The sequence below is a fragment of the Squalius cephalus genome (genome assembly GCF_949319135.1).
Source record: "Squalius cephalus genome assembly, chromosome: 18".
NCBI classification, from domain to species: domain Eukaryota; kingdom Metazoa; phylum Chordata; class Actinopteri; order Cypriniformes; family Leuciscidae; genus Squalius; species Squalius cephalus.
In genome coordinates this window covers 17,886,596-17,953,921 of record NC_137139.1, presented here as the reverse complement: position 1 = coordinate 17,953,921, position 67,326 = coordinate 17,886,596, and the positions used below count along the sequence as shown (strand labels likewise).

The window sequence follows — 67,326 nt, the reverse complement described above, 5'->3', positions numbered from 1 at the left end:
ACCAAATAAATCAATAATTTGACACAAAATATTGATTTAAAAAGGAGTTTATTGATTTAAAAACGATTGTATTGCTTCCGCTAAAGAAAATAGTCCATTCCGTCTCTACGGTTACAATCCTGCGTCCATAGCAACGCTCTGTTTTTCATGGCAACGGTGTTTTATACTTAGCAGCGGTCTGTTATCAAGAAATAACAGACTGCATTCTACATTAGAATTCAACCAAGCCATGTAATAAAGATTATTAAAATGACAAAAATGGTTCTTTTAATAACGGTTCACTTAAAGGTTCTTTGGGGGACCAAAATGTCTCAAGATTCTGTGGCATCGCTACAAACAAACCCTTTTGGAACCTTTATTTTTTAAGAGTGTACATGGTTTTAGTCCCACACTGAAGTTAAAAGATTCTATTACTTTTATGATTTTTGATGACGTGCCTTAAACGTATGCGTAACAAATAGATTTTCAGCACCAAGCTTATTTTGCCACACACAGCATGCTGAAAATATGGTGAAACGATATTAGTCCAAACAATGTTTTGCAATGTGTCTATGTCAGGGACCAATCAAGCTCAGTCCCATCCACCACACAACGATCACTCTCTCCGGAATACTAATCACCCGCACCTGTTGACCATCAGCAGCCTCATCAACAAGCACTATAAAACACTCACCATAGCCCCAGTTCAGTGTCAAGCCTCCAACAGGAACAGACCATTATCCGTTGTCTCCTGAGCCTCTGATGCGTCCAAGATTCCAAGACGTAACGTATACTCACCTGTGAAACACTAACCTCTGTGTCATTGTTCTGCTGTCTCCAGGATTCCTGTTCGATTCCCTATTGCCTGTGATCCTGTGTTCTCCCGAGCTTCCAGTGTTTCCTCCGAGCTTGCTTGCTATCGACCGCATCTGAAAGAGAAAAGACAAGTATTAAGGAACTGTGACTGCTTGGTATCAACATACCTGAAGTGAACGTGCTTACCTGCTGTCAGCCCCGCACTGAGTGATCTTCACAGAATCTGCACTTGAACTCACTGAATACTCACCTTGCACTCTCGTCACCTTGAATAAAGCTGTGTTTGAATTCACTTACCTCTATCTCCTTGCCTATATCCTGACAGAAGGCTTGACCAAACACCGCTATGAATCCTACGCAGCCCGAAGACAGCGCTTCTGCAAACCCCGCTTCCACACTGGTTTACATCGCCAACTCCGCCTCCCGACCAGCGCCCTTCTCAGGCCGGGCGGAAGATTGCAACTGGTTCTTGCTGCAATGCTCGCTCGCCCTTGAACAACAGGCCCACTTATATCCAAAAGAAAGATCAAAAATCTCCTTCATCATCCAGCAGTTATCCGGGTCAGCGTTAAGGTGGGCTGAGACGCTGTGGTTTCAGGAGACTGCGGTCATCCTCTTTGCAGAGCTTCATAAATCATTTCAAAGAAGTGTTTTGGCGTCCGGTAGGAGATTCATCTGTCAGCGATCAGCTATTACAGTTGCGTCAAGGTAAAAAATCTCTTTCTGAGTACTCCTTGGAATTCCGAACTCTAACATCAGCAAGCGGGTGGAATGAAAAGGCCCTCCTTTCTGTCTACCGACAAGGGTTAAACCCCACGCTTCGCCTCCAGCTCGCCATTTACGATGATACCCTAGGACTAGAAAAATGTATGCAGCAGACTCTCCGAGTGCATCAAAGATCCCAGAACTGTTACCGAGACATTCAACAACCAGCCCCCGTACCTCATCAGAGTCCATCTGAATCCTACTCAGAACCGAAGTTGGAGAAAATGCAAGTAGAAACCCATCGACTGTCTCAAGCTGAGCACAACCGCTGCTGAGAATTAAGATTATGCTAATATTGTGGGACTGAGGGCCACTTCCTACGAACATGCCCATCACGCCCTCCTCGACTGCTTGTGAGTTCAGTTCTTAACCACCCCTCAGTATCAACCCCGTTAACGATATCAGTAACCCTGAAGTCTCCAAATTTCCACGTTTCAGTCGCAGTCATCGTGGACTCCAGGTCGGCAGGCGATTTCATATCAGGAAGTCTATGCAAAAAACTCAAGCTCCAGAGATCCAACACATCCAAACCATACTCCAACCATGCAGTAACTGGCGAAGTTATCAACAAGGGGTACGTAACATCTCAGATAACACCCATTATATTATGTGTTGAGAACACCCACCAAGAATTGTTTGACCCGTTCATTCTCGAGAATAGCCAAGCTGACATAATCCTCGGTCGTCCATGGCTCATCCGCCATCAACCTACCATAAATTGGAAATCTGGCAAGATTCTGAACTGGGGTTCCAACTGCTCTTCAACCGACGTCGCACTCCCGGTCCCGTCAACCTCCGAGCCACCAGAACCGGTTTCAGTGAGTTCTACTTCCATTGAAAGCCCCACAGAAAGCCTGTCAGTGACTATTCCTCCATGTTACTCTTTATTTGCAGATGTGTTCAATCCTGTTGCGGCTTCCAAGTTACCACCACTTCTTCTTCGTCCCCAAGAAAGATGGAGGCTTACAGCCATGTATAGATTATAGAGCGCTCAATAAGATCACAGTAAAATTCAGCTACCCACTCCCTCTTGTCCCATCGGCCCTCGAACAACTCCAAGAAGCCAGAATGTTTACCAAGCTTGACCTGAGGAGCGCATACAATCTAATTAGAATACGAGAAGGGGATGAGTGGAAGACAGCGTTCATCACCCCCACAGGGCACTACGAATACCTTGTGATGCTGTATGGTCTGGTAAACGCCCCTTCCGTCTTCCAGAGTTTCATGGACGAGGTGCTCCGAGACTTCCTGAATCGCTTTGTGCTAGTCTACATCGACAACATTCTAATCTTCTCGAAAGACCCAGTAGAACATCAACGTCACGTCACTCTAGTACTCCAGCGGCTCCGAGAATTCTCTCTGTTCTTGAAGGCATAAAAATGCATGTTCCATCAGACCACCATCGAGTTCCTGGGTTACCGCCTCAGCGAACGAGGAGTTGAGATGGATGACCGCAAGACCAAAGCCATCACCTCCTGGCCCACTCCTCAGTCAGTAAAAGAGCTACAAAGATTCCTGGGCTTCGCAAATTTTTTAACGAAGTTTCATAAACAAGTACAGCATGTTGACAGCCCCTCTAACTTCTCTCCTGAAGGGAAAACCAAAGACCCTTCTCTGGAATTCTGACACCGAACACGCCTTTCAGTCTCTCAAGACCACATTTCACCATTGCGCCCTTGCTTCGTCACCCAGATCCTGAAAAGGTATTCCTCGTCGAGGTCGATGCTTCTATTACTGGGGTAGGAGCAATCCTGTCACAGTGCTCGGAACACTCCTCCAAAACCATGCTCTGTGCGTTCTTTTCACACAAGTTATCCACCGCTGAGAGTAACTACGACATCGGCAACCGAGAACTCCTGGCCATTAAACTTGCCCTGGAAGAATGGAGGCACTGGCTGGAGGGGGCCAAGCACCCGTTCATCGTCCTCACAGACCACAAAAACCTCCAATATTTGAAGGAAGCCAAAAGACTCAACCCACGTCAAGCTAGATGGGCCCTGTTCTTTACTCGTTACCTTTACTCGTCCTACCGTCCGGGCTCGAAGAACATCAGAGCAGATGCCCTGTCACGTCTCCATGCCCCCGAAGCATCCCTGGAAGAACCCGAAACCATCCTGCCAACGAAATTATTTGTCAACCCCATCCAGTGGGACCTCAACGAGCAACTCCTCGAAATATCACAACGCTTACCTGGTCCTCCAGAATGTCCCGCTGGAAAGATCTACGTACCCGAAGACTTCCGCACTTCTCTAATCTCCTCCGCCCATTCGTCTGTTGGGACAGGTCACCCAGGCATCAGTAAGACTTGCTCGATTCTCCAACACAGATACTGGTGGCCAAACATGCAACACGACATTAAGACATTTATCCAAGGATGCACTCTCTGCGCCATGACTAAGGTCCCACGTCATCTGCCTACTGGGAAACTACTGCCACTACCTGTCCCACATCGGCCCTGGTCCCATATCGGGGTCGATTACGTCACGGACCTTCCAGCCTCTGACGGCTATACCTGCATCCTTGTGGCCATTGATCGATTCTCTAAAGCTTGCAAGTTAATCCCCCTTAAAAATCTGCCTACAGCCTTTGACACTGCAGAGTTACTGATGGAGCATGTCTTTCATAATTTCGGCATTCCAGAGGATATCGTGTCTGACAGAGGGCCCCAGTTCATCTCCAGAGTGTGGCAAGCGTTCTTCGCCCTAATGAACGTTAAGGCCTGTTCACACCGGGACGAATTTCGCACACGATATTCGCCGACGTTTAACGCCTCTTGAGTAAACAAAGGGCGCCAATGTGAGTGTGCACACCGGCACGAAAAACGGCACGCGTAAAAGCGTCATTTTTTTAAAAAAAGCCTCGGGTTCGTTTTTTTGGTTTGACGCGCCACGTCAAAAACTATCCGACCAATGAGATTGCCGTTTTTGTTCACGTGTCTGGAGTAGAGGATGACACGGGAGTGGATTTTCACTCCTGTCCCGTCCCACTCCCATAGAAAGAAATCTTGTCCCGTCCCACTCCCAGACCAAAGTTTTAAAAATAATCCCATCCCATCCCGCTCCTGGTAAATTGACTCCCACTCCCATCCCGCTCCTGTTTAAACTGACTCCCGCTCCTGTACCGCTCCCATATATTTTTTCTTCAATTAGTGTTTAGTTAATACATAATTTGATTTAATCTGCTCTCCATCCTGTTTTAGACCAGCTGCTGAGCCCGTTTCTAGATTTTCTCCAGAAAATGGAAGACAGCAAATAAAAGAAAAACAGTACATAGTTCACACCATGTCTACAATAGTTTAATAAACCCAAACAGCACATAAAGCTGCCTTTTTCTCATTTATTGTTGAGTAAACAATACATTTATAGTTTACATTTATAGTTTTTTTTAATTACGTTAACGATTTTCATCAATTATGCTCTTGCATAATGAGTCCAATTATGGGTATAAATTCAATAAATATTATTCCTGTCAATAGAAATCTGATGTAAATCTATGAGAATCTATCAATATTACTCAAAATCTGCACATTTTTGAGCTAAAGCCCTGAGGGACGTTGTTTTGTGTATCGCTGTCATGACGACAGCACAGGAGTTTTTTTATGAATGAAAGCGGCTGACGCGCATAATTCATATTAAAGGTATCGACGCATTTTTTCATTTCATAACTCCTGACACAAATTAAGAAATAACTGTCACTATAAGTTTCTCAGAATACAATAGTGGTCAAATACTGAAACTTGAGTATTATATCTTTTTAATGATGTATAGTTTGTCAGTGTATAACATTAAATCTGATAGTAACTTTGAACTAAAAAAAAAAAAAAAAAAACGCTTCAGTGCGCCGACGCACTGGTGAGGCTTAACAGGTTAAAAGGAAACTACAAAATGGTGCATTTACTTTTTTTATTTTTTTGTCGTCTTTGCTATTGGTTGATTCCCGCTCCCGTCTGCTCCCGTTAACCATTTATCCTGTACCGTCCAAATCCCGTGATTAATAGCAAAGATGACTCCCATCCTGCAGGAATCCCACGGGAATCCCGTGACCCGTGGGATTCCCGAAAAAATGTCAGCCTCTAGTCTGGAGCTTCTGAAGTTACAGTAAAACACAACTTGGGGGCGCTCAAACACAAAACGGTCTTGCCGAGCACACATACGTAACGGCGAAGAAGATATACACCAAGTAGCGTCTACACTGCCGGGAAGAAATAAGACGAGGAAGATGCAAGGCAAGATGATTGTAGAGCTGCTGGTCTCGTTGGTGTCGGAACATAAAAAACTATATGACAAACGCGACAGCGACTACAAAAATCTTGATAAAAGAGAACTGTTATGGAATGGTTTCTGTTTTACATTAAGCGCCATCTAATGTCAGGGAATGAATTTGCATGTTCACTCGGCTCATCGTCAGCGAAAATCGCTTGGGTGTGAACACAAAAAACGCGTTGAAAAACGCTGGCGAATAACGCGCGCCGATATTCGTCCCGGTGTGTAGGGCCCTTAACAGTAAGCTTAACTTCAGGTTACCACCCGCAGTCAAATGGCCAAACCGAACGAAAGATCCAGGATGTCAGCCGTTTTCTTCGCACATTCTGCCATTCCAACCAGAACATCTGGAGACGATACTTAATTTGGACAGAGTACGCCCAAAACTCCCTCCGGCAGGCATCCACAAACCTAACGCCATTTCAGTGTGTTCTGGGCTACCAACCTCCACTATTCCCCTGGTCAGGTGAGCCATCAGAGGTACCCGCGGTCAACACAGGGTTCCAAGACAGTGAGAGAGTATGGAACCAGGCACACCATCACCTTCAGCAAGCTGTAAATCGCCAGCAGCACTTTGCAGATACTCGTCGCCGTCAGGCTCCCAATTACCAACCTGGGCAACTGGTATGGCTTTCCACCCGAGACATCCGCCTACGGCAACCCTGTCGCAAGCTGAGCCCAAAATACATCGGTCCATTCCCCATCGAAAAACAAGTCAACCCAGTCACCTACCAACTTCGCCTTCCTGCTCAGTACCGCATCCACCTAGGGCTAGGCGATATGGCCAAAAAAAAATATCACGATAATTTTTTTTATATCAGTCGATATCGATAATTATCACGATAAAAGTCAAATCTTTATTTCTTTAAAGTTTAAAGGCAGATTTTTGCTCCTAAGTGAAAGTTGTAGAAACCAGAGCGTTAACTGTGGTTTTAAACTACTCTTTATCGTCAGAACATATCATGACAAACACTTGCCAAACTGAGGTAGAACATTCAAACATTTGTCATTTTTCCTTAACAAAATAAATATATTTATTGGACAATTTCTTAGTTTCTGCATGTGCTAATTAATTAATTTTTTTTTTTTTGGTAAAATGTAACATTCTGACTGTTTGAGTTTTATTAAACTTAACCATTGGTCATCCAGTATCATGCATTTAGATCATGATAACCACAGATAAAACCAAGGATAGCCTATAGCACCTCACTATCATGGCAAAATGTAACTTTATGGTTTCTATGGTATTTGTATGAAAAACAGTAGCCTAAATACATTATTAAATACTGTAATTATATTCCATTAGTCCTTTAATACATTGTCTACATTAATAATATAATACAATTCAATATGTATATCCTACATTTCATGGTGCAGTTAATATTACTAAGCTAACAGTAAATCCGTGGTAAATGATGGGAATTTCAGCCTTCAGACTGTATCGTTGAGCACAGTTTGTCAGCGCTGTTTCATCTGCCTTTAAGCTGGTTTAAATCACTGAGACATTTGTGTTCCTCGCTGAATTCAAGCGCTTCTCACTGGATTTCGTGACCGAGACCGATCAGAGTAAACGCATCTGCTCTAGTGAGCTCGCGCCATCTCGCGCTGCGCTGCTGTTTGGACTTTGAGCCGAGCGGATAAATGGTCCGTGTGGCGCGCGGTTCAAATGAGTTTCGTTCTGCTTTTGGCGCATAAACATTATCGAACATTTATCGACCTCTTGATATCGTTTTATCGAGAAAAATTATATCGCGATAATTATCGTTATCGTTTTATCGCCCAGCCCTACATCCACCCCACATTTTATGTCTCCCTCCTAAAACCCCATCACTTCCCTCTGCAGATCCGGTCCCTGACGACAACCCCCCGATACCGCCCATTGAAGCCGAGCCCATCTACACGGTAAAGGAGATATTGGACTCCCGACATCGGGGTGGTCGACTCGAGTACCTGGTGGATTGGGAGGGTTACGGACCGGAAGAGAGATGTTGGGTACCTCGTAATGATATCCTCGATCCCAATCTGCTCACCGAGTTTCATGATCGGCATCCTGGGAAGCCTGCTCCACGACCTCGAGGCAGACCCCCAGGCAGGGTTCTAAATTAACTTTTTTGATCACCAGCCAATGTGGCTGGTAACTTTCTAAAGTTACCAGCCAATCAGAATATCCACTAGCCAAATTTTTAAAATAAAATAATTATATCCTATTTTTTTTTTTCTTTTGAGTAGGCTACATGTGGCAATCCTGACAATAAATGACGACATTATTGTGATCAAACACTAGCCATTCACGACCCGTCAGCCATTTGGCATTACATTCATAGGCTACATTACATTCGTGTTCGGTTATCAGGTTTCATTCTCTCGCAGCTAGTAACTTCACGAGCGTGTCTTTTCCACTCCGTGTGTGCGCCGTTCTCTTCCGTGTGTGTGTGTGTGTGTCGGCGTGCTGCGCTCTCTGCTCAATTTTCCGCTCCGTGTTTGCGCTGCGCGTTCTGCTCTGTCGTTAACGGCCCAATGCTCGAATCATGTAGGCTACCGATCGGCGATCACGCACTGGAAAAGCGTGAAATTTAGAGGTGGATAAACGCAATTTAGAGGTGGATAAACGCAATTTAGAGGTGGATAAACACACTTAGGAGGTGGGTAAACGCTATTTCCGTATTTTGGGAGGTGCGTAAACAGCGTTTACGTGCGTTTAGCCTCCACTACATCCCTGCATGTAATGCCTCATGCATCACCGGCCAAACTGGCTAGTAAGTTTTTATTAACACCCGCCAAAATGAATTTTAACCCGCATTTGGCGGGTTGGCGGGTGTTAATTTAGAACCCTGCCCCCCGGGGGGGGGTAATGTCAGGGACCAATCAAGCTCGGTCCCATCCACCACACAACGATCACTCTCTCCGGAATACTAATCACCCGCACCTGTTCACCATCAGCAGCCTCATCAACAAGCACTATAAAACACTCACCATAGCCCCAGTTCAGTGTCAAGCCTCCAACAGGAACAGACCATTATCCGTTGTCTCCTGAGCCTCTGATGCGTCCAAGATTCTAAGACGTAACGTATACTCACCTGTGAAACATTGTTCTGCTGTCTCCAGGATTCCTGTTCGATTCCCTATTGCCTGTGATCCTGTGTTCTCCCGAGCTTCCAGTGTTTCCTCCGAGCTTGCTTGCTATCGACCGCATCTGAAAGAGAAAAGACAAGTATTAAGGAACTGTGACTGCTTGGTATCAACATACCTGAAGTGAACGTGCTTACCTGCTGTCAGCCCCGCACCGAGTGATCTTCACAGAATCTGCACTTGAACTCACTGAATACCTTGCACTCGTCACCTTGAATAAAACTGTGTTTGGATTCACTTACCTCTATCTCCTTGCCTATATCCTGACAGTCTATTGAAAGTAATATAAATGACTGCACTACTCATACATTGTTTGAAAAAAACCCAAAAAATCATCTGTTTGGGCTTGATGGACTCCTCACTGGCCTTCCCAAAAAGACCATAAGACAGTTGCAGCTCATACAGAACGCTGCCGCCAGGATTCTGAGCAGAACCAGAAAATATGAACACATCACACCAGTCCTCAGGTCTTTACACTGGCTCCCAGTTAAATTTAGGATTGATTTTAAAGTATTATTACTGGTATATAAATCATTCAATGGCCTAGGACCTCAATACATTGCAGATATGCTTACTGAATATAAACCCAACAGATCACTCAGATCACTAGGATCATATCAGCTAGAAATACCAAGGGTTCACTCTAAGCATGGCGAGTCCGCTTTTAGCTATTATGCCAGCCGCACCTGGAACCAGCTTCCAGAGGAGATCAGACGTGCTCCTACAGTAGTCACATTCAAATCCAGACTCAAAACACTTCTGTTTAGCTGTGCATTTACTGAATGAGCACTGTGCCAATGTTCGTCCGACTGTTTGTACTGTATTTTATTTTATTTTTCTAAACTGTTTTAATTATTCCTATTTCTTTTATTATTTTAATTTCTTCTATGTAAAGCACTTTGAATTGCCATTGTGTATGAAATGTGCTATATAAATAAACTTGCCTTGCCTTGATCCAAGTTCCAAACTGAAGTTTTCTGTTCAGTTAACGCTGTCTGAATCCAGTGGTTCTCAACCTTTTTGACTCCAAGGCAATATTTGAAGGATAAGATATTTTTAATACTTCTGTTGTAATGTCAAAGGTGCCTTCAACCCTTTTTTTATTCACAGAATCTATATTAAAGAAGTTTCAAGAATTGAGTGCTGTTAAGCATTTATACTATTTATGAGCAATGAATTTACATGACTTTTCCAACCATTCGTGTTAATGGGAGTTTTAAAAATTATTTTTTACTCACAATTAAGTCAAGTCAAGTCAAGTATATTTGTATAGCGCTTTTCACAATACAGATTGTATCAAAGCAGCTTCACAGTATTAAATTAAAATAATACAACAAGGTTTGTTTCAAGTGGAATTTATTGATTGATAAAATAAAATTAAATATCCCCAAAATATCCCCAACTGAGCAAGCCAAAGGCAACAGTGGCAAGGAACCGAAAAACTCCATCAAGTGACCTAATGGTGTCCTAAAACTCCATCAGGTGACCTAATGGAGAAAAAAAAAAAAAAACTTGGGAGAACCCAGGCTCAGTCGGGGGCCAGTTCTCCTCTGGCATTTATGAACTAGAGGCCGGATTGTAGTTTGAACTGTAAGATTAAAAATATAATATGAATGCCTGGCCGAAAAGATGTAATCTAATCTTTAATCTAGTTTTAAACTGGGAGAGCGAGTCTGAGCAACGAACAGTATCCGGGCGGCTATTTCAGAGTTTTGGAGCTAAATGTGAAAATGATCTCCCTCCTTTGGTTGATCTGGATATCTTAGGTATGACCAAAAGCCTCGAATTTATTGATCTTAAAGAGCGCGATGGATTATAGGGCGATAGAAGATCCGTTAAATAGACTGGAGCTAAGCCGTTTAGGGCTTTATAAGTCAGTAGCAATACCTTGTAAATAATACGGAACTTTATAGGTAACCAATGTAGTGATGATAAAATCGGTGTTATATGATCATATTTTCTTGATCTAGTAAGAACTCTAGCAGCTGCATTTTGGACTAACTGTAGCTTATTAATTGAGGATGCAGGACAACCAGCTAATAAAGCATTACAGTAATCTAGTCTCGAGGTCATGAATGCATGAACTAGCTTTTCTGCATCAGAAACTGATAGGATATTACGTAGCTTAGCAATGTTTCTAAGGTGGAAAAAGGCTGTTTTTGTAACATATGAAATATGATTTTCAAAAGACAGGTTACAGTCGAGTATAACACCCAGGTCTTTTACTGTAGAGGATAAAGTAACAGGACATCCTACGATGTTAAAGTTGTATTGTAAGAGGTTTTGTGGGCGGTTTTTTGAACCGATAAGTATTACCTCTGTCTTGTCTGGATTTAATAAAAGAAAATTACGCGTCATCCAATCTTTTATATCTTTAACACACTCTATCAATTTGGATAATTTAGCGTTTTCATCCGGCCGTGATGAAATATAGATTTGAGTGTCATCAGCATAACAATGGAAACTAATTCCATGTTTCCTTATAATATTTCAAAGTGGCATCATATATATTGAGAATAATAGTGGGCCCAACACAGATCCCTGCGGCACTCCATAGTTTACTGAAGTTATGATCGATTTTTTTCCATTCAAATAGACAAAATGGTAGCGGTCTGATAAGTATGATCTGAACCAGCTTAATGCTTGTCCTTGAACACCAGTATAATTTTGTAGTCGATCTAAGAGTATTGTATGATCTATAGTATCGAACGCAGCACTAAGATCAAGTAAAACTAGTATTGAGATACAGCCTTGGTCAGAAGCTAAAAGTAAATCATTTGTGATGTTAACGAGCGCAGTTTCAGTGCTATGGTGCGGCCTGAATCCAGACTGAAACTTTTCATAGATGTCATTTTCATGCAAGAAAGAGCCCAGTTGGGCGGACACAACTTTTTCTAGTATTTTAGACATAAATGGAAGATTTGAAATGGGTCTATAATTTGCTAGATTATGTGGATCTAATTGTGGTTTCTTAATGAGAGGTTTTATAACTGCCAGTTTAAATGTTCTTGGAACATGACCTAAAGATAAAGACGAGTTAATAATATTGAGGAGAGGCTTTGAGAGGCTGTACCACTACAGGTAACACTTCTTTCAATAGTTTAGTTGGTATAGGATCTAATAAACATGTTGTTGTTTTAGATGAAATGATAAGTTTATTTAACTCTTTTTGTTCTATAGTTGTAAAGCACTGCAATTGTTCTTGCGGGGTGATAATTGAGGCTGAATAATAAGGCGTGATTGAAGATTGAACGTTTACAATTTTGGTTCTGATGTTTTCTATTTTCTCAGTGAAGAAGTTCATGAAATCATTACTACTAAACTGTAACGGGATATTTTGTTCGGGTGACATCTGTTTATTTGTTAGTCTAGCCACGGTGTTAAATAAAAACCTTGGATTATTTTGGTTATTTTCTATTAGTTTGCGGAGGTGCTCAGCCCTGGCCACTTTTAGGGCCTTTTTATAACGTGACATACTGTCTTTCCACGTGATTCTAAAGACCTCTAAATTAGTTTGTTTCCATTTACGCTCTAAATTACGGGTTTCTCTCCTTTTTTAATCTAATGGGTGCAACAATATCCAGTGTTCCAGAGAGAATGGTGCTCATAGTGCTAGTTCTTCTAATTCATCTGTTTGTTTGGGTTCAGGCAGCAGCTGAGACAGATTAGATAAGCAATTTGAGAAATTATCTATGGTGGATGGAAGGATTGTTCTGCCTGGTCGATAACGCGGCGCCGCATGACATATTACAGCAGTACGTAATATGCAAGTTACCATATAATGGTCAGTGACATCATCACTTTGTGGAATGATATCTATATCGGTTGGATCGGTTCCATATGATATAATTAAATCGAGTGTATGATTAAGACGATGAGTTGGTCCGGTGACGTTTTGCTTGACCCCAAAGGAATTTAATAAATCTGTAAACGCAGCCCCTAACGCATCATTTGGATTATCTACGTGTATGTTAAAATCTCCAAAAATTAATGCTTTATCGACATTGACCAATAGATCTGAGAGAAAATCTGCAAACTCTTTTAGGAAATCAGCGTAAGGCCCAGGCGGTCTATATACGGTAGCCAAGGCTAGAGATAATAGGGATTTTTTTCTAACATCTAAGAGTACAAGTACAAGTACTTCAAACGAAATAAACTTATAAGCCGTTTTCTGAGTAACATTGAGAATATCTCTATAGATTGTTGCAACACCGCCGCCACGACCAATCAGACGGGGCTCATGCTTATAGGAGTATCCAGATGGAGTAGACTCATTTAGACCGAAATAATCATTTGGTTTAAGCCAGGTTTCAGTAAGGCAAAGTACATCGAAGCTCTTATCTGTGACTATTTCATTTACAATAACTGCCTTAGGTGTGAGTGATCTAATGTTTAGAAGACCTAGCTTTAGAAATTGTTTTTGTTTACTAATAGCAACATGTTCTGTTTTAATAACAATTAGATTTTTCCTAGATCCTGCAGTAGATTTATTATTTGATCTCACTAAACGAGGAATAGACACAGTTTCTATGCAATGTTCTACACTAGTATTTATATCAGTTAAATTGGTGCAGCAGAGACTATGATTTGGACTTTTGGTAAACATTTTGGAGATGTTATCCGACCTGATTACCTATATTTAATTACCTGATAAAATATGTTAAAACTTGACATATCCACAAAACATGGCTTCCATGGCTTCTTAATACTTGATTAATTTCTATGACTTTTTTTCCCAGGTCCCTGCTTCTTAAATAAAAATGACAATTGTTGAGGGAAAAAGTTAAAATAAGAAATATGTTTACATCTTGAATTTGAGCTGGTTTGGTTTATATTAAAGTTTATTTTTTGTCTCATTTTAAATCATTTTAAGCCATCTTATGGAAGTGTGCCCAGGTTGAGAACCACTGATCTAGACAGTTTAAGCAGTTTATAGCTATAGTTTTTGGTTTGGATTCAGGGTAGATTAATTAACATTTAGATGAAAATGTGACCCCTGTGATGTAAATAAGATTTCAAGATGATCAAGATTGTAATAATTCGCAATGGATCACTCTTGATAACATTTAATTAAATTTATTAAAAGAAATAGGCCTACTGGAAACACTACAATAAGGTTTCATTAGTTAACATGAACTAAGAATGAACAATAAGTCTACAAATGTTTTATTTGTTAACATTAGTTAATGCACTGTGAACTCACGTGAACAATGATCAGCTGTATTTTTATTAATTAATGTTAACAAATATGAATAAATACTGTAACAAATGTATTGCTCATTGTTAGTCATGTTAATAACTGAGACCTTATTGTAAAGTGTTGCCGAAATACTCAATGCAATAACCCAGAAAGTGCAGCAGCAGCAACACTGTCAGTTAGAGAAAGCATGCTGCTGCTTCACTTACACACTTGCTTATGCGCAGTGTGAAACAGGCCTTGCGGTAAGATTGGAACGCTCGCACTCACCCCCTAATGTTACCATGGAAATAAGCAGTGGCTCTTGTAAGTTCCTGCTGAGGAACTGAGCACCTCATGCTGTTGTTTCCATCACGGGTGGATCTATTGCGCACTGCCGCTGAAGCTGATCTGGGATGACTGCAGGTCTCGAGGAGGGCAGCGGGTGTCTACACTAATTACTACAGCCTAGGAGAACCCACTCTGAGCAATGTGATAGACAGACCGCGAGGATGTGGAGGGAGAGAAGGTGGAAGGGCAGATGGAGTGAATGCTTATTTGAAAGAGTGTAAAGTAAAAGCAGAAATTAGAGCAGTTACGTGCAGCAATGATGACTGCCTCCACTGGGCTTTCAATTGCATCGCATTTTGGCAGCATTTAGGCCAAAATGTCTTCAATTTTTTATGACATTAAGTAGCTAAATCTATGTAAATACAAGGGTAAGGAAGGGTGGTAAAAAAGAGAAAACAAGCAAAAGGAAAGGGCAAGGCAGAAAACAAATATACCGGTGTTAACAAGGCTAACCTTACAGTATATCATCTATCCTCAAGTCCACCACTAAATTAGTTTAAAGAAAAAAATGAGAGAAAAAGATTTTAAATGACTTTTCTTCAAAATGAAATGTTGAAAGACAAAGTCTTATGGTTTTATTTCATGTCAAATTTTAAAAACCAAATTTTTGTCTACTGTAAATATTTTTTTTAAAGTGTATTTTCAGTGTTGCTTCACCTAAACCTTGACACAAAACATGTTTTCCTTTAAATATTAAATATGGTGACAAGTTGGCCACTTTCACAAAACATTCCTGATGACGGCCCTGTGACAGTTTGCTTTTATGTCCAGGGTATGGAAAGGAACTGCCATCATATTTATACCATGGTTATTGGAAACATATAGTTCCCTTTCAAATCGGTCTCTCGAGATTGCATAGCTATACTATTGGGGTTATCCCCCTCCTTCCACAAATACTGAGGCCTTGATTGCATTGCGCCGGAAAAATTAACTTTCTTAAATTAAATTAAAAATCTTTCTCCTTCACAAAGCATCACGAAGCAAGCAGATGGCAGCTGTTCTGGATTGTTTTTTTTGGCAACACCTGGCCGCGCCCCCTTCGTAAGCGAGGCGATTTCGACCAGGTCGGGTGTATTGTTGCTTATTCCCGCTCTGCTATCAGCTGGAGGGCACTTATTTATGATTAATTGACTTATTACTTATTTATTAGAGGAGGCCTATATATGCATAGCTGACTCACCTATGTTCCTCGACAGTTTTCTGCATCCCTCCACCACCCCGTCTCCTCAATCTCGCCTGATTACATTCCTAACCAGGGATACGGGGGGAGTACTCTAGGTTTGGGCCAAATTCCAAGCTCTTTTCCCCTAGGTGCACTAGTGGATGTGAAATGGTCAACGGGCTTGGCTCTATCGAGTCTGGCTCGTGTACTCTTCTCTATGTTAGGTTACAACACAGCGGGATTGAACACGATCCCTATGGCATAGCTAAGAAATGTCGAGAGACCAACTCGAAAGGGAACGTCTCTGGTTACTCTTAAGTTACCTCTGTTCTCTGAGAGGAGCGAACAAGACATTGCACACGTGTTGTAATTCCCAAAGTCTTGTATGCCTGTCGAAAGACTGACGGTGAGCACCGAGCTATATACCGTAGTAGGCCATTGGCCAGTTAATTTTACCGGCTCAATGCAATCAGGCTTCAGTATTTCCTAGAACAGCGCCTTTTTTACTTCGCTAGTGAGAAATGTCAAATAGGTTTTAAGTTATTTAAACTATTTTACTGATAAACTCTTCAGAGCAGCGCTGACAACACGTTTCTGTGCAAGTGTGTGTTCGTACTGTATGTGTGCGTTTGAGTGGGAGAGAGAGCGGGAGAAAGAATGTGCTGTCCGTACATAAAACGTAATTTTGTGCCAAAAAAACATGGAAATAATTTGTCATTATTATCCTATTGTTTACTATATTTATTTGCTCGGTCAGTGTTATTGTGGGTTTTGGTTCTTTTGCTGTTGTCGGCTGTAAAGACCTTTGAAATAACTGTAATCCTTTGGTGAAGTGATACAGAACTGTAATGCGGTCAAGACCTGCTGGAACTACTTTAGCTGTGCGTTTCCCTGAGAATAACTGCACACCTTAGAACGTTCGTCAACCTATCAGATTCAAGCATTCAACAGCCCCGTAGTATAATTACTTATAATTAATACAGATACGGATATATTTGACACCCTTATTGAAGAGAACATGATGCTAATCGAGAAGTTTTTGTTTACAGACCAAAATAAGCATGTCCTGTTAAACTGTACAATTCAGTGGTAAAAATAATAAATGTATTGATATCCTACTTTAAGTCAAATAATTGTTTATTCATTTCTTAATTTATGTGAATATATTCCATATTTTAAAAATCATAGATTGTGTTATGTGGTGCTGAAAAAAATAAGAAATGTAAACTCTGGATACACTGTGAAATATAGTAAATCTTACATATTAATGGACAAACTTAATCTTATTTAATCTTCCATGTGATAGTTTGTAACGATCACCAGTGAGAGTGCCCGGGATTACCATTAGAGGGCACTCCAACCCGGACAATCACCACACAGACTCCATTCCCCATAATCCTTTGCCCAGACCATCATCCATTACCACATTCACCTGTATCTCATTTCCTTGTTTAGCTCACCCCATATAAGCCTGGTTTTCTCATTCATTCTCTGTGAAGTCTTGTTTAGTGTTTGTACTGCAATTCTGAGCCTGTTTGTATCCTGTTTCTCCTGTGTCCTGGTTATCTTGACTCTCTGCCTGTTCCCTCAGATTTCTCTCTTTGCCTCAGACCTTATCTGTTATTGTTTGGATTGCTTGTTTGTGTATGATCCTTGCCTGGATTTGGATTACGTCTTTGGATTGTCCTCTGTTCAATAAATACTGCATTTGGATCCTCAACCTTTGTGTCTCAGAGCAGTATGTGACATAGTTGATGTGCTCAGATTATTTTTATTAATTAAACAATAAATAAAAACATAATAAGGTTTGTATAATACGGTCACAATCTCCAGTCACCAGCCCGACACAGCAGCACTACATTTCCCAGCATCCCTCCTGGCTCCCACCTGCACACACTCAATCACCCTCATCAGCAGCACCACATTTAAGCACGCCATCTACACTCTCACAATGTCTGGTCTCGTCATTTTCTACCGTATGTATGGATTTACCTTACTGCTTACCTGCCGTAGTAGTAGTAGTAGTAGTAGTAGTAGTAGTAGTCCTCCTCCTACTGACAATCTTCATTCATCCACACCTGCAAAGGACAAAGAGACTTTCAATTCAAAGCTAAGTGGTGACTCCGCAACTTTCTCTGATACTGTTGGCTTTTCACTGACTCATTCCTTGTATATGCACGTTTCAATAAAGAACCTGTATCCTTGAATCTGCTCTCTTCATCTGTTTGTGACAAATACTGATTATAGGCATCCATACATCCATCTTCCATACCGCTTATACTGGGTGATTTACTGACGTGTAGTGGGGTATTGATATGAGAGAAAATAGGTTAGGGGAACGCAATGCTAGAGAATAACGTTAGGGGAATGCTACGCTAGAGGACAACGTGAATGTAAGAATATAATGTTAGTGGAAAGCTAGAGGATCATGTTAGAATATGACATTAGGGGAACGCTAGAGGATAACGTTAGAATATAACGTCAGGGGAACGCTAGAGAATAACGTTAGGGGACCGCTATAGGATAACGTTAGAATATAACCTCAGGGGAACGCTAGAGGATAACGTTAGAATATAACGTTAGGGGAACGCTAGAGGATAACGTTAGAATATAACCTCAGGGTAACGCTAGAGGATAACGTTAGAATATAACGTTAGGGGAACGCTAGAGGATAACGTTAGAATATAACGTTAGGGGAACGCTAGAGGATAATGTTAGAATATAACGTTAGGGGAACGCTAGAGGATAATGTTAGGGGAAAGCTAGAGGATAACGTTAGAATATAACATCAGGGGAACGCTAGAGGATAACGTCAGAATATAACGTTAGGGGAACGCTGAGGATAATGTTAGGGGAAAGTTAGAGGATAACGTTAGAATATAACGTAAGGGGAATGCTAGAGGATAACGTTAGAATATAACGTAAGGGGAACGCTAGAGGATAACGTCAGAATATAACGTTAGGGGAACGCTAGAGGATAATGTTAGAATATAACGTCAGGGGAACGCTAGACTAGAGGATAACATTAGGGGAACACTAGAGGATAACGTTAGAATATAACGTCAGGGGAACGCTAGAGAATAACGTTAGGGGACCGCTATAGGATAATGTTAGAATATAACCTCAGGGGAAAGCTAGAGGATAATGTTAGAATATAACGTCAGGGGAATGCTAGAGGAAAATGTTAGAATATAGCGTCTGGGGAACGCTAGAGGAGAACGTTAGAATATAACGTAAGGGGAACGCTAGAGGATAATGTTAGGGGAAAGCTAGAGGATAACGTTAGAATATAATGTAACGGGAACGCTAGAGGATAACGTTAGAATATAACGTAAGGGGAACGCTAGAGGATAACGTCAGAATATAACGTTAGGGGAACGCTAGAGGATAATGTTAGGGGAAAGCTAGAGGATAACGTTAGAATATAATGTAACGGGAACGCTAGAGGATAACGTTAGAATATAACGTCAGGGGAACGCTAGAGAATAACGTTAGGGGACCGCTATAGGATAATGTTAGAATATAACCTCAGGGGAAAGCTAGAGGATAATGTTAGAATATAACGTCAGGGGAATGCTAGAGGAAAATGTTAGAATATAACGTCTGGGGAACGCTAGAGGAGAACGTTAGAATATAACGTAAGGGGAACGCTAGAGGATAATGTTAGGGGAAAGCTAGAGGATAACGTTAGAATATAATGTAACGGGAACGCTAGAGGATAACGTTAGAATATAACGTAAGGGGAACGCTAGAGGATAACGTCAGAATATAACGTTAGGGGAACGCTAGAGGATAATGTTAGGGGAAAGCTAGAGGATAACGTTAGAATATAATGTAACGGGAACGCTAGAGGATAACGTTAGAATATAACGTAAGGGGAACGCTAGAGGATAACGTCAGAATATAACGTTAGGGAAACGCTAGAGGATAATGTTAGGGGAAAGCTAGAGGATAGCGTTAGAATATAACGTAAGGGGAACGCTAGAGGATAACGTCAGAATATAACGTAAGGGGAACGCTAGAGGATAATGTTAGGGGAAAGCTAGAGGATAACGTTAGAATATAACGTAAGGGGAACGCTAGAGGATAACGTCAGAATATAACGTTAGGGGAACGCTAGAGGATAATGTTAGGGGAAAGCTAGAGGATAACGTTAGAATATAATGTAACGGGAACGCTAGAGGATAACGTTAGAATATAACGTAAGGGGAACGCTAGAGGATAACGTCAGAATATAACGTTAGGGAAACGCTAGAGGATAATGTTAGGGGAAAGCTAGAGGATAACGTTAGAATATAACGTAAGGGGAACGCTAGAGGATAACGTCAGAATATAACGTAAGGGGAACGCTAGAGGATAATGTTAGGGGAAAGCTAGAGGATAACGTTAGAATATAACGTCAGGGGAACGCTAGAGGATAACGTCAGAATATAACGTTAGGGGAACGCTAGAGGATAACGTTAGAATATAACGTCAGGGGAACGCTAGAGGATAATGTTAGGGGAAAGCTAGAGGATAACGTTAGAATATAACGTCAGGGGAACGCTAGAGGATAACGTCAGAATATAACGTTAGGGGAACGCTAGAGCAGTGGTTCTCAACTCCAGTCCTCGGGACCCGTTGCTCTGCACATTTTGTATGTCTCTCTTATCTGACACACTCAGTTCAGTTCATGGAGTCTCTCTTAACGAGCTGATGATCTGATTCAGGTGTGTTAAATAAGGGAGACATACAAAATGTGCAGAGCAGCGGGTCCCGAGGACTGGAGTTGAGAACCACTGTGCTAGAGGATAATGTCAGGGGAAAGCTAGAGGATAAAGTTAGAATATAACGTAAGGGGAACGCTAGAGGATAATGTTAGGGGAAAGCTAGAGGATAACATTAGAATATAACGTCAGGGGAACGCTAGGATAATGTTAGAATATAACGTCAGGGGAATGCTAGAGGATAACATTAGAATATAATGTCAGGGGAACGCTAGAGGATAACGTTAGAATATAACGTAAGGGGAACGCTAGAGGATAACGTTAGAATATGACTTAAGGGGAACGCTAGAGGATAACGTCAGGGGAACGCTAGAGGATAACGTTAGAATATGACGTAAGGGGAACGCTAGAGGATAACGTCAGGGGAACGCTAGGATAATGTTAGAATATAACGTAAGGGGAACGCTAGAGGATAACGTTACAATATAACGTAAGGGGAACGCTAGAGGAGAACGTTAGAATATAACATCAGAGGAACGCTAGAGAATAACGTTAGACTATAACGTCAGGGGAATGCTAGAGGAAAATGTTAGAATATAACGACAGGGGAACGCTAGAGGAAAACGTTAGAATATAATGTTAGGGGAACGCTAGGATAATGTTAGAGGAAAGCTAGAGGATAATGTTAGAATATAATGTTAGGGTAACGCTAGTGGATAATGTTAGGGGAAAGCATTAGCTAGTTTCTAAATGTGCTGGCTGCTATTTTACATAACAAATAGATCAATAATATAAAACAAATCAACATTGGCCAAATAAGGAGCCATCAATGGTCTTACCTGTAATTGCAGCTTGCCTTATTGTAACACGTTACAGGTAAACAATTACAAGAACTATGGTACAAGTTAGAGCTATCAAGAGCTTCTTGAATTATTGGCCAAACAATCAGTTTTCTCCATGTGTGAAATGTGTTCTGTTCTAATGATAACTGATATTAGGAAAAAACTGGCCTTCAGATATGACATAGCCAAAATCATAGAGGCTGTATGAACCGTCAAGGAGTAGGAAATAAAAAAAATGTAATATAAGAATGTTAAATAAAGTTTGACTTCCCATGGCACTTTCAAATAGGAAATTCTGTCAAACTGATAAAGTTCCAGTTGCTTAAATAATATAAATACATAATATATCCTATTTAAACAAGTAATTGTTAACTTTTACTTTATTGCAATTATGTTATTAACCAACTTTGCACGTGCGGATGATATAGATACCACAAAAGACCATTTTTAACTAAACCGCTAAAACTGTTCACACTCCAATGTTCAGACCAAAACAACACCCTTGGTTTTGGAGAGTCCTCTTCAGTTGGAATGTGTCTTGTTTTTGAAAGCACAGTTATAGGCAGCAAAATTACTTTTGGCCCTTTTCAGTCTGATTCACGAGCTGTTTTTCTCTGCATTGCTGATCCTGAGATGCTGAAGCTGTTTTTCTCATTCTAGTTCACTTTAGTACTTCATAGTATATTACTGGCAAAGCGCTCGTAACAGCCCACCCGTGACCCTCTCCCTCCTGCTGTGAGCAAAGATGGCCAAATGTGTATATATATATATATATATATATATATATATATATATATATATATATATATATATATATATATATATATTTGCCAATAATTCAAATAATGTGAGAGAATGTACGTGTGATCAACAGAAAAATATGATCAATATAACCCTGCTAAGGGTTTGTTCTTCACTTCAACATCAGTTTCTCTTCCTTTTCATTCCTTTTTTGACATTCCATCTCTTTCCTTTTCATCGCCCTCTCACTGGCAGTGGCAAAATGTATTTTTTCCACTCAATTGCTCCCTCATCAAGAGAGTGCACTTGCATTGATTTAATAACCACAGGGTGACATTAGTTCCTTTGAAGACTTTCTCCCCTTTGATGGATCTTTTTCTCATCTGACCTTTTTGTTTCTCCTCCATACAATTATTTGAACTCCTGCGGGTCAAAAACAAGTGTTGCTGCTTGTCACACCTCACTAATTCAGCCAGCAATTGAGTGATTTCCCTTTCTCTGCATCATTCATAAAAATTTTAAATACTTGTACAGTTGGATGAACCAAATAAATACATAAAAATCAACCTCAAAAGAATGGCTATTAATCATAATCAAACAGCAACGACTGCCAACACTCTCGTACAGAGAAATTTCATAGGCATGTGTTTTGGGCAAATATCTCAAGCTTTTGACTTTTAAATTCACATTTTACTGATGATAGATTTACTTTGTTTCCAAATACACTCAACATTCCTGTTTCATTCATTAAAGATTCATGTTGCAAAATATCTAATGAATGACCAGCATAGTTGAAAACACTTAAATGTCATGTTCAAATATATCAGTTAATTTATGTCACTTATTACTGCACACCTGCACTGAAAGTAAACATTGCATGTAATATATTTTTCCATTTTCTGCAGAAAAAAACGTAAAAAATAAATAAATAAATAAAAAGTCAAAACGTTTTAGGATTTTCATGAATTAATGTCAAAAAGCATCCAAATTTAATGAAGCTGAAGTAAAGCGTTTCAGTGCCACCTACTGGAAAAAGTTTGTCCATCAAACCAAGTCATCTTATCTTTTTTTTAGTTGTACAATGTATGAAATGTATTAATGAGTGTTTGGTGCACCATCAGTTAACAACAGGTAATAAATATCCATAAATTATGAAATATTCATACAAAGACTGTCCATACAAGTTCAGATAAAGGCTTTAACTTAACCTGATCATAACAGATAAATAACATTTATACTGTTAAAAATACAGATTCTGTATTTCACCTGTGTTTCAGAAGCATTAGGCATGTATTTGGATTGTTTGTGTGGTCTCTAGAACCTGCTGAAATGAAGTTCAGATCTGTTCTGATGTGCGTGGTCCTCCTCTCTGGATCTCCTGCATAATGGAGTGGACCACTTCAGATGTAGTACACTGACCTCCCAAATCAGCAGTCTGCAACTGCAAGGAAACAAATGACCATACAAGCTGTTTGAGTACAGAAGAGATGTAATATGGCAGACGTGTTTGAGTAAACAAGAGTAACATTAACTGATTTGGCTTATCATAGGCAAAGTTGAATGGCATGCATTCATACAGCTGTTTGACATAATGAGATTTAGCATGTCAAGTCAAGTCAAGTTTATTTATATAGCGCTTTTCACAACGTAGGTTGTATCAAAGCAGCTTCACAGTATTAAATTAAAACAATACATCAATGTTTGTTTCTAGTGGAACGTCCACGTTTGGTAATGCTGATCAATAGTATCGTTGATTGATTAATTAAATTAAATATCCCCAAATATCCCCAACTGAGCAAGCCAAGCTCAGTCGGGGGCCAGTTCTCCTCTGGCGTTTATGAACTAGAGGTCGGATTTAACTGTAAGATTAAAAGTATTATATGAATGCCTGGCTGAAGAGATGCGTCTTTAATCTAGTTTTAAACTGGGAGAGCGAGTCTGAGCAACGAACAGTATCAGGAAGGCTATTCCAGAGTTTTGGAGCTAAATGTGAAAATGCTCTCCCTCCTTTGGTGGATCTGGATATCCTAGGTATGACCAAAAGCCTCGAATTTAGTGATCTTAAAGAGTGCGATGGATTATAGGGCGATAAAAGATCGGTTAAATAGACTGGAGCTAAGCCGTTTAGGGCTTTATAAGTCAGTAGCAATACCTTGTAATTAATACGGAACTTTATAGGTAACCAATGTAGTGATGATAAAATTGGTGTTATATGATCATATTTTCTTGATCTAGTTAGAACTCTAGCCGCGGCATTTTGGACTAACTGTAGCTTGTTTATTGAGGTTGCAGGACAACCGGCTAATAAAGCATTACAGTAATCTAGTCTCGAGGTCATGAATGCATGAACTAACTTTTCTGCGTCAGAAACTGATAGCATGTTACGTAGCTTAGCAATGTTTCTAAGGTGGAAAAAGGCTGTTCTTGTAACATATGAAATATGATTTTCAAAAGACAGGTTGCAGTCTAATATAACACCCAGGTCTTTTACTGTAGAGGATAAAGTAACAGGACATCCTACTATGTTAAAGTTGTATTGTGAGAGGTTTTGTGGGTGGTTTTTTGAACCGATGATTAGTACCTCTGTCTTGTCTGGATTTAATAAAAGAAAATTGCGCGTCATCCAATCTTTTATATCTTTAACACACTCTGTCAATTTGGATAATTTAGCGTTTTCATCTGGCCGTGATAAAATATAGATTTGAGTGTCATCAGCATAACAATGGAAACTAATTCCATGTTTCCTTATAATATTTCCAAGTGGCAGCATATATATTGAAAATAACAGAGGGCCTAACACAGATCCTTGCGGCACTCCATAGTTTACTGGAGTTATGATCGATTTTTCTCCATTTAAATAGACAAAATGGTAGCGGTCTGATAAATACGATCTAAACCAGCTTAATACTTGTCCTTGAACACCAGTATAATTTTGTAGTCGATCTAAGAGTATTGTGTGATCTATAGTATCGAACGCAGCACTAAGATCAAGTAAAACTAATATTGAGATACAGCCTTGGTCAGAAGCTAAGAGTAAATCATTTGTGATTTTAACGAGCGCAGTTTCAGTGCTATGATGCGGCCTGAATCTTGACTGAAACTTTTCATAGATGTCATTTTCATGCAAGAAAGAGCCCAGTTGGGCGGACACAACTTCTAGTATTTTAGACATAAAAGGTAGATTTGAAATGGGTCTATAATTTGCTAGATTATGTGGATCTAATTGTGGTTTCTTAATGAGGGGTTTTATAACTGCCAGTTTAAATGTTCTTGGAACATGACCTAAAGATAAAGATGAGTTAATAATATTGAGGAGAGGCTCTTCCACTACAGGTAACACTTCTTTCAGTAGTTTAGTTGGTATAGGATCTAATAAACATGTTGTTGTTTTAGATGAAGTGATAAGTTTATTTAACTCTTTTTGTTCTATAGTTGTAAAGCACTGCAATTGTTCTTGCGGGGTGATAATTGAGGCTGAATTATAAGGCGCGATTGAGGATTGAACGTTTACAATTGTGGTTCTGATGTTTTCTATTTTCTCAATGAAGAACTTCATGAAATCATTACTACTAAACTGTAACGGAATATTTTGTTCAGGTGACATCTGTTTATTTGTTAGTCTAGCCACGGTGTTAAATAAGAACCTAGGATTGTTTTGGTTGTTTTCTATTAGTTTGCGGAGGTGCTCAGCCCTGGCCGCTTTTAGGGCCTTTTTATAACGTGACATACTGTCTTTCCATGCGATTCTAAAGACCTCGAAGTTAGTTTTTTTCCATTTACGCTCTAAATTACGGGTTTCTCTCTTTAGAACATGTGTAGTATTGTTGTACCATGGTGCTTTACTTTTCTCTCTGACCTTTTTTAATCTAATGGGTGCAACAATATCCAATGTTCCAGAGAGAATGGTACTCATAGTGCTAGTTAATTCCTCAAGTTCATCTGTTTGTTTGGGTTCACTGAGCAGCTGAGACAGATCAGATAAGCAATTTGAAAAATTATCTATGGTGGATGGAAGGATTGTTCTGCCAAATCGATAACGCGGCGCAGCATGATATATTACAGGAGTACGTAATATGCAAGTTACCATGTAATGGTCAGTGACATCGTCACTTTGTGGAATGATATCTATATCGGTTGGATCGGTTCCATGTGATATAATTAAATCGAGTGTATGATTAAAACGATGAGTTGGTCCGGTAAGGTTTTGCTTGACCCCAAAGGAGTTGAATAAATCTGTAAACGCAGCCCCTAACACATCATTTGAATTATCTACGTGGATATTAAAGTCTCCAACAATTAATGCTTTATCGACATTAACTAATAGGTCTGAGAGAAAATCTGCAAACTCTTTTAGGAAATCAGCGTAAGGCCCAGGCGGTCTATATACGGTAGCCAAGGCTAGAGATAATAGGGATGTTTTTCGAACATCTAAGAGCGTAACATTTAGTACAAGTACTTCAAACGAAATAAACTTATAGCCCGTTTTCTGAGTAACATTGAGAATATCTCTATAGATTGTTGCAACACCGCCGCCACGACCAATCAGACGGGGCTCATGCTTATAACAGTATCCTGATGGAGTAGACTCATTTAGACCGAAATAATCATTTGGTTTAAGCCAGGTTTCAGTAAGGCAAAGTACATCGAAGCTATTATCTGTGACTATTTCATTTACAATAACTGCCTTAGGTGTGAGTGATCTAATGTTTAGAAGACCTAGCTTTAGAAATTGTTTTTGATTACTAATAGCAACATTTTCTGGTTTAATAACAATTAGATTTTTTCTAGATCCTGCAGTAGATTTATTATTTGATCTCACTAAACGAGGAATAGACACAGTTTCTATGCAATGTTCAACACTAGTATTTATATCAGTTAAATTGGTGCAGCAGAGACTATGATTTGGACTTTTGGTTACTAGTCAAAAGGTATTTAACATTTTGGAGATGGTGTCTGACAGAAGATCCGATCCGAATCTGCTTGGGTGTAAGCCATCAGCACGGTAAAGCCTAGGACGCTCCCAAAACAGATTCCAATTATTTACAAAGAGCAGTTTCTGCTCATTGCACCATGACATTAACCATTCATTTAGCGCGAATACGTGGTGGGAAGCGGTCCTGACACAATGATCGTTATTTCAGGCGATGTGCTGCGTACCGTATCGATCAGATTCCTGAAGTCTTTCTTCAGAACCTCCGTCTGGCGCAGCCTGATGTCGTTCACTCCCGCGTGCAGGACCACAGTTCCGACGCGCTCGTTCAGAATCTCGGGAACACGCGCAGCAATTTCAGAAACACGAGCACCAGGAAAGCAGTGACTATGCACCTTACTTTTACTTAACGTAGCGTGTACGTGTCGAACGATGGAATCGCCGATGATCACAGCATCGCGTTCTGTTTCGCGAAGAGGTGAGAAGCGGTTTTGTGTGGATATCTCGAAAACCGGGAGGATCGGAGAGAGTATCATGTATCATACCCGAGTTTCAGACAAAGTTTTCAAAACTGCCTTTCGAATCATCCTGGCATATGCGTGAAGCCTAGGAAAGGGAAAAGACAGCCCAGACATGAACAAAATGCACAGTTCTAATCCTGCAGCAACATTTTCTTGATTTGTATGTATAATTATGGTGTATGTCATAATGCATGAAGGAAATGAGGATCTAATAACTGGAATATTGGTAAAACATCCAATGAAAATAATAAAATTCATATTCATACACACGCACTTTAAGTGGTCCAGCATCACGCAACCGGCCAGCAGTGTGGCCGTGGGGTTTGCAATATTCTTGTTAGCAATGCTTTTCCCAGTGTTCCTTGTGGCCTGTATAAACACAAAGAATAACTCATATATCCTCTAGTCACTCCGACAGCTGACATATCCAGTACCTGCTCTGTTCATTCTTACGCTCTCAAAAACAGCATAGTCCTTGCCGTAGTTGACTCCTGGTACCAGACCTGGACCTCCAACAAGTCCAGCACACACATTGCTCACCACATTACCATAGAGATTTGGCATCACCATCACATCAAACTGCTGGGGCTTAGAGACCAGCTATACAAAAAACAAAACAAAAAAAAAGATATATAAACATATATTTATAATGTCCTATAGAGTAATTATGTGTAGCTTTTTATGGGTCTGTTTTTTTAAGCCTTTCTATGGATACTCTACCGTTCAAAGGTTTGGGGTCAGTAAGATTTTGAAGAAGAAGTTTTTTTTCTTGTGCTCACAAAGAATGCATTTATTTGATCAAAAATACAGTAAAAACACAGATATTGTGAAATATTACAATAAAAGTGTCATTTATTTATGTAATGCAAACTTGAATTTTCAGTGTCAAATGATCCTTCAGAAATAACTAATACTGATTTGATGCTCAGGAAACATTTCTTATTTTTAATGTTTTTATTATTAGTACTTTTGAACAGTAGTGTGAGCAAATTAGCTTTTGCTTTAATCTCCATGTACAAACCTTATTTAGTCTTTCAATTAAAACTGTTATATACTGTCCCTATACAAATGAACTCAAAATAAATAACTAGATAAATATATAGTCAAAAATTATGGAAGCCTCCAAAGAATAGTTATAACATATAATAATGCAATAAAATATCATCCACTTACGTAGTTCACCATTTAAATACCTGCATGGTGGTATTATCCACAATCATGTCATCAAACATGATATCAGGATATCCAGCTGCCACCTCTTTACAGCACTGCAGGAAAAGGCCGTCACCAAGCTTCCTATAAAGCAAAAGAAAAACAATCCCAAACTCATTCAAACTTGTACCATATAAAACCAATATTTGAACAAGATTCTACCATTCAAAAGTTTGGGCTTAGTAAAATGTCTTTGAAAGAAGTCTCACCAAAGCTGAATTTATTTATTTATAAAAATAAAGCAAAAGATAAATAATCTGAAATTTTATTTCAATATATTTTAAAATGTCATTTATTCCTGTGTTGTAAAGCTGAATTTTCAGCATCATTACTCCGGTCTTCAGTGTCACATGATCCTTCAGAAATCATCCTAATATGCTGCTTTGCTGCTCAAGAAACATTTCTTATTATCTGTGTTGAACACAGTTGTGCTGCTTGAAAACATAATTTTTTTCAGGATTATTTGATGAATAAAAAGTTCAAGAGAACAGTATTTATTTGAGATAGAAATATTTTGTATTTAATAAATAAATACATTATAAAAACGTTCCTGTCACTTTTAATCAGTTTAATGCCTGCTGAAAAAGTATTAATTTCTTTAAAATATATATATATATATATATATATATATATATATATATATATATATATATATATATATATATATATATATATATATATATATATATATATAAATACAAAATCTGACTGACCCCAAACTTTTGAACAATAACATATATGCAGATATGTTCTGAAGCAGTATTTTGCCTGATGAATTGGCTGAAAATATAGCAGGGTGAGTCATTTGTAAGTGAGGACAGACTCTCACATGATATTAGCTTTGTGTACTGCTGTGACCTTGCGGCGACCTTTCTCCCTGGCCAAGTTAAAGGCATACTCAGCGATCCGCAATGAATTCACGCGTGTTATGATCTTTAGACTCTCCACCACCCCGGGAACATTCTGAAAGAAAGAAGATTTCAACTTGAGGTACGTGTGTTCAGTACCTGGTGTCCTCAAACTGTAAGAGACCCAAACACAGACCTCATGCTCCAAGCTGCTGTACTCTCCTTCAGTATTCTCCCTAATGATGATGACATCGATGTCTCTGTGGTGGCTCGGGACTCCAGGAAGAGACTGACAGTGCATCACGTTAGCATACAGGTCCAAAGATGTACTGTGGGAGAGTTCAAACAGTTTATATAAACTCACCCTCTGGACTCATCACAGATAATCAAAGAAAAAAATACATTTAACATCTTACCGAAGCAAATTGTTCCTGGATTTATGAGATGGAGGAAGGTTGTGATTAGTCTCTATGTTACCTGTAAAAGAGTATTACCTTTAATACAGTAGGAATGCGAGCACCGCTATTTAATTATGATGATAAAGTCCATTATTTTTATGTTAAGACCAATAACAGTTAAGTGGCATGATTTAAAATTGATATTGATTTTCAGATTTGCCAAATATTTAAAAGTACATACAGTTTTGTTAGTAATTAAAATGGTGTTTTTAAACATGTACTTTAAGTGTGTGTAAGGTAATCTTGTGACAAAATGTAAAAATAGAGGAAATTAGCATGAACAATTAAATATCAAGAATTGGCCGATAACTGATGTGTTACTAATATATTTATATCCCAAACATTTCTGAGGTTAATGAACCAAATTCCCATGCTCACCCTTAAGTGCTACTCCATTACGTTTGATTGCAGTAACAGCATTATTGATGTCATCCTCAGAGGAAGCAGCCGAATTCACATTGACAACCTCAAAGTCCACAGGCACACAGCAGAATCTGGGAATATTGTTGAATGCTAAATACATAAGAGGGCTTCTTTAGTGTTCGCCGGTAAAGTCTGTTTATAGAGAGCTTTATATTCAAACCTGAAAAGCTCTCTGACGTGGTTCAACAGTTCTGGTCCGATACCATCACCAGGGATCAAAGTCACAGTGTGTCTGCCTCCATATTTAGCAGGTGGGGGCTGATGGGTAAAGATGCAAAACAGACCATTGACAAAAGAAGGGTAGAACTTAGAAGCAAGGGTAAAGGTCAAGCTTACAATATGAAGCCAAACCTCAGTTACAGGAAATATTACCACTACTTGTCATTTGTTCATCAGCTTTCGATTCTACCAACACAATACTACTAAACACTGCCATTCAAGGTTTGGGGTCAGTACGATTTTTTTTGTAGGTGTTGAAAGAAATGAATACTTTTATTCAGCAAAGATGCATTAAATTGATAATAAGCGACAGTACAGATATTTATAATGTTACAAACAATTTCTATTTTTAAATAAATTCTTTTCTTTTGAACTTTCTATTCATCCTGGAATTTTTTTTTATCACGGTTTCCACAAAAATATTAAGCAGCTCTTCTGTTTCCAACATTGATTATAATAAGAAATGTTTCTCGAGCAGCAAATCATCATATTAGAAGGATTTTTGAAGACTCATGTGACACTGGAAAACTGAAGTAATGACGCTGAAAATTCAGCTTTAACATCACAGGAATTAATTACATGTTTAAAATATATTAAAATAGAAAACGGCTATTTTAAATTAATAATATTTCACAATATTGTATTTACTGTATTTTTTTTTATATATATAAATGCAGCCTTGTTGAGCATGAGAGACTTTTTTCAAAAACATAAAAGAAACCTTACCAATCCCAAGCTTCAATGGTAGTTCTAGGTAAAACATATTTTCTTTTTAATAAACCATATGGTTTTTCCATATAATAAAGATGATTTCATATTTTTGCTACAACTAATATTTAGGGCCAAATTAGGGGTAAATTACCATTACATACAGTACGCTCAATATGTGATTGTAATTAATTTATATATTCAGCTGTTTCAGCTATTAAATTGCCATATTGAGATTAATCCACAAAAAAACGCTGGAACTTTATATTCTAGCAAAACTGTAATCAAATACCTGTCAGTGACCTGGATGTTTATTGTGCCTGTTGATGATCTAAATATCAAGCCCAGACATCACAAATCCACCACACATCCTGTAAGCACATATATAGTTTGCAGAACCAGTACTCACAATAGTCTGGTCACGGTGAGTTGATGAATCAGAGGGAGTAAACAGGAGTGGTTATAGTCAGAGGAGAGAGTCAAATCCATTCTGCTTTGGTTATGCTTACACAAATCAGCTTACAAGCACAAGAGAGAAGCAGAACATTGGAGGTACAGTGGAGCTGCATTTAAGTGCTTGAAAAGGGTTTAATATTAAATCTTTTTTAACTACAATAAATATATTACAGCCCTTAAATTAAGGACTTTCAGATGATTAGGGAGGAAGAGGGAGTGAGGTGACAGTAAAGGGTTGCAAGAAAAGATTAGTCATGCTGTAATTAGCTTTCGTTAATTATATAATGTGTACTATTATCATAAATTAAGACTTCAGTCCAAAACTTACAGTATATGAGGACTTCTCCCTCTGGCAGCACACTGCAGGGCTCTTCAGCTGACATTATTTGATAACAGAAAAAGGAAAAACGCATCCAGAGACAAAAAAACATTGTTAATTTTAGCTGGTCCGTCATAAAATAACTAATTGCAAAATTTTCTGCAAAGTCTAAAATATTTCAATTAATAGCCTACATCAATGAATGTAAGGCGCATGTAAGCAGCATGTCCTTGTCAGAGAATGTAAGACATACCACACCTTTCCCCGACCTGACTTATATCTGCGACCTGCGAATATCTGTTTCTACATTTTACAGACGATAAACTACACGTGCTTGCCATTTGTTGAATGATGACAATTTAAGCGGAGGCTTACTTTGGATACCGTGCACTTCAGTCCGGTCCATGTCTGCTGCAGACGCGTTGAGGAGAGGAAGAGCGCTGGTCTGGCTGCTGCTATGGACATTTTGGATTGAGTTCAGCTTTTGCCGCTCCAGCATCAGCAAACAAACCGAATTGTTGAGCCAGCAGTGCTGTTGTTCCACAATCAGCTGACACAAAACTTAAGAATGAACTTTTATAACCAAACAAATTTTGCCTTTGGCGCGCTCTAGCGTCCATTATGTGTGTGTATATATATGTATATATATATATTTTTTAAATACCACTGTGAACAAAATTCTTACAAATATATACAACTCACAACATCTAAGAAAACAAATTATTAAACAAAAATATACAAGGATATATCCATTTGCATCCATCTTGTCGAGCTTTTCAGTCATGACGTCAATTTGTAGGCCAACACATTTGCCCACCATGGGTTTAAAAAAAAAGTTTTTCTATTCATTAAGGTCTGTCACAACATTACTTGAAAACATGCACGGTTTATGCTACAACACAAATGTGCTAAGTTGCTACAAAAGGAATAGGCCTACAACTATACCACAAGTGTGAATTTACGTGCTTGAATCATATACAGATTACAGACAACCATTGTAGGTCATAGACATATAAAATATTTATTATGTCCTTACGAAGCAACTTACGCTAAATAAGCACTCATTTGAACTGAATATGTTGCTTTGGACTTTATAAATCATGTAGCTCAGACAAACTGTGAACCAGTTGAAGATATTCTTTTCCAAACTATTTGGAAAGTAGGCCTAGAATGGTGATGATTTTCATTCAAAATAAAACATTAGCTTTTATGTTAATGTGTTGTTTCCCAAATTAAATAACTTGTTTTTTGTCATGTTAATGAACTGAAGAAAAAAAACAAAAAAAAAAACAAAAAAAAACCTTGCCTATTAAAATACTACCTGGAAAAGATGATGTATCATGTTAAATTGACAGTATGTTTTTTATGTTTTTCATGTTACATACTATTAGATTTTTTTTTTTTAAAAGTCAATTCAAATATATTTGTATAGTGCTTTTTCAAAGCATTTTTATAGAGAATAGATGAGATGAACACAATATTTCAATTACATTTTTTTTTTTTTTTTTTACAAATCAATATGCAATTTTGGTTTTGATTACTTGCTATCAAGGACTGTCAAATGTATGAAATGAACACCGACCAGTCTAGCAGAATGAAAATTAAAACAGTAGCCTAAATAAAGGGAAAAAGTTAAATGTGTTGAACATGTTGTGTTAATCATAATCAATATATCTGACAGACCAGTCATTTGTTAAAAAAATATCCTTCTCATTTCTGCAGAGCCCCTAGTATAGGCTACTCTTGCAGTCCATTCCCCATTGGCCCTAAACTGTTTGTTCCCACACAACGTGAGAACTTCAGAGATTTTAATCTAGCTTTTCCAACTGAACCAATTTTCTTAATCAACTTTTGAATGAACCGGTCCTTTTGGAAATGGCATGCTTCGGGTCTGTCACATTGCTGTATGGTAGTTGTAGTCTTTTAAGCAAAGGTCCAAATACACCTACACACAGGAAAAAACTACATCCCCCAGGCATAAGGCACATCGCCCCTCCCACTTTCCTCAGCTCGCCTCCACTCCCACTTTCTGTTGGTCCGCGGGGAAGTCGCAAGATGGCCGACGTCGCATGAAAGTATGTTCCTCTCCTCAACATGAAGTCGTGAGTGAGACAGAGAGCGAGGGAGCTTACGTCGGGCTTTTGTTTTTGTTTTATTTTAGTTGTTTTATTTTATTTTCCCCTTAGTTATTCATCTCATTCCGAATCGCAGCAGCCCCCGATTTGTCTCGACTAGTTGACGCGTCAATCACGCCGGGATCTGAGCTAACTGGCTAAGTGCGCGAGCTAGTTTGTTAGCCACAAACTGTAGCTCTTATAACTGTTAACCAGTACAGGACATACTGTATCCACTACCAGCTAGAGTTAGTTTTAATTACCTAACGGGCATGTTCGATGGCAACGGCGTAGTTGTTGTTTAGTTTTGCAGCTAGATGTGTGACAAATAGGATTATATTTTGATGTTACCAACATTGTCGACATCACAACTGTAGCGTGCGCGCCGTTATTCTCCATCGTTACGTTGTAGACCGTGCAACATTATAATTTAACAAAATAGAGACTTTAGCGGGATTATAAGATTGACACCGTAAGGAATGGACACAGATTGCACTTACACGACCAAATGTAATAAATAGCCACGCGTATCTGGAATTTTACAGGGGGTCGGTTGACAGTTGCATTTGTCGGATGATTTACCAGACATTTCAGGTCTTTAGTTATCCAACTATAACCGGCCAGATCTAGTTCTGAGCACATAACCAAGAAATCAACTTCTTAACAAGGTTCATCCATCTCACGCGCATAGACAGACACAATATGGGAGTTCAAGGCTTTCAGGAGTATTTGGAGAAACGCTGCCCTGGGGCGGCAGTTCCAGTAGATCTTCTCAAGCTCGCCCGAACGGCAGGCCGTCAGCCCCCACACCATCATCACCACCACCACCACCACCACCACCATCCCCATCATCCAAGCTCGCTGCCTCCGCCTCCCCCGCCAGCACGCATTCTGGTCGACGCAGACTCTGGCCTTCAGCGGCTCTACGGGGGCTACCAGACCGACTGGGTTTGTGGAGGCGAGTGGAATGCAATGCTCGGCTATCTGGCGGCGCTCTCCCAGGCCTGTCTGTACCAAGGCGGACTGGAGCTGGTGGTGGTTTTTAACGGCACGCTTGGGAAGGATCGCTGGCCAGAGTGGGCGCGGCGGGCACAGGGGCAGCGGCAGACGGCCCAGCTCATCGTCAACCATGTCGGAAGCAAGGCCACGCCCCCTCCGCGGGCCTGGTTCCTGCCCCCGGCCTGCCTGAGCCACTGTGTCCGCCTCGCCATGTTCCGATTCCGCGTGCGGGTGAGTGGCCTGATGCCCTCCTCGAGAGGAACTGTGGCTTGTGTTGTCTTTCTATGAATTGTCTTCCTTCCTTGCTTTTACATATGCAACGTGCTGCAAATACTTTGTCAATTTCAGTTATTTGTGTCATTGTACAAATGTTTCAAAAGCAAGGTCAGAATTATTCATTAATATTAGTTAAACTACTTTTGAAGGTGCACTCGTGCAAAGTTTACTCATAATACAGTAGGGCTGTCACTAACAATTGTTTTGGTAATCAAGTAATCGGACGATTATTTTGGCGAATAATCAAGTAATCGGATATTTTTGTGGTAATAAAAATAGACCCAAGCAAACAATTGTCTTAAAAATGACTTAAAATACATGTATTATAATAACAATGAGGCAATGATATTTGGTATCATAAGCAAGTGATCATATGGTTTTATAGAACAATACATAGGCCTAATACATTATACATATTAAAAACAATCATGTAGCCTAATGTTTTATAACAAATGTCTGCAGAGGGGGCCAGCGGCCTAGTGTTGTTACACTTGACAGCAGATGAAGTCATTGTTAATATTGGGCAAACGACTTTTAAATATCTTAAATATTTGGCGATTATATATTTTTTTGATTGAAACGCTACAGCCACTGTAATTTCTTGAACGAGAATATGTGGACATGCAAACTCAGAGTGAGGGTTTCAACTTTTTATTTTGAAATTGCAATGAACAGTTTGCATATTTAGAAAGATATTGATGTATTCTCCTGTGTTGACCTTAGTGCTGGACGATATGGCCAAAAATTCATACCTCTGTATTTTTTGGTTGAATGGCGGTATGCGGTATATATTCATATTTTCTACCTTTTTTTTTACTTGGATTAAAAAAAAAATCTGTATTTATTTTTAGATTTTTTTTTTATTTCACATCCTGCCCAATGTTGTCCTACAAACAATGTTCATATTGAATACTAAGAAAACAAATATAGTGAATGTAACCATGTGGCTCTGGTATATTATGTGCAAAAAAGGGTTAAAATCAAATTAGATTCTAACTTTGATTGTAACATTACAATCTAAGAACAAAAATAATAATTTTATTTTTAAATTCACTACACTAAAAATAAATACAATCAAAAGCCAAGACTTAGTTACTGCTATCATATAAATACACTTACTTGTGGGTTTAAAATTCTACATTTGGCACATTTATTGTTCAACAACAAATATTTTAGCAATATGTGTTTTAATCAGAATTATTGCACTCCTATTCTATTACGCTCAGTCTGTTTGTCATGCATGCACACGGAGCTCATTCACGGTAATCTGTGAAGTTTAAGGGAGATAACAGAATGAAACTTTTGAATTCATTAATTCATTTGTTACTGTACAAAATCGTTTTGGTTGTTATTTTCTTGATAGTGCAAGTAATGTTTATTCAATCTGAAGTAAAACTGGAATATGAATTTATATTTTAAACAGATAACAGTGAAGGCTTTGCCACCATTTCAGAACACCACTGCACACGACTGGATCACAGGACTAGCCAAATACTACTAGCTTTATTTTAATAACCCTTGGACACTTTGCTTGCAGAATAACTTAATCATGGCTCATTTTCTAGCTAATATGTGTTAGTGTTGTCACTATACTGGAATTTTTAACTTCAACAAAGTACCTTGAAAAATATATATTCATATACAAAAATATATTCAATACAATTATCCAAAGCATCTAATTCACTTTTGTCCTGAGTCAAAATATTTTCTTATCAAATGAATCTATCGGAGATACCTCGGGCTTGATAGCTCTGAGTGGGATTATATAGCCTAATAATAATAACTTTATTATTTTTATTGCCTCTAAGACAGAAATATATTACTATTGTAATACAACTACACTGTAAAATAAAAAATGAATATTTCATAAGCATTATTTTACTTAACAGTAGTAAAATGTCAATACTTATGACTTTAATTCTTGCAAATAACCCTCAAGCTTTTATTTTTGTGACTGTGACAATAGATTTATAAACGCTTCTCATTACAAATCTGTCTCAAATGCTGTAATCATCTGTCCACAGAAGCGTTGGAAATAATGTGAATATAAAAATACTGGTGCATGTTAAACTCACAGGCAGAGATGGAGTTAGCTGCATTTACTGTGAACCAAACCACTCAAGTGTAAGATCACAGCGATGCCCTTCACTTTGAAACACGCAACGGACTGTATATTTAATTAAAAGACCCTGCGAAGCGAGAAAGCTCAGCTGGTACCATTGTATCGATACTGGAGAAAATGCGAATTGAAAGTTTCAAATATTGAGAATCAATATGTATTGTAAAATCTATACTTTTGACAACACTAAGGCCATCTGTCCACCAAAACGTTTTTTCATGCGGCTATTTTTTCAATTGTTTTCAATGGGAGCGTAACGAGGCGCTGAGCGTTTTTTCACGCTGAAGCGCTGAGCGCCCGGCGTTTTTTAGAGGTTGCTGAGAGTTGAAGAATGTTCAACTTTGGGTAAAATGAAGCTCATCACTTTCACTTTTTACCCAACTGTCCAATCACAGTGGAGGAGGGTCGGGAGTCGGGACTAATACCACACCGACCAACCGCCACATTCTGCTTGTACAACGTCAACAGATGACAACAACAAACATAATAACAGAACAAAATAATTTAAAACAAGAGCCAGAGAAAATGCGTTACATTGCATTGACATTTTAATATAGAATCAACCCAGAAACAAAATATGTGTGAAATTAGATACTAGTAACAGTTTTGCGGCTACTCCGTATCATTTTACATTTATGCATTTGGCAGACGCTTTTATCCAAAGTGACTTAAATTGCATTTCAAGGTACGCATTTACATTCTTATCAGTTCTTGCTTTCCCTGGGAATCGAACCCATGACCTTGGTGTTGCAAGCGCCAACACTCTACTGTTTGAGCTACAGGAAAGTCATCATAACAAGCAAAGTATCGCAACTGAAAAAAATGCTGTGCTACCAAAATGCTCTCAAGCACCCATAGCTAGGCGTTTTCACCTGGCTAAAAATGCTTTGGTGGACACACGGCCTAATGTGTTAGTACAATTCCAAGTCAAAATTCCATAAGCAAAAAAGTAACTGAATGCACCTTTAAACGAATGGTCACAGTGTGGTTTTATCAGAAGTTCAGAGCAATGGGAGCTTGTTACATGGTCTTCTTCCACCCTGCTTGTGTTGTAGGTGGTGCAGACCCTGGAGGACCACCATCAGGAGGTGCTATCCCTGTACAGAGACTATGGTTTTCAGGGTCTGATTGCACAGGACTCCGAGTTTGCGCTATGCAACGTTCCAGCCTATTTCAGCTCCCACGCTCTCAAGCTCTCCTGGAATGGCAAGAATCTGACCACTCACCAGTACCTGCTATCAGAAGCGGCTCGCCAGCTCGGCCTCAAGACCCAGCACCTGCCAATCTTTGCTGCTCTTCTTGGTAAGGAACACTGCTGTTTTTTTGTGTCCTGGCATGTGACTTTATTTTTTAATAACATTGTTTAGTTCTAAATGTGGGTCTTCATCAAAATCAGGTAACCACATTCTGCCAGATGAAGACTTGGCTGCCTTTCATTGGAGTCTTCTAGGCCCAGAACACCCTCTTGCCTCCCTCAAGGTGCTTTTGCAATGTGTCATTTCACATATTTTTTAATATTTTTAATCTTCTGTAATTGTAATTGATAATATAGACTTATGCATCCTTGAGCATCAGATTTATCACTATAACCCATTCTTTTAATTTCTTCCCTTTGTTCAGGTAAGGGCTCATCAGTTAGTCCTCCCTCCATGTGAGGTTGTTATCAAGGCTGTATCTGAGTATGTGGCATCCATCAAAGATCTTGGGAATTTAGATTCGGTGGCCAAGGATGTTTTCAAGCAGTCACAGGTGAAGCATGGCTGTGTTAACATTTGCATTTTCATGTACTACTTTTGTACACTTTTACTGTACTGTTGTTGTCATCTTAAAAGCTCATCCTAACATGGAGACTTTCCATTTTCTAACCTCTAGTCACGTACAGAAGACAAATTTGAGAGGTTTAAGAAGGCAGTGGAGTATTTTTCAGCGGCCAGTAAACCAAGACCTCTCTCCATGGGACCTTCTCCTTACCTCTGTAGGTAGAATGTGGTGTTTGAAGACCATTCACTGTACATGCACACAACCTTATAAAAGTTTGGGGTCAGTACAGGTCAACATGGATACATTAAATTGAACAAAAGTGACAGTAATTTTGATACATGCTCTTTTGAACATTCTATTTATCAGAGATTAAAGATAAAAATTTGCTTTTCACAAATATTAAGCAGCACATCGTTTTTCAACATAAATAATAACAAGAAATGTGTATTGAGCAGCAAATAAGCATTTTAGAATATAATCTAATGGCTGCTGAAAATATATTCAAATAGAAAAGTTGTTTTAAGTTCTAATAATATTTCACAATATTGCTTTTTTTACTTGGTGAGCAAAAGAGACTTCTTTAAAAAAAAATATTACAGACCTCAAACTTTTGCACTATAGTATATATTTAGTTTCCACTGTTTAGCTTTCAGCAGCCTTAAGATAAGCTCTGACATCATATTATACTCATACAATGTTAATTAGGTTTCTCTTGACTCTTCTCTCAGTTCCAGGCTTTGGGCCTAATCAATTTGGCGGACCTCCCGGCCACATGGGGGCGATGCAGCCTCTAAAAGCTCAGGTAATTATTTACTGTACAGTAACATAACATAAAGAGTCTTTAATGTCGTGGTTTGCGCCATTGCTGTCAAAGAAACTAAAATCCGACACGTTTGTGAACTTGTTTTCCGCCATAATAAAAGGTCACGGGTTTATCTCTTGCATGTAAAGAAATTAGGACAAAACTAATTATGAAAGTGTCATTTTTCAATGCATTTATTTATTTTATTTTTTTTTATTTAAATTTTTGTTATACAATATATGGCTATTACTGCCATAGGAATATTATTTTTATTAGTAATAGAAGTATTATTAGTAGTAGTATTATGCAGTGTTATGTAGACACTATATCACAACTAAAAAGAGGTTTGAGTCCCCTTTAAAGTTCAGGTACAAGTCAATGCTCAGACTTTTTCTTATTTCAATTTGGGTTAGAGCTCTTCATTTTGATCTCTCAAAGTGCACCAGATTTATGCCCCCGAACAGATTCACAAAATCCTGTGGGAAACACTTTAGATGTTTAGTGCTTCAAATCACATTTATTTTCCAGAAACAGATTTCAGCCAGTCACTTTTTGCTGTTCTCCACAGTTTGGCCCACCCCAGGTGTCAGGTGTTAAGGTGCCTTATCCAGGTGGGCTCTACGGACCCAGCCCTGTAACTGGTCCAGCCCTTTTATGCCAGAACCCAACTCAGCCTCTGCAGGACTGTAATGATTCACTAGTTGGGAAAATGGGCTTTGCTGATTGGTCTGCTCCATATGATTCCTCTCAAGATGGCAACCGACAGCCCAATCATCACACTGCTGCTCCCACAGGCCCCTCCCCCTCATCGTCGTCGTCTTCAGATGGGGAGGAGCATAATGACACCAGCACTAAGTGAGTCCACTTTGTTTGGAATCTGTTCATTGTGTTGTACCTGTTTAACTAGCAATCTGGTATTCAGAGCAAAATAAATATTCATTTTCTGTCATAGTCATTTGGCTGACAAGTCCACAAGATGGGAAGATCCCAGTGGACGGGGCGGCAGTGGCTCTGGGGACGGCCACCATGGTAACGGTAGTGGGCCGTCCATTCCATCATTGCTGTCCATGCCAACACGGACTCACATGGACATCACAACTCCACCCCTTCCACAGGTCAGTGCCGAGGTGCTGAGAGTGGCGGAGCACAGACACAGGAGAGGACTCATGTATCCACAGATCTACCACATCTTGACCAAGGTACCGCAGTCACACAGCATGTGCTCACAAATAAATGGCATTCTGGGAGAGTTTCAGCCTTAATATATTTCACTGCTGAATATGCAATGGCACAGCCAAAAAGACATTTTATTTGTACAGTTTTCCTTCACTGAAACCGTCAGAGGGGTTACTGAATTAACAGTGACTCATTTATTTATTTTTTCCTTTATGTCAAGTCTAACTAAAATGAAACCACCTTGTGCACCTCAATTCAGTATCATTTCTGATGTTTATATGTACTTAAAAAATTTATAAAACTGCAGTATATTCATTTAAAAAAAGTTTAAATAGTACTTTTATAACAGTAGACTAAAAACTGTTTACATTTATGATGGAAAATGCCCTGAAATATACAAAATACCTATGAGAGCTCTAACACTCTTCTCTCTCTGTCCCTTACTCTCCATTTCTTCCCTCTCTTTCTTTTCTGTCGCCTCCCAGGGGGAAATGAAGATGCCAGTGTGTATAGAGGATGAGTGCAACCCTGACCTGCCTCCTGCTTCTCTACTTTTCCGTTCTGCCCGCCAGTATGGCTACGGGGTGCTGTTCAGCTTGGCTGAGACCCAACGGAGGCTGGAGAGACTGGCCATGCGCAAGCGTAGTCCCATTGACGGTGAGAGGGAGGGTGGGCATAAACCTTGTGTAGATGAGACTGTAGAATAGCATTCATGTTGTAAGTGTTGTCACAATACCAAAAAATCAATACAGCAGAAAATTATGCGTTATTTAACACAATAATATTTAGGTTAAGTATTAACAAAAAATGATCTTAATTATTTATGTAATTTAAATATTGCTTCATGTTTTTCAGATTAATAATAATAATTATTATTACTTATTATTATGTATTTAAATAGTAATAAGACAATTTCCCGATAAGAAAATTTGGCCAATATCTTAAAGCTGATAAATAATGGATTATTTCCTTCAGCTGAGACACTTGAGATGTGCACTGTTCACCATGATGGTTTTAAATTGCTTGAAATATGATTAAAATCACTTTGAAAAGGAAAATACAGTTAAGTGCAACATGTGTAGCGCAAGTCTTTCATATAGGCTACATGAAATTATCATGAAAACACTACTGTAATAGAATGTCGTGAATTCTTTGTACACCCATGGTTTAGCTGGTTACGGGATAAACGCATCCAGAAGTTACACCTTGACTATAAGTTCACTTGTGCATTCGCAGCCTTTTGTTTTGTGCAAGTGCAAGTTTTAATATGATGTTTATTTTGCATATATATTTATATGATTTATCTCATATAGGATGCATCTGGTTAAGAATTAAGCTAGCAAAGCACTCCAGTTTACTAGCGATCATCTTTAGCTTCAGTGCATGCAGCTCAAACAGCAATGCACAACATTAATAACTATGATTGGGACTGTCATATTACATAACATTATAAAGAGAACACTATTGCAATAAAAAGTTGTGAATTCTTTGGGTTTAGTTGCCGTACAGAGCGTTGTTACGAGAAGTTATATAGATTAATCTAAGTTATATAGATTCTACGTAATTTGCGTCATTTTGTGCAGTTATAAGTTGTAATATTATGTTTATGTTGCATAAATATCTGATTAATTTCATATAGGTTTCGTTGAGTTAATTAAAACCGCTAACAAAGCACATCAGTTTACAGGTGTTTATTCAGCTTTTCATTATTCAGTATTGAACATCCCTAAAAATGCAAATATTTTTACATGTCTGTCCAGAGAATTAGCTCTTGTTCTGTGTTGCTTTTAATAATGCAGATATTTTGGCCTACTATGTCTCAACTAACTGAGAGGAAGACATCGTCAGAAGATCAAAATCAATCTTCTTGTTTCTGTTTGATTCTACAGTGCCCCCGGTGATTGTAAAGGAGTGGTGTGCCAGTAAAGCTAAATCTGCCCTGACCCCAGAGCTCGTTCCAGCCCTGTGTTTCCGCGAGTGGACATGTCCCAACCTGAGGCGGTTGTGGCTGGGCAGAGCCTCAGAGGACCGTAGCCGTCGTACGCGAGCCTTTCTAGCCTGCATGCGCTCTGACTGCCCTGCCCTGCTCAACCCGACCTGTGTGCCATCTCACCTGCTGCTCATGTGCTGCGTGCTCAGGTATATTTGCGAGTTTCTCAGTGGACATTGATATGGTTCTTACTCCACACTGACTGGATTAGTAGGTCAGCACTGAATCTGAGTAGCTCTGGGTGTTTTGAACAGTAAAGTGTGTTTACAGGTATATGATGCAGTGGCCGGGGGGTCGCATTCTTCAGCGCCATGAGCTTGATGCCTTTTTGGCTCAAGCTGTGTCCAACCAGCTCTATGAGCCTGACCAACTTCAGGAACTCAAGGCAAGTCATGTCTCATTAACGGTCTGTTGTCATATAGTAACCACCTATTATTTGGGCAAAAACCGCAGGATCTTTTAAAGCTTTACAAGTGCTTCTCGTTACAATTTTAGGAAGATGGTTGCATTCCCAAACGCATGTTATAAGTGACAAAAATCTGCCAGGAAATATATTCTTTTAATAGAAAAGCTCTGATTGGGGCTTTAAAATCTTGACATTTGGCAACCGCAAGCATCAAGCTTGTTAAAAACGGTCTGTAATATTTTGTCTCCTTTTTATTTCGACAAAAACTATGAGATTTTGGTAAAGTTTTTGTTATTAACTACATTTTAGTCTCGTCTTTTTTCGTCAACGTTATTCCATGTTGCTATTGTCACAGTTATCGTTTAATGACGTTGTTGTCTCATCATCTTGTCTTAGTCATGGAAAAAAAGGGTGTCAACGAACATTTTTCGTCATAGATTTCGTTAAAGAAATTAACACTAGTGTAGAGCAGCATTTCCTGCAAACCGAGCCATTCTGAGACATTGGCGTGTTGCAGAAACACCCAGCCGAGAAAATATGCTCAAAATTATATATTTTATGTTGGAATGTTCAATAATAAGACAAAAATAAGAAAACAGCATTATTGATATGATTGATTAAATGCTTATAAATGGCATTTTCTTCAGAGAACAGTTCAAAATATATGTTTTGTTTTGTTTAAAGTGTATCTCAAGTATCGGCCATTCTTGACTTTGAATCATGTTTCTAATGAAATATTTACTTTTTGTTGTGTGAAATTGTTAAAAGCAGATGGATAGAGAGATGTGGTTTGAGACTAAAGCACATTTGCATGTGTTTTCATGTTCTTATATAACGGTAAAGACCCAGATTACAGTAAAAGCAGTGGGAGGAAGGATTGAATTGAACACTGCACACAACATACCTCTTGAACTCTTTATCTTTGTATCTTCCATGCTTTATTAAATGTTTGTTCACAACAATTTTGACAGGTTTTTTCTTTTTTTGTTGCCTTGAGGCAACACTTGTTGTAAATAAGGACTCAATAGCTCAGCTCAACTTCAATAGCTGTATGTCACATAAAGCAAAGCGTAGCATTTCTTTAAAATAGATGCTGTCTTTCAACTGTCAGGCTGTCAATAATCTGTTTTGAAAGACCTCTGTGAAATCTGAAATGACACGCTTCTGTGACATTTACCAGGCTGATGCCAAGCATGCCGCCAGATCATATTTCTTTTCTTTGACACTGATACCAGGTGGAGAAGGTGGATAACCGTGGGGTGCAGCTGGCCTCTCTGTTCATGAGCGGAGTGGACACTGCTCTGTTCGTGAATGATGTATGTGGACAGCCCCTGCCATGGGACCACTGCTGCCCTTGGGGCTTTTTTGATGGGAAGTTGTTCCAGAGCAAGCTAGCTAAAGCCACCAGAGACAGAGCCTCCTTACTTGATATGTGTGAAGGCCAGGTAACAAACATAAATGTGCATGTGCAGCTGTTTAATATTTCATAATTTATCAGGGTTTTTTAATGTTTTTGACACCTTGTCCCTGCAGGAGGAACTGGTTTCAAGGGTGGAGAAGATGCGCCAGGCCATTCTGGAAGGCATCAACCTGTCCCGGCCGCCGCCTCCACCTCCACCACTGCCACCCCCTGCATTCCTCCCCCCTTCCATGGTGCCCCCTTTTTACCCCATGCATCCTCTTTATCCTCCTCGCCCATTGGGCTCCATGCCTCCTCCTCCTCACCATCACCACCAGCACCGTCCCAGGGCCTTCCCAGGTTAGACGTTCCTCTTATTTAGCACATTTACTACATTTTCTTTACTGCCCTTTGGGTGTCACTTAGTAATTGTCTGTAATTCTTTTAGGAATCCAGTCTATACCTCCACAGGGTGGCAAGCTGGAAATAGCTGGCATGGTTGTTGGTCAGTGGGCTGGGAACAAGCCAATCCGTGGCAGAGGGGGGTTCAATATGCAGGTGGTGTCAGTAGGAGGGAAAGGGTGAGTCCATTCTATGTCATAAAATAGGGGCCATTTGGATGATTATTTATGGCGGTATGACAAAGCCTCACAATAAATAACTTGTTTTTGAGGACTTCTTTCTCCCTGTTGCTCTTGATTTTTATTAACTCTCACTTGTACCATCTACTGGTAAGGACTAATAGCAGCAGGTGGAATCTCTTTTCATGCAGTGAATATGCATGCTGACTGCATATGTATTTCCTAGGGTTGTAACGGATCAGATAGCACTCGAACACCGAATTGATTCCTCTTTCGCGTTTCTTTGTGCTTGAACGGACACATAAGACAAATTGTAGAAACCACATGAAGACGTATATTTTAAATATTTACCAAGCACTATGATTGAAGGCCAGTGTCATTAATTAGTTTTAGCCATAAATTATAGCCGTTCAACATTACAGTATGAAAGTGATCCATTTTAAAACATTTAATAGGCTTTTAAAAAAAAACAATATTCACATAAACCCATTGTAATAAATGTCACAGTTAGCTGTTGTTTTAATATATCAGGGCTCAACTCTAAGGTTTTTTTTTACTGGCCCAATCGGTCCAGTTCAGATTTTTACTTGCTCTGCCAAAATGCACAAAGTTATTGTTTTCATTGCGACCCATGTAACCTTGGAAACATTGCTTTGAGATATTCGGAAATGATAAATATAGAATCCTTATTAAAGCTACAAAAGTTATTCACTCAAAAGCAGTGAGTGATTTTCTTTCTTTTAATTCTTTGATTAACAATAATAACAGACAGCAGCAGGTTTATTAGGCTGCTGTCACTTCAATACCTGATGCACGACATGGATCTGACACACATCCGATTTTCTCAAAACTCTTTATGTTCTTTTAACACTTTTAGACTCATTTAACTCATTTAAGACTGCTTACTAGGATACTCGACAAAACAGGCATTTTGACATAATTTTGTGTTTTTGTCCATTCAAGTGTGGAAGAGAACTCAATGCGGCACTGGCCCGCTGTCTGAATCGGCATTCTGTGCACGCGTTTCAGGTGTTTAGGCACGGTCCCAATTGACATTTCGTTACATTGACTTCCATTCATACGTATGCGAATGTGTCAGACCGCAAACGAATGCGCATGTGAAAAGTTTGGCATTTCACTGTTCCAAAATTCAAGTTTGTGAATGCATGTGTGACCAGTAGAAGATCGAAACATCACTGTGTGACCTCTTGGCTGTATTAAAAGAACAATATTTTTTCCAGTAAAGTCAAGTATAGTGTATTACTATTTGTTATGTTAAATTGATGTTTTAAAAACAAAGACGCTTCAAAGCGTGACGTCATATCATGACCGTTACAGTGTCCGAATAAATTTTTCATGCTCAAAGTCTAGAATGACCGTGGCTTTAGTTCACAGAGAGCTGCTTCACATGAATACTGAGGATGACAGAAATAAATGGATGCTGCGTTAATTGCGTTAAATATTTTTAGTGGGTTAACTGAAGAAAATTTTATCGCAAGATTAACATGTTCATTTTGACAGCCTTAATTTATAATTGAATTAATGTTAAATAAATATGAATAAAAATGTGCAGTGCTTACATTTGTAATATAAGCACAAACATCATTTGTGACCCGTGCTGGCAAAATTAGTCGCAATGAGCATATTTTCAAAAATGAGTTATTTTCACATTCTGTACTAAAAAAACTTTCAAAATGAAACTTTCAAAATGTATGATTTGTTTTGACCTTGGGCCCTATTTTAACAATCTAAGCGCATTATCTAAATGCATTTGCTATTTAAACAACGTGGTGCAGGACGTGAAAATGATAACTGAAAATGATGCAATGATGTTTTTTTTTTTTTTTTGCTAGTTTCAGCCCGACGCAGTTATCATTTTCACGTCCTGTGTTGGTTAAATAGCAAATGCATTTGCGCCCATCTGTTGGCCCATGGGTGTGCTGGTCTGAAAACTAGGTGTGTAGGGATTCAGACATGCCCTAAGTGCACTGGCGCCGTGCGCTTTAGACCATGCGCTTCAAGTGCTACTATTTATTATAGTAGCACTTAAAATAGATCTTATGTTTTTTTTCTCATGTATATTTGATTTTTCAGTGCTTGATTTTACTTTACTATACAGTATTAGCAGGCATATTGGTTATTAGCATTCAAAATCTGCTAAAATATTGTTGCATTCCTAACACACATATAAAACATCTGTTATTTTTCTTATTTCCCAGAAGGGGTAAAGAATTGACAGTGAAAGCAAGGGGAGGGAAGAAAGTGACAACCAACAGAACACAGGTCAGTTCGACAAATATATTTTGCACTATAAACGCACAATATTCATATCGACATTGGTTAGCGATGAGATTGAGTTTGATTTGCTTCCTTTCCCAATGTTTCTCGTAGACTTTGTCCTCCTCACCTCCCTCCTCCAGCCCCCCAAAGCTCACTGAGGACGTTAAATCGGTGGGACGGCCCATGGAGGGAACGGGGACTCCTTCACAGCAGCTGAACGGCAGCTCTTCAGGAAGCGCCACTGGTCAAGCCCTTGACCTGCCACCACTGGCCCAGCCAATCCAGTGTGCCTTAGCCAGCAGAGACAACCAGTCAGAAGATGGGGTGGAGGTAGAGGCCCCTTGTTGCCTTGACGACTGCCCATCAGATGGTGCACTACAGAAAGAGGAGTAATTACATCCCAAAATGTAATAAGAATGAGAGAGTGAGAGGGAATGATTTAAGGTCGACTGCCTTTTCCTTGCAAAATTGAATATTTAGGGCACAGTAGCCACTTTGTGTTGTCATGGTATAATTTATGATGCTGCACATGCTGGAAACGACAGATGGACAGTGTCAGGATTGCGGTCTATGTGTCACCTTAAGAGCCGGGTCTGGTTTAAAACTGAGCACGTTTAAATCACAACCCTCGATTGCACATCGCCCTGAATCTTCAGATTCTGGACCTCATCCTTTCCACTGGCCCATCATTGTTGTAGCATAGTGAAAAGCTCTCGAGTGTTTTTATTTTGACACAGTTTTCTTTTCAGACCTTAGTACATTAAATGATTGCCTAAAATGGCTACGAAAAGCCCCGTAATGCCCAAAGTATATTTGAAAATTGACCTACTCGAAACACTTGCACGTGTCAAGTTGCACAGCAGCTCCAGCTGTTTTAAACTTTCCACCACACAGCAAAGAATTACACTATTTGTTCTACACGTGGCTGTATCTGCAGTGTACCACATAGGCGAGGATTCAAAGTCAACACTGCCCTGAATACAGTAGACGAGTGGAAACCGTCGGAGAACGCGGGTTGTATTTGTATGTCACAGTGTGCATTCACACACACATGGTAGTCCCTTTGTTTTGTTTTGTATATTATCTTATCAAAAAGTGATTTGCATGTGGAGAAGTTGCAATTGTCTTCAGCACGGGGGCCTGGAGGCTCGGGGAGACATGTTTGAGTAAGGCTGAGCAAGAGGAAGGGAAAGAGTTGTACAGGTTACACTCAGCATCACATAGCTAGCCCAACTCGGTTGCTTTATCTCACATGTAGACAATCTTCTTTTTAGGCCCACACCCCCCTGAAGATTCACAGAATAGTTCTAAATGAGATCTTTAAAGCACCTTACGGCCGAAAATATTCATATGCAAATTCCTCCCCTCCATTGATTGTATTCTAACGTAGAGCACTTAAAAAAAAAAAAAGCACTTGTTATTTAGGATAGTACTATGCTATATAGAGACAGTAATTTGGTTAACTTCCTTTTAATGAGCAGCAGACCTGAAGTCATTCCTTTCAACAGTTTAACTGTCCAAATAAACTTTTACCTTGCGTGTTGTTTACCAGTATGACGTACAAATCAACACCAACCCATTTGAATGTGAGAACGGAGTGCATTGTAATCTGCACTTTGTTTTAAAACCGAAAACACACTGGGTTGTCCTCGAACCAGGATAAAGAAAAATCGAGGCCTCTGCCAGAATTAGGGATGTGTTCGGATTGAACCGTGATACTGTTTGACATCCCAGCCGCTTGTATATAGACCCAAATGTACATGATCCTGTTACGCTATGACGTGATTTACGGGAGTGATTTTATCAGTGGTCGAGAATGCACACAGTCCCTCAGAGAAACCTGAAGACCTGCCATTTGACATCTCTCAACTTCACACCGTTCTGGGTTTTAGCAGCTCTTTTCATTCTCTCGTTGTTCACGTCTCCCCTGTGCCTTGTGCATGTGTACCATGTGGATGCTTTTTTGTACATGTGCATTCTCCCACCATCGCTAAAATCATCGCAATTTTGTTACTCTGCAAAGTAATTATTGAACGAACCTTAGGATCATCTTTTATTGTGACAGTCATTTAAAAAACAAAAACAAATCAGAGTCTGTGGTTCTCCAGACCGTTTCATGATCTGTCTGTCTCGTCTTGTTTTTGTGACAGTCCTATGAACTCATGCACTTCTGTGTTCAAGACAGTACTTCTATTGAGGCAAATGGGCTTTTAAGTCAAAACCGAACGAAACACCCTAAAGATTAAAGCCGCACTTGCCATTATATTGACCATTTTGCATCAGATGGTTAGGAAATTCATTTTACTTACATGTTAATGTTTTAAATCCATTTTAAAAAACAAAATACTTGTTTTGTACCAATAATTTGTTGGACGTAATGAATGAGAATTTAAATGAAATAATTAACTAATACACTTGAGAGAGGCTATTGCATTTAATTATCATAGTTTAAAATCTGTACAATTGACAATGTCAAGATTACATCACTGCTTTCTATTGAAGTTATAAGATGCACCTTATTTTGTTAAGAAGTTAATATTATATTTAGTGCCACTAAAAGTATATCGAAAGCTCTAAGTCAGATTATGGAAGACACCCATTATAGTTATGCGACTATGTATATTCTGCAAATTCTCACTCTTGAGGAACCCAGACAGATCAGCCCATCAGAAATATTACAATTACCTGAAGCATGCATTATGAATGCAGTTTGCTATAGACAAAATGAGTAAAAAAGAAAAAAAAAATTGACAGTGATATATCGGTGTCAGAATATGTGACAATACTGGACATACCGGACAGACTAAACCAAGAAGAATCTTGACCGTAGTATTTGTGAACTAATACGCTACACGGTCATGTGCGCTAGAGCATTTAAACTTCAACCTTAGGTTGTCACGTTTTATTACGAGTTAAGTACAGTAGTGCTAGTTTTCAAGAAAGGATCTCCAGCATGTTAGTGCATATGAACATGCAAACACACCCGTTAATGGAATTTTGGTTTCCTCCGAATAACTGTAGATCCTTTAAAAAAAAATCAGTCCTTTTTCATCTGTGATTAACAGCCGTCTCAGTTAGTTGGGTTTTTTCTCAGTGTGTTTGTCATAGAGTACCAGTAACTCCTTCACATTTAGTTTTAAGTATAATCTAAGAAAGGAACAGCATAAACCGAAATATACAGACACACCAAATAAAGATATAATCTCTCTCTCTTTCACACACACACAATACCTTTATTATACCTGTAGAGAAACATCAGTTAGTATAAAGGAGAAGAAAAATAGTCAAACTTTTAATGTATTGTCCAGAGTGTTAATTTCACTTATACTTATTTGGATACTTAAATTTGCAGTTTCAGATGCTTGGTTCCAAAGTTATCCTCTCCAAAGCTTTTCTTCTCTGTTCTAGATTGCTGCTTAAACTCTCAATCATACATTTATAGAGATTACCGTGAGTAAAATCTAGACTAAGAAATATCTAGTTGATAATATTTGATGCCCTGGAAATCAGTGAGGTCGCTCTGGCCGTTGCTGTTAGAATGGCACTGTTTCACTCCAGATGTTGGTCCTGATAAAACTGATTTTCACAAATGCAGATCCCCATGTTTTCTCTTCTTTTTTTTCACAGTTTTGGGCCGTAAACACTTTTTAAAATGTTCTCCCTCTTAATTCTTGTCTCTGTTGATTTTTATTCTTGCCTTTGTTTCCCCTGCAGTCTTCATACTAACAGTGAGAGATTTTAACTTTTATAATTAGTCTAATAATCTGTCTGTAAGTAATCTTAGACGAGAGTTGGTAACATTTTCAACAGTGAACTGAGAAATTTAACCTTACCATTTTTGGTTTCTTTCAGTTGTGAAATTGTGTTTTTCTTACTTAAAAAAAAAATTATTATTACAACAGCTACTCCTTTGACCGTTGCTACATTTAGTATTAAAATTTGCTTAGCGGAGATAACTAGATATTTTTCAAGTGTAATGATTGCAATTTTCCTCACCTCTATTTTGTATAATATCGTTTCAAACCACTTCACCATCATGATGTAATTGTCACTTGCGTAAAATAACCCATTACTTTGTTTTAAGCATTGATTTTTCAGTCTCTTTAAAATTGTTACATGTAAAAGCTGAATTATTTTGAGTAAATCTAATTTTGCTTCCTTGCACACAAAGCAGACTAATATACATCTGTGCAACATTAATTTTCAACCAAAGTAAATTTCTGGAAACTACTTTTCCAGTATATAGTTAACAGTCTTGATTCTCTTTCTGGATCCTGTATATATGATTATACAGCTACGTGTTTTCAGTAATTGAGATATTAGAGTACGTAAAGGGGTCCGTAATCCGATTCTAAATGAAGAAAAATGTGATGTTTACATCTTTTTGGTGAAAAGTGGCTAAATCTTGTATCGTCCAGTTTCATTGCTAAAATAAAGATTTCTTTTTTCCTCTCAAGTGGAGCTTAGCGATTAACCCTAGAACACTTCAGCTCCCATGCACATGTGTTGTCCCTCTGAAAAATGTAGCTTCAATGTAGTCATGGATAGGTTAAGTGTGAACGCATACTGTAACCATGCACACATGTGTGCACACACACACACACACACAGCTATTTTGGTAAAGAGTTTTGCCTGTGCATTCCTGTAGATTTGTGTCTGGACCTCAGATCTGACTCTTGCTTTATAACTGTTTCCCCTGTATCCTGGCTCTGTAGCCCTTCACTCCACAGGACCACTGGTGTGGTCAGGTTTCAATCCTAGTCTGATAACAGCAATGTGTTGTGTACAGTGGCCCGCTGACATCCTACATTTTCTAGAAGTATGTAGTAGCCTCTATATCTTGTCCCCATTGCTTTATAGCATGTGCCCCCAAGACTCAACGTCAACTCAAGACATCCATTTGTAGGCAACACATTCTGTCGTCTGTTCTTGGAAAACTGATCCGCTCATCAACACAATCGCATTGATGCATGCATCAAGATCTCCAAAAGCTCCAAAAAACTTGTGAAGTGAAGGGTAAAGTTCATTATTATTATTGCTGTTATGGTTATGATCGTTATTAACAATTTCTTATTTTTAGTATAAAGAAAGCACCTGATTGTTTTGGAAAGAAACTTTTCTTTTTAATTTGTCTTGCTGTTGTGGTCTGATTTCACAATGGATTGGGGAGAAAGCCAAAAGGCTCAAAGAAAGAGAGAGAGAGAGAAAGTCAAAGTTGGCAGTCATGTTTGTATGGTTGGGAAATGACTTACAGTGCTGAAATAAAATTTATTCTTTTAGTAAAAAGGAGTTTGGGTTTTCATTGGCCGTTTTTTTTTCTTCTTTTTTTAAAGACACCGTACTAGAAGAACCCGCTGCTATACTGCCATGTTCTAAATGAAAAGTTAACACTCGTACTAGATTAAAGTGGTTAACATTGGTTAATTGGGTATCACAGTATTTATTATGCACTACAGTTCTGCAGTTTGGGGAAATGAAGATTTAAATTTTTAAAGCAGCTTTACTCTTCAACATAATAATAATAATAAGAAATGTTTCTTGAGCACCAAATCAGCAAATTAGAACGATTTCTGAAGGATCGTGTGACACTGAAGACTGGAGTAATGATGATAATGTCACTGTTTTTATCAAGTGCATTTGCATTATTGTAAAGTGTTACTTATAAAATTTCTAAATGTATTACTAAAAAGTATTGAAATGAATAAAATTATAATTTATCTTCAAGATTGTGCAATATTATGACACTACCGCGTGAAATCAATGAACTATTACAATCTGAAGGCTATTTTTCTCCAGTGCTATAATTTTGGAAGACATAAAATTAGTGATATAGAGAGAAAATTAGTGCTATTAGTGCTATATGCATGGAGAACACATTCCTTGTAGCAATCTTTTTGCTATAAATCTTTTGACCTTATTAAATGTATTACTGGATTTGTATAAATATTAGCTTATGTTCCTTTTCTACTAAACATCTTGTAATGTCATGACCTGGAGCACAAAAAAAGAACAGCATAACTCGAAAACTATTTTTTTTTATTTAGCTTGAGAAAGTCCCATTTATTAACATTTAAACACTGATAGAATGTTTAAAATGTAGGCTACTTTTAACTTGACTAAATCACCATTTCAAAATGGAAGAGCAACCTTCCTCGTGAAATGGTAAAAAATAGCATTTACTCTCGTGCAAGTTGTGACATTTGACAACCATTAGTTGTTAATTGCTCACTTTGTAGTCCATTAAATGACCTAATCGTGAACTGAGAGGACGGCGGATCGGATCACATCACATCACTCAAGGGGCAGGTCACCTCAGGGGTAGATCTGCGCGCCTGCAGCTACTGAGTCTCACTCTGCTCTTCTGCTGATGTAAGATGGCGGTATCATGTACAGTCGCGATCTCAGGTGAGCGAAACACCACGTTCCTTCTTTAAATTGTCATTGCCGCAGTCACTGCGAACACGGGCGCAGCAATTTACAATCTGTCTTACATTTGCATGGACACATTTCCTGTCTAGCATGCAATTTATTGATTATCAAACCGGGGGCACTAGTGAGGCAACCGCCATTTTTCGTATTTGATAGCTTTACTAATATTCAGAGTATATGATCTTAATATCACGTGAAAGGCAAAGTAGATCATGCATGGAGATCTACAATATTCACTGAAAAATTAGCTGACAAAATGCTCCATTTCAAGCGGTAAGTCAGTCTAGTTAGGGTGTCGATCTGATTTGCAAAGCTGAATTTTCTCGATAAGACACTGATAATCGCACGCGTGTCTCTGCTTGTCATGATAAAATTAATCTGGCGGCCAGACAGTCTACTGTTCAACCGATCAAACACTGATGTGATTCAAACACCAGATTGACATGCATTATCAAGCCTCTGCCAGCTGTTGATTACTAAAACAGAAGTACTGAGCTAGGATGGATGGTTTGCAATAATAATAATAATAATACCGGTATACCAGAACAGTCATCATCGCCTCTAACATTCAGTTTACATGCAGTTTATTTTGATGCTCTCTTGAAATGTGCATGGGTGGGAATCACATCCCTGCTGGAAAATCCAGTTTAAGATGGTAGATGAGTTTGCTTTGGAGCATGACAGTTTGATTCTAGCAGATCATCATGCTACCATGTTCCAAAATTTGGCTATCAGCTTTAGCTGGATTTTCCAGCAGGGATGCACATTAATAATGACTACTGTACAAGATTTTTGTGTATATGTGCGTATATGCTGTATTGTACGTGGCACTAAATTCTTCCATATGGGTTGATTCATTGCTTAATTTCACTCAAGGACCAGTCCTAACACATCTAGACACTGCTATAATTGCATTATCTTTACTAATACAGGGCATAATGCATATTATAACCAGAGTTGCAGTCATACAGTGAAATATACAATTATGAAAATATATAATGCATAATAATAATATTATAATGCATAACATTATTTAATAAGCAGTATTCATTATTTTTTGCCATTGCTCTCTAAGCACATGTAAGTGGCAATACATTTATTGCATCAAATGCTGTGGAGCACCAGATCCTGATCCATTTTGTGTAATCTCTTTGTTGTTCATGGTATATCATGACTCATGTTTCAAAAGAAATATGCCAGAAGTCTGCCCACACTCCATGGTGTGGATGTTTGAGCTAGGGGTTAAAGGATGATGATGACAGCCTTCACTGTGGGATTTATGAAAATCACATTAGCAGTGGCAAAGATAGTTCGTTAAATTTAGAATAAAAATAGCACAAACAAGCAATTTACATGTCTTTCTGCCTCCTGTCTCCTCCCGCAGGGTACCAGACAGAGGGGCTGCTGCATGGGGGCTGTGGAATGAGGTAGTAGTTTGTATAGTTTGGGATCACACCAGATCTGGGAGATAACTATACAGCCTACTGTCTTTCTCACAGCTGCTCCCTCACATCAGATGCACCAATGATGGTCCTTCATTTGTGGATAGCTGAATTTACGTATCTTTGTACTGTGTGCTTTCTTCTGAGAGTGTTAATTGTGGAGAGTTGGTGATTGTCTTACTGCACAAACTTCACAATATCTTAAAATTGGCATGAATCGGAAGTTGTGATAGTTTTTCTTCCCTAATGTGCACCCTGGGCGGGCGTGGGATTCGATTTCCACTGTGACAGACCTCTGGAAGTCTGGACTTGGACTTTTTCAGTGGGTCTGGAAGTCTGAGCTCCAGGGGCGGGGCATATCCAAGTGAAAAATGAAGGGCAGGACTTGATTTTGTCTATGGGTAGTTGATTGGATGGTTGTGGTTTGCTATCACTGTGATGTCATGTGAGTGACAGGTTGTCCTGCCCTCACGCCGGTAAACACATCATCAGAGAAGAGAAGAGATTATGCTGCAAGAGGGAGGGGAAGTTATTTTGAATAAAGATTACAAGGATACATGAATTTAAAAAATAACGATGTGCACGGATGAATCATTTATAATAAATACTGCAATTCCATAAATAAATAAAAAGAATTGTGAGTTTTGATTTCATGGTGACTTTAACCCCCAAATAAAAATATTGATGGTAATAACTGAAGGTCTTAATTTATTTCATGCAGTCGAGTCTTTATTTAATGTTACAGTGGTGTAAATTGGTGGTCAGAAATCAGTCTGCTCTATCGTCATTATCCAATATGCTATAACTAGGTTATGTAATTGTTCAGTCAGCTCATACATCTGTGTATCAATTTTGATTATTTATGTTATTATTATGATTATTTGTGCAACTTCTGTAATTTATAAAAGTAAACTGAATAGACTCATTCATTGTGTCTCATTTCGTCTCAGTAATTATTTATAATTATTGGAACTGGATTTCGTTTTTAATATTCATCAAATAAATGGGTCTTACAAAATATATTTTCAAAATATGAGTCTTCAGACTTACCTTTACCGAATCAAATGCGCCGAGAACTTAGAATATTAATGACTGGCGCGAGACTTCCTGTGAAGATGTCAATCAAATGAACTGCAGCCAATCGCGTTAAAGGGAGTTGTCGTGTCCGTATTTCTGATTGGTCTGAAGCAAGGGATCTTACGTCGCGCGTTGACGTCACCACTGGTACCCAAGCAGTTGCAGCGTGTGAATATGGCGAACATTAGAAGTGTCAAGGTGAGAGAGAAATTGAATGAATTAACAGAAATGTACAGTCTCAAAAATGTCGTCTTTCCTGTAGTTCACATTTTCAAGGTTGCTTTGCTACCTTTGTTAATTTTTGCGTCGTTGTATGGTTGTATTTCACATCTTTTCGCAGTATTTTGAAGTTCTAGCCTCACTGCTAACTTCTGTGCAGTTGAGTTTGACTGATAGGCAGGTACATATTTGAAACAATGGCGATTATCCAGCTTTGCTCTTTTTTGTTCTATTGTATCAGTCCTCAAACTCCAGTGTTGTGTGCTCAAAACCTCATTGTTTTGCCGTATATTACTGTTGAACCACGACTGCATTGTGTTTGTAGTATACTCAAACATCACCAAGCAGGTTGTGTATCTTTCTTACCCTTGCGTCTGTCTGTAATTAAAGAAATTAATTGCACTCTTTTCTGTAATTAATGGCACCTAACATTTAAATTTGTAATATATTTTTTTATATTTTAATGCAAAATTCTCATTGAATCTCCAAATTAATGTACAAACAACATAAATATATATTTTACATATTTGTTTAATGGCAGATTTCTACTAGGTACTATGAATGAAGGCCAGTATCACCAACACCAATACTGCTACTGAATTTCTCTCTATTTTTGGGGATGAAATGAGTAAAAGTTATTGTTATTGTTGTTTTTGACACATGTAACATTGTATTTTAATAATTAAATATGGTTATGTCACCAGCATTTCACATCCCCTCCCCCTCCCCCTGTTAGGTAGGTCTAACAGTGATACCCAGGTAAGAAATGCTAATGTAATCGAATAGAGTAATCAAGTGTAAAATAACACTGCATTATTTTCACTGTATAAATAATTATATAGAGAGAAATCCTTATTAAAGCAACCATGTTTATTCAGTCAAGAGCAGCAAGTTATCTTCTCCTTTTCTTCTGTTCTTTAATTAACATTAATGACACAAGACTGCAGCAGGTATATTAGGCCACTGTCACTTTAAGACTTGACGCACATGACACTGATCTGACACATATCCGATTTTCTCCCAGCTCTTTACGTTCATTTAAATCTTATTAACTCATTTGAGACTGCACTTAAGAGGATACACCCCAAAAACAGGCATTTTGACGATTTGACAGGGTATGGTGGGTCTGGTGACAGGAGGGGCCTCTGGTTTGGGGAGAGCGACTGTGGAGCGGCTCATCCGTCAGGGGGCCAGCGCTGTGATCCTGGATCTGCCCAGCTCAGATGGACACAATCTGGCTGCTGCTCTTGGGGAGCGATGTGCATTTGCACCAACTGACGTGAGTGACACCTATTATTAACCACCCTTTTGCATTGTTCACTCTCTCTTTTTGCTCTTTTAGACTATGCAGATTTCGAAAATGTTCTTTCCTTCTGATTTGGCTTTTGTTTTTTAATTCAGGTCACATCGGAGTCAGATGTGAGGTCGGCTGTGGATTTAGCCAAGGAGAAGTATGGCAAAGTGGACTTGGCGGTGAACTGTGCTGGGATCGCTGTGGCTGTGAAAACGTACAACTTTAAAAAGGACCTTCCCCACAGTCTGGAGGATTTCACTCGTGTTATCACTGTAAGCCTCACTGTATTTACAGTGCTGCCTGAAACTCATACATGCCACTGGATCATACACTTCTACAGCTGATGACTACTCTAAATATCCCAAAGCAACTTTCATTTGTCACTGTACAGTTTATCTCTGTAATTTCTCTAAAGCATCAGTCTTTTTTTTCCATGTTATTGCATGAATTATAAATTGAATCTATTAAAGGTGAACATCGCTGGGACTTTTAATGTGATCAGACTGGCTGTAGGGGAGATGGGAAAAAATGAGCCTGATGCAGATGGACACCGAGGCTGCATTGTCAACACAGCCAGTGTTGCTGCTTATGATGGGCAGGTATAACAGCAATACACTAATGTTCATAAGTTTGGGGTCTGTAAGATTTTTATTTTATTTTTTCAGCAAGGACAGTAAAAGTGACAGTAAATACATTTATATTGGTACAGAAGATTTATATTTAAAATAAATGCTGTTCTTGTGAACTTTTTTTCATCAAAGAATCCTAATTTTTTTTTTTTATCAGTGTTTCCACAATTTTAAGCAGTACAACAGTTTTTAACGCTGATAATATGCATATCAGAATAATCAGCATATTCGAATTTAAAGGATCATGTGACACTGAAGACTGGAGTAATGATGCTATAAATTCAGCTTTGCATCACAGTAATAAATGACATTTTACAACATAATTTCAATTTAAAATAACAGTTTTCTATTTTAATATATTTCCAAAATATTACAGTTTTTACAGTACTTTTGATCAAATTAATGTAGCTTTGGTGAGTATGAGACTTCTTACTGACCCCTACTTTTGAACTTCTTGTCAACCTTACAGACGTATAACATTGCAGCACTACATGTTTTGTTGATTTTTTTTAAAGGTGGGTCAGGCTGCATACTCCGCCTCTAAGGGTGGGATTGTGGGAATGACACTTCCTATTGCTCGAGACCTTGCACCAATGGGGATCCGCGTGGTCACCATCGCTCCAGGTCTGTATCCCCGAAACACATATTTTCTCTAAACAGAATGATGTCCTCATCTGTTAGTCTTATACTTTTAACACAGTTCATTCATTATTATGCCTTTTTGTTGCCTTTCCTATTACATCCTCTATGCTTTTGCCATGTTTCCTCTTCTTTCCCTATAGGTCTGTTCGCAACACCACTTCTAGCAGGATTACCTGAGAAAGTGCAGAGCTTCCTGGCCAGGCAGGTGCCCTTCCCGTCACGTCTGGGAGATCCAGCTGAGTTTGCACACCTTGTGACTGCAATAGCAGAAAACCCCATGATCAACGGCGAAGTGATACGCTTGGACGGAGCCATTCGCATGCAACCTTGACGTAAAAAAAGAGAACAGAGTGGACAGACTCTCTTTGAAATAGCCCAAACTTCCCTGTGGCTGAAGAAACTGATACAGCATAAAGTCAGGATACGTTGTACCCGAGTGAAAGTGCTGCCATGTTTTGTTTTGTTTCCTTGGAAATCTTGTAGATTTTTACACTCTTAAGTCTGTCTGGTATTTATATACTGACTGCACTTATGTGCCACGGAGGGATTGTGGTCTAACTAATGACTAATGTGTTCATACAATCATAAGGTTGTAGTCATGTAAACTGAATGTCTCTGTATCAACATAACTTTTTGTGTAAAATAAAATATTTAAAGCACAACAGGATGTTTTAATGAATGAATATTTGCTGTTGTAGAAAAGCTCATGGATCAACTGTAGTGAACCGAAAATAAAGCTACAGGCAAGATGGTCAATAAGACACAGTGGATTTGTCACCACACTGACGTTATGTGACTCGTCGTGACTTAAAATGATTCAAATTAATATATTATTAATCATGCAATTAATATTATTAATAAATAGAACTTAAAACTAAAATCAAGAAATATATATATAATATTGTTCCCTCAATAACTTTTGTTTCTATTTGTTTCCCCAGTTTCTTTTCATAAAAAAACAACCATATCTGTCATAATCATATCAGAAATACTGCAGGAAATATTTCACCTATTGAAAGGCTTTTGAAAATTTTGTTGGACAATTTGACCTTTGAGTCAAAAAGGTTGAGAACCACTGCTCTATAATATGATACATATTATACAACACATCAATTTTTTTTTTGTCCTTTGCTGTAAAATAAACCCTTTCTGAATGGAGAATTATTTATTTCCATTTTGAAAAAAGAATAAATTACAATCACTGTGTCAGAGATCACAGTACAGTGAATAACTGGACCAATAGAGGGCAGAATTGAGCTTGTTTTGACTTAATCAGGACTGGAGGCTCATATGACTTTTTCATATGATCTTCTATACTGTGACGGGGCCTCAGTTATAAAGCTGAAATCCACGCCAACGTTCATATTTATCAAAACGGTATTTGCCGTGGAAAAGTGCTTAGCTTCACGTCAGGGTCTGAGCAGACGCACGCACTTTTCCATGTGGCAGAGTAGGCTACTGTAGGTATTTGGGAATTTATTCACTTCTTGCCGCTCGCCATTTTCAAGTTAAGGATTTGGTCGTTGACTGGTGCTCTTTTATATGTTAATGACATTCATTAGGCGATGTTTACAAAGCGGAGATCGGAAACCATTCAGCTGCGCTCGATTTCAAGATCATTAGCGACTAGTAACTTTCCCTTCTGGAAGAGAGGCGTACGCAAATCACACGTAGGTTTACGCACATTTGAAAAACGTAGGATGGTTTCTACGTAACATTTTATAAATGAGGCCACAGGGTCATGGATCTTTATTGCATTAATAAAATATCTGTAATATTTTTGTTTGACAAAAATATTCTAAATACATGTAGCCTATAATATTTATTAGATAAAAGGCTATATTTTTTGTGGATTTCTCTGGATTTTTTTTGTAAAACATTCATTAGTGACTTAAATATAGGCTACAGCTACTTAAACAGCATGTAAGACTAATCACCATCCAAAAAAAAAAGTAAAACCGAAAAATATTGACAGCTGTGCACAAAAGTCCTGGTAAATCCTTTAGTGAACAGATTGAGCATAATTAAAGTAAGCCCAGATTGATGTTCGTAAATCTGCTTTACACACACACACACGCACGCACACACACACACAAATATGTGTTTTACGGGGACTCTCCATAGTCGTAATGTTTTTTTTTGTTTTTTTTACTGTACAAACTGTATATTCTATCATCCTCCTAGTCCTACTAAACCTTTTGGCGTTTTCGAATTTCAACACCGTTAATGCCGTACCCATGTCATTATACACATCTGTGTTCTCGTAAACCATATAGGCTACAAGAACACATACACACACATACAGCTGATTGATTTCTGACCACAAGGTGGCAGTTCCACTGTAATCTCTGACTTATTCATTTCAGTCTATCCTACAAGCTATAGACTGCGCAGGGCATGTTAACATGATTACACTTTCTTTAAAAAATGCTTGGTTGTTTTAACCCAACTTTGGGTCAGATATGGACAAACCCAGCCGTTGGGTTAAATTTTTACATTACATTTTTAACCCAACATTTGGGTTTGTCCATATTTGACCCAAAGTTGGGTTAAAAACAACCCAGCATTTTTAGAGTAAAGGTTCATTTGGCTCTGGAATATTAAAGGATGATTTCTGTTTTCTGACTTTTTAAAATCATGCTTAACATAGGCTACTAATATTTTGCTTGGTTTTTATTTTGGAAACACTTTACAATACGGGCATTTGTTAACATTAGTAAATGCATTAGCTAACTAACAATGAGCAATATATATTTTTCAAAACTTTTACTAATTTTTGTTAATATTAGAAAAGTTATAATTGTTCATAGTTCACAGTGCATTAATTAATGTTAACAAATACAACTTTTGATTTAAAAAATGTATTAATGTAATGATAAATGCTGTAGAAGTATTGTTAGGTCGTAGTTCGTAGCTAGATAGTTAACTAATGTTAAATTCACTTTGAAATCAAATGGACACAGACATCTCAGCTATAGCAAACTATTTATATATTTAATACACAGTCTAAATAGCTCACAAGGTTGATATTCACTGCCAGTTTTATTGTGTATCTAACTGTCTGTGACGAATAAAAATCTAGAGTCTTGCATTATACACCAATATGTAACGCACAATGCAAGAAGGATCACCTTTGATGAGCTGTACCAAATATGAATATGATATGAGTCAAACAAGCATTTCACTAGACTTGCTCAAGTGTGTGGTGAAACAGATGTTAGATCAAACATCAGATTGAGGGACGCCATACATGGAGAGTGGTTTGAATCATGGGTGATGGTTATTGAGTGTCACTGTGTTGTCTCAACTTCACTCTGATGTGTTGCCCAGCATCTGCTCCATCATTTCGTGCATCTATCAGGGGGCCGTGAGTTAGGACAGCTTTGATGGACACTTGCTGTCATCTCATTGATCTCTGCACTGTCAGGAAAATTACTTTCACTATTAACTGGAGCGCTGCCTTCCACAGAGGACAAACATCGGAGACTGTGTGAAGACAAGGTTAAAGACAGAGGTGCTTGTTCCCAAAGCAACAAAGGTTTTGCCCAGAATCACCATAGAGGTTTCAAGAGCACACTAACTAGACTGATTCATCAATATGCATTATTAATGTGCTCAGGACAATTCATTCCCTCCAGACTGTGTAAATATGAGGGCTTGGGTGTAATCAGAACACAATGTGAGCCTCTAGGGGGCAGACTGCACAAACACGCCACGACCTGATCGTGTTTAGAGACGTGCATTGACAGCATGTACATGCATCATTTGGATAACAAGCTGTCTCTATAAATCCCCCAAGATATAGAAAAGACATTGCTTGAAGTTGATTTTATCAGTGTAGATCCCCATGAAGTCACGTCTAGCCTGCTGTGTGCTCCTTGAAGTGCTCCAAAGAAAATACAAGGGATATAGGCTGGAAGTCTTTTGGAGATGGGGACAGATGCAGAAAAGAGGAGGAGAGAATGTGAGCTGGTTGTCATTTATCTGGGTCAGTCAGACCGACCTCTTTTCTTTACTAAAACATAAATATGTTAAAACATAAACTGGCATAGCAGTGAGATATCACTAGCCTTTATTAGTGTTACTGGGTGAATCAAAGAACATAAATGTTTAAGAAAATAAAGCATATTTAAGAGTTTTTTTTTCTGTAGTGACAACACATCCAGATTACTTTCTCTTTTATTACCAGAATGCTTCCAGAACAAAAAATGTAAATAATAATTCATTATTTTTTCACATTACACTAATGAGAATAAAATACTGAGAATGAGACTGCATTTTGGTAATGAGAATTTGGAGGTAGATTGAGCTCAGAAATCTAAGAAAAATAAGATTCCTTTTTTCATGCAATATATAAACACTTTGGGGTCGGTAAGATTTTTTTAAAGGGGCTATATTTAAGAATTTCCATGTGTTAATCAAAAACAGCTGTGAACTAATGTGTGAACAGCTTGTAACGAAACTTAATGAAAAGAGACCTTCCTTGACTTCCGAGGTTGTCCTTCCTGATTTTTATGTGAAGGACTCACTTTTACCTGGAAAATCTAAATGTAACACTTACACGCGCTCTCAAAAGCCTCTCTTCTGTTCAATACAATGAATGCTTATACAATGTTCAGGATAATGCCCAAAAAGCTATTCTGTACTATAATGTCAATGTGTCATGAAAAGTCAAACTGTCAGATCTCATAGTCAGATCTGTATAGTCTCTAATATACTTTTTTTTACCTCACCTGTCCACATGATGCCGGTGAATTGCAGAGCTGGTGCAAACATATCCATAGCACTATGATATCAGATGCTTTCTTAAAGGAGAACTCCGGTCAATTTTAACACTGAGCTCATTTTTTTGTACATTTGGAGTGCTGTCAGTACAGAGAACAACGACAAAAATCGGTGTTGCCTACACCGTGTTATCCTCTTTTTAAAATTTGCACCCTATTGACTTCAATGGGGCAAGTTTTAAACCTGCTTTTAGCCTCTTAAAATCTTTGATGTGTCATTACAAGTGCCCAGGTCATGTGAGCGATTCCTTCAGAGTCAACACGGGTGAATCTGACTGCAGTAGATGTGAAAGATATGAATAAAAATGATGTTTATTCAGCCAGCGCACATACCTGTATTTACATCCTGTTTTCGGTCGAAGTCCATAGTAATCGATTGTCGAGTTCACGCGCGTGATCATAGGTACTAAACCTATGCGCATGAACTCGACAATCGATTACTGTGGACTTCGACCAGGCTAAAAGCAGGTTTAAAACTTGCCCCATTGAAGTCAACAGGGTGCAAATTTTAAAAAGAGGATAACACGGTGTAGGCAACACCGATTTTTGTCGTTGTTCTCTGTATTGACAGCACTCCAAATTTACAAAAAAATGAGCTCAATGTTAAAATTGACCGGAGTTCTCCTTTAACTGCTGTTTTCTCACCACTGTCATTTTTATTCTGTGTTTGTTTTGTTATTAGGATGAAAGCATGTAGCGCATATTTATATATTCATCTAACCGTCTCTCTAAGCAGTGTGGACGGCGTCTGGGTGTTTGTTAACAGTATATCGCTGCAAAATCTTGCAGACCATAATCTTTTGAATGCTAGTATGACATTTTTTATTATTTTATTGAATAAAAAAGTGAAATAGAAGAATTATATTTGGCGAGTCATTAAAAACCATAGAAAGCACACGAACAGAAACAGCTTTATGAATAGTGCGTTTGTAATTAAACAGCACAGTGACGTCCCACTGAGACGTTCAATCCTTAATCTCCAGCAGAAGCTGCAGTGAGAATGCTTAGGACAACAGCATCCCTCCTCCAAAACCAAGAAAATCAAATCAAATTTGGAAAACTCCAGAAAAACACCCCATAAATCTTCAAGGGACGACTGCGCCCACTGAAGAAACAGTGAAAGGATAATTCCCAGTCATTAAATCTAAAGAGTCCCAATGATCACAGATGTCTAGGACCATTGGCTGGTTTGAATTTGAGCATTATCACTCAATCCCACATTTACAATACCTTTCACATCCGACAATACCGTAACCCAGCCTGACACTGCTCATTTACGCTTTATCCTTCATGACAACAAATAGGTTTGTCTGAAACATTGGATATGGAGTCTTTCTGGGACCTATTAGAGGCATTGTGCTGGTTTATCTGTTGAGTGCAGGCTACAGTAGCAGTCTTTGTGCTGAGGGACGGTAATCCTGTATCTGTGTGTGTATTTGTGCCCACTTGAGGCTTTGAGACAGAAGAGGGAATCCACTAATGCTGCCGATGCTAGAGAAAACAAATCAACACAGCAGGCCTCCAACTAGCCACGGCAGAAACATTCCCGCGACATTCAGTCTTAACAAGCGTATGCTCAAATAGAGCCATTATTCATGTCTGTAATGAATCATGTCATGCATGTTCTATATGGCCCTTTGTAAACTCGGATGTTGATTTGAATGCTTGTAGCTTGCAGGATAACAAACATACACAGGCCATATAAAGAATCACCTCCGGTGACTTTAATACCACACGGTTATATATATGTAGGCAGCAATGGGATTCATTTTATATTTACGGGGTGTTCAGCACACCATAAAGAGCCAGTTGTGTCCCCGAGAGGATAGAGAGTATATCGTTTTCAGGATGGCCTTTGAAACAGCCTGTAATCATAGCTTTGAGAGCATGATGAAGATCCAGCACTTCTTTAGCAACACACACTGACTTCTGACCTCATCCTCCACTTCATTGTAGCATGACCATAAAGCTGATAGAGGTTATCCGATTTAATCAGAACACAGTAACAGCCTCTCATGAGGGTCAGACACAGACATCCTCACAATACCACTGCTAGAAAAGCTTTGCATCTGAAGTACGCGTCTCCCAAACATGGCAGATTGATCTCTAAATGGAACGGCATCACAACGGCGCAATGGTGGGAGTCATTTCTTTACAACCTACTTTCAGTCATGCTAATGTGCAGAGAATCATAGGAATAGTGTTATCAGGTCACCGTGATTACAAAGCCATTTCAAACTGGGAGAAAATTCTTTTAATTCTTTTCATTTGATTTTCTATGACTTATTTTCTCATTTGATCTTATCTGATCCATGTGAGGCTCAAATCTCTATTAAAGTCACCATGAAATGGAATGTTGTAATGTTTATAATAAATGATTTATCCATGTACATTATTATTTTTGTGGAATATTGTTTATAATAAATAATTTATTCATGTACATCATTACTTTTATGGAATATTGCAGTTTTTATAACAAATGATTTATCTGTTATTTTTATGTAATACTGTAATAGTGTGTTTACTATTAAATATTTATCCGTGTACATTATGATTTTTTTAATGCCCTCGCAATCTTTAATCAAGAGGAGTAACTTCCCCCTCCGACGCAATGGCTGGACAATAATCTCTCTCTTCCTGTATCCTGTCACTCACAAGATCACAGTAATTAGCAAATAACAACAATACAAACATATAATTAATTCCAACAGACAAAATCAAGACCCTACATGTTTCCTTGTTCGAGAAACCATTTCAAGCAGATATTCGTCAAAAAAGGGAAGAAAAGCATTTTAATTTCTGTTTCATGCCAACTTTCAGACGGGACAGGCAGACACACTGTTGACAGGTCCACTGGGAGAGACAGATGCCAGCTACAGCCCCA

At 38.6% G+C, this 67,326-nt stretch overlaps 3 protein-coding genes across 3 annotated transcripts; 2 read left to right on the top strand and 1 right to left on the bottom strand.

Moving 5' to 3' along the window:
* Nucleotides 1-17,664: 17,664 nt before the first annotated feature.
* Nucleotides 17,665-29,905, bottom strand: LOC307146071 (isocitrate dehydrogenase [NAD] subunit gamma, mitochondrial-like). The gene is made up of 9 exons (XM_079849857.1): nucleotides 29,857-29,905; nucleotides 29,637-29,769; nucleotides 29,422-29,555; nucleotides 28,574-28,676; nucleotides 27,834-27,980; nucleotides 27,655-27,749; nucleotides 27,405-27,465; nucleotides 23,251-23,370; nucleotides 17,665-17,718 (listed from the first exon to the last, which is right to left on the bottom strand). The coding sequence occupies exons 2-8, from the start codon at nucleotides 29,739-29,741 to the stop codon at nucleotides 23,266-23,268; spliced, it is 750 nt and encodes a 249-aa protein (XP_079705983.1). The 5' UTR covers nucleotides 29,742-29,769; nucleotides 29,857-29,905; the 3' UTR covers nucleotides 17,665-17,718; nucleotides 23,251-23,265.
* A 3,633-nt stretch (nucleotides 29,906-33,538) lies between these two features.
* On the top strand, nucleotides 33,539-51,233 carry fam120c (family with sequence similarity 120 member C). Its single transcript, XM_079849856.1, has 16 exons — nucleotides 33,539-35,367; nucleotides 38,587-38,833; nucleotides 38,928-39,010; nucleotides 39,152-39,280; nucleotides 39,404-39,506; nucleotides 40,021-40,094; nucleotides 40,663-40,949; nucleotides 41,047-41,293; nucleotides 41,756-41,927; nucleotides 43,160-43,409; nucleotides 43,531-43,645; nucleotides 44,902-45,111; nucleotides 45,200-45,425; nucleotides 45,514-45,646; nucleotides 47,866-47,929; nucleotides 48,038-51,233. The coding sequence occupies exons 1-16, from the start codon at nucleotides 34,840-34,842 to the stop codon at nucleotides 48,317-48,319; spliced, it is 3,150 nt and encodes a 1,049-aa protein (XP_079705982.1). The 5' UTR covers nucleotides 33,539-34,839; the 3' UTR covers nucleotides 48,320-51,233.
* Nucleotides 51,234-56,993: 5,760 nt separating this feature from the next.
* On the top strand, nucleotides 56,994-60,415 carry hsd17b10 (hydroxysteroid (17-beta) dehydrogenase 10). Its single transcript, XM_079850298.1, has 6 exons — nucleotides 56,994-57,072; nucleotides 58,208-58,372; nucleotides 58,495-58,659; nucleotides 58,858-58,986; nucleotides 59,532-59,640; nucleotides 59,799-60,415. Exons 1-6 carry the CDS (start codon nucleotides 57,049-57,051, stop codon nucleotides 59,987-59,989), a joined length of 783 nt encoding a protein of 260 aa, XP_079706424.1. The 5' UTR covers nucleotides 56,994-57,048; the 3' UTR covers nucleotides 59,990-60,415.
* The last annotated feature ends 6,911 nt before the right edge of the window (nucleotides 60,416-67,326 follow it).

Bases quoted from the DNA above. Each gene is read 5' to 3' on its own strand.
- LOC307146071 (XM_079849857.1), bottom strand. From the start codon at position 29,741: ATGCACTGTCAGTCTCTTCCTGGAGTCCCGAGCCACCACAGAGACATC. The intron at 29,556-29,636 runs GTCTGTGTTTGG...TCTTTCTTTCAG, and splicing joins ACAGCAGCTTGGAGCATGAG to AATGTTCCCGGGGTGGTGGA. The intron at 27,750-27,833 runs GTAAGAATGAAC...GTGTTTATACAG, and splicing joins ACTATGCTGTTTTTGAGAGC to GCCACAAGGAACACTGGGAA.
- fam120c (XM_079849856.1), top strand. From the start codon at position 34,840: ATGGGAGTTCAAGGCTTTCAGGAGTATTTGGAGAAACGCTGCCCTGGG. The intron at 35,368-38,586 runs GTGAGTGGCCTG...CTTGTGTTGTAG, and splicing joins TGTTCCGATTCCGCGTGCGG to GTGGTGCAGACCCTGGAGGA. The intron at 39,281-39,403 runs GTGAAGCATGGC...TCTAACCTCTAG, and splicing joins ATGTTTTCAAGCAGTCACAG to TCACGTACAGAAGACAAATT.
- hsd17b10 (XM_079850298.1), top strand. From the start codon at position 57,049: ATGGCGAACATTAGAAGTGTCAAG. The intron at 58,373-58,494 runs GTGAGTGACACC...TTTTTAATTCAG, and splicing joins GTGCATTTGCACCAACTGAC to GTCACATCGGAGTCAGATGT. The intron at 58,660-58,857 runs GTAAGCCTCACT...AATCTATTAAAG, and splicing joins ATTTCACTCGTGTTATCACT to GTGAACATCGCTGGGACTTT.